Here is a 71,709-nt window from a genome sequence, read left to right on the forward strand (position 1 = left end):
ATGTTAAAGTGTGTTTCTCTCTATAAAAATAGTGTGTTCTGAGGTGTGAAGTGGGAGAGAAGAGATGTCATAAGAAATCGAACATACTGACTGACTCTCATATACAAATAATAAGAAAAAAGAGAGAGCATGAGGTCGTGGCGCATGACATGCTTTAGTACCATGTAAATCTTTATTTTTATCATAAAAATTAGAGAAATTTACCTAACAAACTCAACTATTACTTTTTTTAATACAAAAACTCCTTTGGAGTTCTAATAACTTCAAGGGAACCTTAATTTATCAAATTTATTACCGAGCAAACCTTGGAGTGGGGATCCACATCACAAAATTAAAATTTGTGATGTTAATTTATTAATTAACATACCTTGTAGCGGATTCTAACCGCATCAACTTATGACATCCAAAAATGTGATCCAATCTCACATGTTTATAAAACGATAAAATTCTAAGAAGTTTGAAAAAAAAAAAAAATTTCACCGTTAAAATTTAGTTTTAAATTTGGGAGTTTGATGGTCATGCATTTTCATCATCTATGATCAAGTTCAAAAGTGATTCATTTTTTGAATATGAGTTTTTCCATGAAACCAAGAAGGCTATATTGTTAGATTGCTAATTTGATTATTCGTGTGTCCAACAACCCTCAATAAGGTTTGAAATCTTACCAAGTAAGTCATGGTAGTATGATTCATATAATAGGATGTGTGATGTAAGGTACAATCTTGAGCATTATTCATATATATATTTATAAGGAAAATGCTGAGATGACACAAAGATGATAAAAAAAAAAAAATGATGTGGTGGTGCATTGATAATCGTAGATGCTTTTTACTCGTATCTCATGGAAAAGCATCTACGGTAATTTGGACGACACCACATTATTTTGTCACAAAAGTTATAAAGGACTCACTTATCATATATGTAATTCTAAAATTACCCTTATGTCACATGCGAAGCACGTGGTCATTAATATCTTAAACGAACGTTAATGGAGATGTGAAGCATTGATTGCATTTTTATTTTTTGGGAAACCCAATCAACAAAAAGAAATAAAAAGAAGATGAATGGTCAAGATCGTGATCCTGATTAGTTTTCCTTTTTTTGTTTTGACAGAAGAAAACAAGCGAACTAAGTCGATTTTCAAATTTTATATTTTTTAACTCAAAAACATGTGGATCACGTTTAGTCGTTGGTTTGTTTTTATGCGACGTGGTCAAGTGCCTAACTTACTTCCATTGGCCTTTAGTGGATAAAAACACTGACCACTACTTTTTGACTTTTAACGGTTTGAGCGTAGTGTATATTCCAATCGCGAGTGATTGCATTTTCACGTGACTCAGTAACTTTTCCATCACTCTTCTTTTTTTTAAAAAAATCACTATTCTACCTCAAACCCAATTATAGACTTTTTTTTTTTAATTCAAAAACTCCCTTCGAATTCTGATAATTCTTAGGAAATCTTACTTTATAAAGTTTATTATCCACCAAATCTCACACTTTATCAAGTTTGTTACTGAGCAAATCCTAAAGACGGCATCCACATCATAAACTATGGGTCGGATATGAGTTGATGGTCAGTGACCTGAGTTGAATACGGATCTATCCCTATATTCGTCTGCATTTAAATGATATATCATTTTGTATATTGTATGTTATATTTTTATATTTCTAATCTATCATTTATTAACAAATGAATATTAGGTGTAGTGATCAAAGCTTCTTTTCAAAAAGAGAGAAGTGGTCTTGAGTTCGAATCATATTTAAGTCATATTTTTTTAATAAATTACTTTGTAATGATTTGAAATTATTTAATCGGCCGACCAAATATGGATTAAAAAAAAAAAGAATTGAATATGATTTAAACTAATCGGATTTAGACCCGAAGTAAAAAAAAAAATCTGAATATAGATATGAGTAAACACATAATCCATTAACCGGTTCTTATCAATATCAATTTGATTTCATTTTAGACCCAGTTCTAATCGGTTCCAATAAAAAGGAAACCGAACCGGATTTACGATTAAATGGGTACCCCTACATAAGATGTCTAGGGAGAAAAAAAGAGAAGAAAAACCTCTTGTTCTGCTTTCCGAGCAGAGAGATTAAATGGACGAAGGATTAGTTAAGATTAACCTGAGATATATCTTCTGGGACACTACAGATCAACTTCTTCGGTAATTGAGCAGTGCAACATGTGGGTATACCAATAAATTAGGTTCAGACCAGATATTAATTATAAAAAAAAAAAATGAGAGTAGACCCAGATATTATATGATTAGATTTTTATAGAATCTAAATGTTTGAATCCAAATCCATGGAAATTTGATTTGATCCAGAACTCATCGTATCCAATTTAATAATAAAATAAAATATAGATATAAAACTTATATCTAAACAAAATATTTAATATTATCAGATCAGGATTGGGTTGATCCAAAACTGATCCAGTAAGTTATCAAATCCAACTCTAATTAGGCCATAAATCCTTGACCTGTAACAGTTAACAATTTCCAATTACTGGAAAAAAAAAAAAAAAAAACAGATAGAATTGTTCTACTCATGTTTTAGGGACAAAAAATCGGCACAGCATCCAGAATTTCTTGCAACATCTGTTATATATATTGTAGAGGTTGTTTTTGTGACAAATCGACCGTAAGGGCCGAGCTTTGATATCTCCCCAAAATCTCAAAGTGCTCGTATGCAAATTCCTCTTGGATTGACCTTCTTCCCTGAAACATAAAGCCTCTGATGCCTAAGTTAATAGAATCTCTATTTTATGAGCTCCGATCACATACCATTGGTTATGTTTTTTCTCTTCTATTTATAGAGAAAGAGTTTCCCCTTCTCCTGTTTCCCTCTTATCTCCTTTCTATATTTGAAAAAGTAAACACTGGATCCCTTGTAGATAGAAACTTCCCTAAGATATTGTGCTCAAATCCCGAGAATCCAGGGATTTGCGTGTCTTATTCTCTGAGATTTTTATCCTTCCTGATCGTTGCCCGATCTATGTGGGCTTGGAAACGGGAACCACCCAACCATGCAAAATACTCCGGACACTCTTCCGACACGGAATGGTCTAATTGCAACTAACAGACCAACACACCCCTCTAGACCATTCCGTGTCGGTACAAAATAACTTTGTTTGTATAACAAAACCATTAGTCTGATCATGAAATGAAATGGACGGCTACTGATTGATATTCAATATCGCAGGTGAAGCAGCAGCAGCAAGTTAGCGAAAAAGGCATGTTGTGCAGGAAGTGTCAAATAATTGATAATTAAACAAGTCACTAAATTACCTTTGAAAGTAAATAAATAATTACAATGAACATCAATGGATTAAAAATCTTAATGATCTGTTCACACCGTTATTTATGCAAGTCTTTCTCTGCCAACGGCACATTGCAAAATATAGATGAAGTGTAGCAAGAAGAAGATATCTGATTAAATATACTTCACAATTTAAATAGCACTATGGTTTCATGAATCCCAGAATCCATGGTGCCAATTATGGTCATTCATATCAAATTGCTCAAACACCATGGATTGTGACATCTAGAGCTTAAAACAGGCAAAGATCATTTAATTATGTCATTGTCGTTTTCCCTAAGAACATATATATATATATATATATATATATATATATATATATCTAGAAAGTTATAAAAAAAAGAAACAAAGAAATGGCAAACCTTGATTATGCTACAAAATGTTGAAACAAGCGAGTTTAATTTTCTTTTTAGACTCTTCTAATGATCGCCAGAGTTGTTAGCAGTACAGTTTTGACGCATTTTGATTTGATTCTGTTAACATGAAAAATACTAAATCATTAGAGCAGAATCCAGATATTTGAATGAAAATAAAATATAGAAAAAGAAAAGCCAAGTAAATAAACTATAGCAGTTTTAATCTCCTGACCAAGAAGTTGAACGAAAACACACTAGCAAAGCCTTGAGTGAATGGTTACAAGTCACCCAAATTATATATATATATATTTGCAAAATAATGTGAAATATAATATTTGAAATTCCAAATCTGAAATAACAATGGGTAATGTTACTGTAGTGTACTTCGGCAAGGAACTTCAACCCAGAAGACCCAAAATCTTCTAGTGGAGGGAGTCAAGTGAAACTAGAAGTTTTTTTTTTTTTTTTGATAAGTATAATATATTGAAAAAAGAGGGAAAACAATATACAAGATGCAAGGAGGCCAAGAAAGCCTCCCAAAGAGCAACAAAGAAAAGGAAAACTACAGCATCAGTGATTACATAAAGAATTCCATCTAAAAACAAAATCATCAAAAGTAATCCCCACGAAACTAGAAGATTATTAAACAGCCGTGCAAAAACCAGGATTTTTGGGCTCTTCTAGACCTCATCATACCAAATTGCACATAAAATCTGGATATTGGTTAAGCCCATGTCGAATCCATTCCAGAGCACAGTGCAATTGTTCAACAAAGTCTGAAGTTCGTCTCAATAAGAAGAATGTCGGAATACTCAAACAAAGATTAGACAATTTACTATCTACAGTAGTTTTGAACATAATATTTTTAGTAATACAAACTTAATATTTAGACAGATTCTAGAGTTAAGGTTTAGAAGTGTCAATGGGAAATGGTTGATGAAGCTTTACTGTCTAGATGCTACTACTTTAAATGTGTTATGTACTTGTCAACAAATTTTATATAATTATGCCAAAAATTATGTCATTTTCCCAAATTGTGTATTTTGCATTTGAAGCGTTCACATCAGAATATGTTATAAAGTTGATGGTGTGGCTTCCCAACCAGGGGATTAAAATGGAGAGGAAGGAAAGAAGTCCATAAACTTAAGGGATTTTGATATTATCATGAAAACAAGTTATTGATGCAAGCTTGGGTGGATTGTATTCCAATGTGAATCAGAGTAATAAACTGGATGTTATCTTTCTTCCTTTCCATAATACACTCAAACACTCATGTATATCTTTATGGAAATTGTAGCTCCACGCTGGGTACAGTTTTAGTTTTCACAGTGATGGAGAGTGCCTATTTCATTATAAGCTTTAGTTTAAGCGGCATGATTGTAGCTGAGGCTGTCCTTGTGTCATTGAAAGCTTTAGTTCAAGGAAAATGATTGTGATTGATTTACTCCTGAAAGACTTTAATACTAGATTAAATTTAGTGTAGTGAGTCTACAAAATGGGATCTTGGCATTTAAAAAACTAATATCTTGAATTAGTTAAAGGAGCTCTTCATATGTATTATTATCTTCACAGTAGTTATTCAAGTAGCTAAACGAAGTTTACTTAAAATCTGAAACAAAGTGGGAAAAGTGCCATAGCTTATAATAGTAAATAACTCACCCTTCACATGGTTTAGCAATAGTTTAGTATAAGCTCAAGAATGAGGGTGATCAATGCATTTTAAATGGAGTTATACGTCCAAGGGAAGATGACCCCTCGGTGATGTGGTAAAGTCTGTGTGGTATATATATGTATATATACATTTCAAAGAACTTGAAATTTTAGGAGAATATTAATTCAGAAATGACATGCTGTTGAAGTCGTTAAATTTGGCATGGCTACTCTGAAGCAAAGATGTTCTAAATCTTTCAAAATGATAGTGAAATAATTGCAGCACATCAGGAGTTCAGAGTCAAGGGGATGGTGGAAAAAAAAAAGATATATCACCAAGTGCATAGTGAAAATAACTAGTTTAATATTTCTTTTAGATCTAAAAAACTTTGTAGTGATCTTGGCTCATCATAATGCAGCAAATGGTCCGGGGACATTGACAGATTGGTTTCCACTTCCCTGTGGAGTAATAACTAATAACTGTCCATACAGTTTCTTTCATGAAAAAGAGAAAATCGATTATGTTTCTATACTGTCTAAGCATTGTAAAGCTATTACTCTAAACAAAAAAAGTAAAGAATCACATGAAGAATTGTTACAGTTAAGGGTACCAAGTGAACATATATCATTATCATAATAATACATCTGCACCCGCATTGGAGAAATCAGCAAACGGAAATTAAGCTATGTGACTCCGTACAATGATCTGTACTGTGTGCATCTACGACTGTTGCAGAAAATTAATCTAGCAGGAATATGACATGGAGTACCTACTTACAAAGTCTACGATCCCTAAAACTCTTTGCATGTAGTCTTATTATGCCCAAGACACTTGCATTTGCTGCACTGGAGTTGTCGTTTGATAATAAGTTGTGTTCCAGCTCGCTTCATTTTTGGTCTGCCTGGTGCACGACGAGTAGGGGGAGGGGTTACTTTCACTGTTGCCGGAGATGAATCCTTTTCCAAAGGTCTATCCACATTTGGGATCGGATTTATCGACTCTGCATACGTCATTCGGTAACTCTCAGTAGTGAAGTATCTTGAGCAATAATCATGCGGGCTCCTACCAATGCATTCAAATACGGCAATAGCATGACAGCATGGCAAACCGGTAATCTGCCATTCTTTGCAAGTACAATCCCAACGATCAATGTCAACAACATGAATGGAATCGCCACGAACTTCAAATGTGCTACCAGGTGAAAATAACACTTCAAGAGAGCGTGCTTTCAAAGCTTCTTTCTGTAGTTTTTCCTCCATAGACGGAGTAAGTCTCGTCAACCATTGATTGGAATCCACCCGGCGTGTATAGATCAACTCCATTATCTTTCCCCGTATCGCATCAACCAACTGTATTATCGGTAGCTCATGTGCCTCTGACACCCAACTGTAGAACGATTCTCCAAAGTTTGATTTCATGTGGTTGTATCTTGCACCTCCAAAATATGCATTTGCCCAATGCTCAGGCTTAATCTCCAATACCCAATGGTAAGCTTCGGGAGAAATACTTTTGATGCCTTCCATACTCCTATCGAATCCTTCGAGTCTGGGTGCATAAGCAGCAACATAAAATTCAGCAACCAAAAGACGCTTCACTTCATGAGAAACTTTCTTAAAGTTCTCTGTCAAGTAACGTAGACAATAGCCATGATACCCATTCTCAAATATCTCACCTATAGATTCCCTTAAACCCTTCTTTATATCTGCTACGAATGTGATGGATCGAGTCACTGACACTGCAGACCTCAATTGCATTAAAAACCATCGCCAATTATCATCAGTCTCAGCATCTACTACAGCAAACGCAACTGGAAAAATGTCATCATTCCCATCAGGTGCTGTTGCAGCCAACAATGTTCCCTGGTATTTAGAGTTCAAAGGAGTACTATCAAGAAAAAGGAGAGGGCGGCAGGCACGATTAAAACCACATATTGAGGCATAAAATGAGACAAAAAGACGATGAAAGCTTGAGTCATCCTTAGTGGTGAACACAGCAAAACTACCCGGATTTGTCTCCATTATCTTCTCACAGAACAACGGCAATTGACTATATGCCTCTTCATAAGAACCCTGAAGTTGCTCTCGTGCAATTTCTTTTCCACGCCATGCTTGTGCATACTTCAGTTCAATCCCATAATCTCGTTTGAGGTCCTCAGCAATATCTTTGGGCTTGTAATGTGGGGATTCTCGCAACTTATCCTTTATGATACTTGCCACCCAACTAGTTGTTGCTTGATACCCACTTGTCACAATAGATCCTTCACATGTATGTGCTGGGTTCATTTTCTTAATACAAAAAAATGGGGTTGTTGACAACCTTGACGCATGTATCCTCCATGGACAACCTTCTGTTTTGCATAAGGCGGTGACACGGAGAGGGTCATTTTTCTTTAGTACATAGGCAAACCCATGTGCAATAGAATATTTTCGCAAGGCTTCGCGGAATTCATGAGCACTATTAAATCGTTGATTCACACCCGTTATAATATTATCCCATAATCTCGCAGCTTTATGAGGTTTGGCCTCGAGGGTGAGAGTTGGAGGGGTTCTATCAACAGGTATATCGATAGGAGCATCAATGGGAACCAATGCCTCTGATGCGGTAGTCCTGTTTGACCTACACAATCAAGTGTACCGTAAGATTTCATAGAGACCAAAAATAATTCCTAAAGGTGCAGCCAAGGAAAACTACCTACTGGAAGGCATGTTTGAGACACCGTGAGGGACAATCTCTCCTGATATGACATAGATATCTGCCGTTACCGAATTCCCATGAAAACTGATCATGCGTTTTAGGTCTTTATCGTTAGAAATTGTAATGAGAGTTTTCTTGTTTCCGGGGAGGAAGTATTTGATTGACATAGAACTACTGCTACAATTCCACATTTCAGCAATCTCTGACCTAAAGTCATCGAACTGTGTTTCGTCATCGATGTCTAAGGCGTGTGCATCTCCCCCATTGTATGATAGAGAACCATCTTTACTAGTAACAAATTCACCCCCAGATTGACAAATTGCGATAATTTTTCTCGCAGCCATGACCTAGTTGGTAAAAAACAGAGATTAAAATAGAGACAATTGCCCAAAAATAATTCTAAAATCGAAATAGTCCCAACAAAACGAGCAAAAACAAATTCAAAACAGAAAATACAGTAGACCCCAAATTAAATTCACCTCAAAATCAATGAAAAATTATAAACCCAAAACTTCCCCACATATTGAAAAGCAAAACCCCTAAAATTCAAAACCCAGCTAAACCCATATTTTTGAACCACGAAGACTCTTTCATACTGATGCGAAATTGCTAACTTGCAAACCCAATCGAGATCCAAAATCAATTAACCCAATTATCTGTGGAAACCGTAAAATAAAAAAAAACACACACACACAAAGATCATGCATTCAAGAAATGGAAAGAAACCCTATATTGAAACAAAACCCTAATTTATATTTTTTTGGGGAACAAAACAAAAGAAAAGATATAACCTTTAAGGTGAGTCGAAGAGCTTCTCCTTCTTCTTCCACCCCTTTGCCTTTCTCCTTCTTCGGTTCATACAGAGCGAATGTAAGCGCGTCTCACAAAGACTCCGAGAGAAATTGGAGGAGAGGGAGCGAGTTCAAGTCGTACTGATGTGATACATCAGTTAGTTTATTAATTAACATAGTACAGAAGATCTGAACCGCAGAATTACAAACACTTGGCATATTGTTGCCTAATCTCCTTTTTGAGTGTGCGTCTCTAATTTTTTTCAAAAAAAAATTAAACATGCCTCCCTTAATTACTGAATTTGACCAAGTCTAACTAAGAATTTCGAATTTATAAAACTCCAAACACCTCCCCCACTCATTTCATTGTTTATCTCAACCACTCATAGTTTCATTCATCAATGTTTAAATAGGAGAGATGAACATTGTAAGCCTTATAAATTTTTTTACTAACGCCACACCAACTGTGTGCAATTATTTGATAGATTTTGGTGTCGCGATAGTAGCTCTCTTTTCTTATTGTCTTTCTTCTAAAGGCAGTTTTTTTTTCTTAAAATTTGAGTTGGAATCAATTCCCCCTAAGATCTTCATAGCCGAGACTGAGCTTGCAAACCTCATGGACTATGTCTTATTATGTCTATCAAATACATGGAAGAGTGACCCATCAGGAGTTAATTAAGATGGTAAGGAGAGATTGGGTATACTCCCAAGTCCTAATTTCGAGTCTTTATGTGCTTTTTCATAATAATGTGGTTACTTAAATGGTGTCACATGATAGGATGTTGGATGGGGCATGACACTTACGAATTAGTTTTAATGGATGAGATTGTTTCATGGGTTGGAGAAAGTCCAATAGACCATGATTAGCACGCTAGACTAAGAGATACTCTAGTCCAAAAGAATAAATGCATGAAAAAGTTTGTCAATCATTTCTAATTTTCCATGAATGACCTCAGATATGATAAAGAATGATAATGAATAATGTTAAAGTGACCTCAAGATTGGACCACGCATCACATACCCTGACGTGAAAGTGCATGGGAACCATAGATTTTTTCCTTGAGATATGAGTGAAAACTTCTATGGTTCCTATCCACTTTCACGTCAAGATATATGATATGAGGTCACTCCAGCACGACTCAATATAGTTGAATATGTAGCCTGTACATAATTGAACAAAATCAGAACTAGACCTCAAACTAGAAAAGTTCATCTAAAGTAACCATTTTTTATCTTTTATTTTTCGTAGATAAACTACCCAATGAGATGGCCAAGACAATGCCTTAGTAAGCAAAAGTTTTGAGTTCGAATCCCCTTAAGGGTTGCCCTTAGGGTTTATCCCAAAAAATTACCTGGTAAGTGTAGGGGAAGGGGATGTGCCTCGAGAATTAGTCCAGGCTCTAAGAGGCCTCACTACCCCGGTTCAATTTGTTTTTTTTATTTATCATAATCAATCAAAAAGGCCAACTAATTGCACACCACTAGTGGTAGATTGCAATCCGATCTCTCTCTCTCTCTCTCTCTCTCTATATATATATATATATATATAATTCTTGTTCCTCATAGCTTACTTAACATACAAAGTGACACTTCATTAGGATAACCTTTGTTCATGTTCTCAACTTTGTACATTTTCTCTATAGTGACAATTGTAAGGTTCTAATTTTCTGAACTTTTTATTTTAAATTTGATAAGAATAGTAGCAGAGTCAGGATTTTCTTGTCATGGGGGCAAATTATCATTAGCTGTTTAGTTGAGGAACTTGAATGGAGGGAGGTTAGGGTGTGGGGGTAAAAATTAGAGGGAGGTGAGAGTGTGGGGGCAAATGAGGAGAGAGGTGAGGGATTGGGGACAAATGGGACATGTAATTAGTTGAAAATATAAGGGTGTCTCAAAATTCTGTGGGGGCAACTGCCCCCACCAGCTCCTTACTAGCTCCGACCCTGGATAAGAACCTATGTTTAGATCTCAACCTTGGATGTAGTTAGACCCATAAGATTGTGTGGGGTTGCATTCTTTATCCATTCACCATGACAAGAATCCAGGACCATTAAAGTTTTTCACACATCATCTCTTGTCTTTAACATGAAGGACGGTTTTAGTGTATCTCATTATTTATTAATTGAGTTAAAATGAATTTTTTTTTGTTTTTTAATATTGGAAACCTATCTTGATCCCTTAGCCTGGAACTTGATAAAAAATAAGCTGAGTCTTCTTTGAAAAAGTTTTTCAACCTACAATAACTTTGTGGCATGTGGTTGATGAAGAAAAAAAGAAGAAAGCCTAATGATTTTGTAACTCAATCTGACAGCGTGGCTCAAAAGCTCACCTACATGTCATGTATAAAGAATCGCAGATTCTTTCACTCGGGATACACAACTGCAGATGGCAGTCACGTCGGTGAGTTTTTGAGTCACTCCATCAGGTTGAGTACAAAATCAGCACTCAAAGAAGCAGAAAAGACTGCAATCTCTTTTTTTAACCATTATGGATGGTAGGCCCCTCAGTCAAATCGTCAAAAATTTGTAGAGTAATGCTGATTACTAACTTAGTAAGGATCGTTGAGCCTGCATGAATTGTCATGTTGGTCAAACAACACCTTAGTACTTTCGATTCCATAGCGTAGATCAAATTTAAAAAGTAAAGACTTTGACTAGTCTTAATAAGTTAGGTGGAAGTTTGGTAGTCGTCCATTTTCAAAATCTAAAATCAAATTAAAAAATATTATTTTTTAAATTATTTTTTGAATTTTTATTTTCGATGAAGTTTAGAAGACTATGGTGTTGGATTGTTGATGTGATAATTCATTTGAACAAAACAACCCTTAGTAAAACTTAAAATCTTATTATGTTAAAAAGGAAAAGTGCTTCACAAAAGAAAATTAAAAAAAAAAAAACTTGTTTTTAGCATTACGAGAGCTTTTGAAAATGGATGATTGTCAAACTTCCAAAATTTAAATTAAAATTTAATAGTAAAAAATTATTATTATTATATTTTGAAAATTTTAAAAATTTTGTGATGTACATCTCAGCGGCATCCCACTCATGTTTTTGGATACCACATAGATAAGGATTTGGTCACGGATCTTTCCTTGCTAATCAGTAAGGAAAGTGTTCTTCAAGTATGCATTGGGAACATTTGACCAAAAAACAAAAAAATAAAAAAGTCTTGTTTCATAGATACTTTGCTACAACTTTTGATTTTGACATGGATGTGTTCCGATAAGTATCAAATTTGATATAATCTATCAATCATGTCCTAGCCCCGAAACTGTTAAGTCCCCAATATAATAAAATATGAGAAAATCCAAACTAGATAAGCAATAAGTTTAGAGAAGAAGTGAAGAACCACTGAAATTTGGCTTCTTCTCAAAAAGTCATCTGGACCATTCAAGCATCTATGTACCCTGCCAGAAAGCTAGTGGATAAGGATTGGGTCAAAAAGGCTATATCAATGGGTGGTTATGAGATATCACACAAAGTTTTTTCTTTTAATTTTCATATAATCTATGTAAGAATTTTACTATTTTTAAAGAATTTGAATCTTAGTTTTTTTGAAAAATACACTATTTGATATCTTACTGGAACAAATTATAATTAGGTTATTAATGTATTTTGTAGATAGTGTATTATGTTCTTGAAAGAAAATAAGATTTGCACTTATATATTTGTAGAAATCAAGTGTTTTTTTACATTCACTAAAGTAATAAATAACCGTAATTCTTGATAGTTCCGATTTCAGTTATTTTAGAACTCAATTCGATGAAAACTAGAACGATAAGTATGATGTTTTTTATTCTATTGGTTCTTGATTTTTTTTAATAGGAAACAAATTGTGAAGAAATTCACAATGGGAACGGCCATTGTGTTTTTACTTCAACGTCAATTTTTCTCCTTAGTTGGACAAAAAGTTGAGCTAGATAAATTGCTCTCTTTGAGAGGGACGGTTTGACTGATTAGATGTAGACTATCGAAGTCCTATTAAACACAAAAAAGAATTGATTCAAGCAATCATAATCACATTTAGATTGAGGGATTTGATCTTCGTCAAAAAGAAATCTCTGATTGAATATTCAATTCAATCAAAAGTATATCAATCTTAAGACATTATAATAATCGAGTATGAGCAATATTTCCTCAGGGCCACCCTCGAGGGCGTTCCCTCACTTACCTGGCGCGTGTGATGTGTGGCCTTGCACGTGTCCGGGGGAAGGTCCCATATGCCTTGGTTCCAGCCCTGGTTCATCCGGTTCTCCTAGTCAGACGTAATTCCAAACACCCCGTTATCAAAAACAACATCTGTTACAATAGTAAGTTTTGCTATTTGATCTATTATTGAAAATATAATCTTAAAGATTCAAAAGGATTATCATCAAGAATCCAGACCAAGTTCTAAACTTGATTGAGTGACAAATTCTACAAAATTCACAAAAATCTGCCAAAAGAAAATGCATTTTATTGATAATTCTTGAATGATTATTACATGATCCATGACCCATGACCCATGACAGACAGGGTATATATAAAGATCCTTATTTACCTAAGTCACTCCCAACTTCTATTTGTGACGACATACAATGACAATGATACAATGTATGTTATGCATCTTATTGTACAAGTTGGCCTTCACAGAGAACCCAATTACATCATGAATTATGATTCGGCTTAGTAAGAAGAACATCGAAGTCACTGAGAGTCCATTCGGCTACCTCATCTTTCTCACTAATATATATCTCTGTTCCCATGTCAATGGATGTCCATATTCTTCTAGCAGGAGGGGTACCAGGATCCTACAAAGGCATATTAAAGGAGAAAATATCACATTAATGAGTTATTTTTCTTTTTAATAATTAAGCTATTGAGTAGTGTTTAATACTACTAACCTGGTAGAAATAGAGTCTACTAGAAAGGCCACCAACGTCAAGCTCCCAAGTTCTTGGATCACCTACCCACCCTTCACCCTTTTTCGTCGGATATCCATATTCAGCCCATATCGGGTGGGGCAATATTTGGACCAGCTCTTGTGGCTGAGGATTGCTGAAAGTATCACAGAGACTAAAAGGTGGCTCTGGGTGTTTTGCATTACCAGGAGAACAGTAATAGTGGTATGCTTCATATGGGAAGTTGGCCGTGTCGTTCCTGTGGATCTTAGTATTGTTGGGAGTGATATGGTATGGTGGGCATTTGTTCAGACTTGTGGGGCTGCATGCATTTTCTGTTGCAGGATTGATGATCATTTCGCTGTATCTAGTTACGTCGGTGAAGACATTTCCATCGCATGGAGTACCGTCATTCTTCCAACAACTGCCGATATCTATGAGATAAAACAGGCTCCTGAGGCCTCCCCCTTTCTTCACATCCAATGTCACTCTGACTTTGAAATTGGGTGATTCTGGAAGCTATAAAACAAGGGTGTTTGTGAATCATTTCTAGTTATTTTTTTTCCACGAGAGGCCATAGATGTGATGGAGAAATGAGTAATGAGAAAAAAAATGGGTACATTGAAATCATTGTCGCCTATGATAGTAGTATACAATATATGAAAAACAGAACCAATTGCGTGGCGCATAACAAAATCGATTGAGCTATGCATTCAATGATGAGAAAATAAATGGGTACATTGGAATCGTTGTCGCTCATGATACTAGTAAATAGTATACGAAAAACAGAACCAATTGTGCAGTGTATGACTAAATCGATTCAGCTATGGACTCAACTGATAGGAACTCTCCATGACATAGATTGCTGGTTTGTGCATTATTTGGGGGAAAATAAGAACCAATACCAGCTCCAAATCATTTTAATGGTTGGTAGAAGTTGGATGCGGAGTGGTTTAGGTCTCTCAATCGTAGTTAGAATCAATGTTGATCTTCAACGACCAATATTAAAAAATCACTTCAAGAAAATTTACTTGGAAGACCAAGTGGAAAGAAATCATGCTCAATGTAATAAGTTATCAGGAGAAATTTCATAAGTTATCTCATAATAAGCTGTAGATTTGTTTGTTTTCATTTATTCACTAATTAACATAAAGGGGAAATCAAATGGGTTTTCCTGATGAGAAAAAAAAGACATGGAATGATAGGGGGAAAATTTTAACTTACAATTTTCATCATTCCTCTTGTGTCATAATGATACCCACCAGAGAATCCTTTTGTTGCATCTGCTCTGAGATACAACATCAGCCATGGATACTTTTTTGATGTCTTCAACTTATGTTTGAAAACCCAACCCCCAACTCCAATTCTCTTCTCCCAAATCACCTCAAAAAAGGAGATATTGTTAATCCCACCACTTACTATATCAGAACGCAAATCATAAGTTCCATTAAACCACCCTTTCATTTTATCAATCCCCGAGAAGTATGTTTGTTGATGATACAACATGGGTTGGTTCATGCATCCATCTCCAAAGCAAGGAAAAGTACCATTTGACCATAATGATGTCACTGTTTTTCTCTTATTACACTCACCAAGGTTTGTATCATAATTGCCATTTTTCAGCATTACCATCCAAAACTGCCATGGCCTTGGTGTGTCTTCAACTTGACATAGAGAACCCAAACGTAACTCTTTACATGCTGCGTAGTGGTCTATAGTTTTGTTAGTTTGTCGAATCGAACATCGAAGTGAACTTCCTACCCCAAGTTTGTCATCACGTTTAGACACTTTATGCTTCAATAAATAACCTATTTCAAGTTTCAACACAACACAAAACAAAATAAGAACGAATTAAACTCAATTGCAAACTTCATTTTATAAATACATATAGAAAAAAAAAAACCCATAGTTCTATTCGATGATTGGAGCATTTATTTCCTGTAAGAAGTAAAAAAAAAAAAAAAAAAACCCATAGTTCTATTTGGTGATTGGAGCATTTGTTTCATATAAGAAGTAAAATAAAAATAAAAATAAATACCATTATTTATTTTTCCTTTTCTCGAATGGTTGAGCTGTTTTGATAAATCAAAACAATCAGCAGCTCTGGGACTCCCCATATGAGGAGCTTCTTCTCCAACTTCATTACAGGAGTTCCAAGCCTCAAAAGCTACTCTCAATCCATCTCTTTTCATTCCTGGGTCTCCTAAAGCAGAGATGTAGTGTTGTTTTGAAGCAGAGGAAAGGCTGAGACAGAGTGAAATTATAGTGAAAAATAACAAAGAAAATTGATTCTCCATGATTGTTTTCATGGAGGTGTGGTTCTTGAGAGATGGACTCTATTATGAAATATATAGAGAGGACCCATAAATAAATAATTAATTAAACATCACGAGCGAGAGCAGATTTTCGTGGCGTATTTTTTGTTTGTTTCTGAAATAATTCAGAACATGTGCCCTACTCTCCAGCTTTATCTCTCTTTTAAAAATCATTACCCGGCTGACGTGACAAGTCTAGAACCGCACATCTTTTTCCTGTGTATCTCGATGAAAAGGATCTATGAATAAGCCACTTTACCACGTCAGCTGCATATCCATCGGAGAGATTTTATCCTGGTTGACAAGTCAACTCAAAAACTGTGACGAATTGGATCAAAAAAATGAATCCGATCAAATACGCAAACTATATTCCCAACTTGACTTTTCTTTTAAAAAAAAAAAAAAAAAAACACAAATGAGTGGTTATAATATGACCACGCAGGTGCATACTCGAATGACTCCGTGGCGTGATTAATTTGGATATGCCGTAGATCCTTACGCCTCGGGATATATCTTTGCATTTTCCCATCAAATGCATCCAGAGGAACTTGTATATCCCGAGACAAACCGTTTCCTAAATTTATCCACGTCATTGAGTCATTTGAGTATGTCACCTGGCGAGTCATGTTATCAAGACTATAAAAAAAAAATAATATTCCTTTAAAAATCATTGATTTTTGCTATGTCCCCACTTGTACGGAGGGTGTGTATGGTAGCTTTTAGTGTTGAATCTTTAGATGGCAGCTGTTGCTGGGATCATTGAAGACGAATCTGTAGTTAAGAAATTTTTATTTTAAGTTGATGAACTAATGGCAAGATGTCATGTGTATTAGAAAAAATGTAAGTGTGATTGGTTGGTGGAGAAATTTTTTTTGAAAAGTTTAGGCATTATTATTTTAAAGGGAAAATAAAAAAAAATTTAATTAAAAAAAAATTAATAATTTTATAAAATTTATCAAAAGAAATCAAAATCGATCTTTAAATCGTATTTTTTTTTTTTTTTTTTAAGTTAAGGGTCGAAATTTTCTCGACTTTTCTAATTTATATGAGTAGGATCTTATGTGTACCCATTAGGCTGACCATCCTTCTCTGGTGTTTTCTCAAGAAAAATCTTGGCATCTTCAACAATTGTTTTCGTATAGCAAATTCTCCTAATTCCAGGATTGTGTTTTTTCCGAGGTCTACCCCGACTATTCTTTAGGTCCAAATGCTATGAATCTTTTGGAACATCTTGGGACATGTTATCCATATTGTTCTACTAATCAAAAGATAGAGTAGGTTCACCTTCAACCTCTTTGATGTTGTTATTAGATTGTATCCTTTCAAAATCAATCAAATTACTTGGTATCCCGAAGGAAGGTTTCAACAAATTATTAGAGTCGCCTAATCCTAGAAACGCTTCTTGAGGTGACTCATCTGCCAAACATTCCACTACAGTTTTTTTTAGTCTTACTAATAGGTGACAAGTTTAATATCTTGGAGGTGCATTTGCGAAGCTAAGACATGCGTCCTCCAAACATATCAGATCTCGAACCTGTTCCCAATGGAGAAACTAGATTTCCTTGCATATTCCCCACCAAATAATCTTCCACTACTAGCCTTGCTTGAGGAATCTTTGAATCCTCCAATTCCTGTATCAATTGGAGATAATTAAAAAAATAATGAACTCACTGATTATTTCTCCATGGTTCATGTAATTCTTGTGCTTCTCAACAAATTTTTTAATTTATTCCCTTTGATCCTTGAGCTTCTTGACAAGGTTATTAAGTTTGTCAATGTCTTTATTGTATGTCAAGTTGTTGTTTGTCTGTAGTAATTTTCTGGTTTTCCTTCTCAATCCTAAATCTGTCTATCTTCACGTCTTCCATTTCCTTTCCAATTACTTCTCTTAAGTAATTGATATTATTTCAATTTCTCTCCTTATGCTCCTCAAATGCCCTTTCTTGTTTTCTTCCCGCCTATTTAAAGTAAAGAAATTTTAGCCTTTTAAGAGTTGAAATTTATAATTGACTGTAAAAAAAATAAATAAAAAAACCCTTAAAAGAGTCAAAAGTTTGAAATTAAAAAAAATAAAAAATAATGAAAATATAATCTTTAAAGGGTCGAAAGTTTTTTTTTTTTAAAGACTGATGATGGATTTTGATTCTTTTTCATAAATTTTACAAAATTATTATTTTTTTAATTAAGTATTTTTTTTATAATTTTTTCTATTTTAAATAATTTTTAATATACATGACAGCATCCTATTGCCTCATCAGCTTAGCACAAAATTTGTAAACAATAAAAAAGAATGGATTTAGTTCATAGATATTCGGAGAATAAAAGAATGAGGTAAGTTACAGTTGTGGAAAAAAAGGATACGACTGTTGCGGGCCGATATTATATTGTTGGAGCCTTAAAAGGATGGATGATGTATTTAAAATACAACCTTTGAATAAAAGTAACTTTAAAGAAATTAGGACCAACACTTCAGACTTTTTTTTTTTTTTTTTGACTTATTAGTCGACTCCAACCTAACGATTGACCAATTCTACCGACATTTAAGTTTTAAAAATAGGGTTTTGTTTGGTTGTGCGTAGGGCACAAGTTAAACTGCAATAAATACCCTTTGGAAAAGCATATGATGGCTTTTTGGTAAATATCTTTTTTTGAAAGATCAATTTTGGTATAAAATATAATTTCCCAAGTGTATTTATTACATTTTAATGTGTGCCCTTTGGACACATGGTAACAATACCCTTAAAACTATTGTAATATCTGATGCAGACTTTTATATGGATTTTTCTAACCACAAACAAGGTTGGAGACACTGTTTCAAACATGTGGTTGAGATAAGATTAAAAAACAAAAGATTCCTAACGATCAGTACTTGTTTCCTATTCGATCTAGCTGAGCAGTTTGTTTGATGGGACTGAGTAGGATTTTTCATTTTAAATTCCTATGTACCCTAAAGATTGGCTGTGATACCATTATGATATTATGAGCATATTCTATTCAATGCTTTTATTTTAAATTCACACCCAATAAATGAAGATTTGTTGACTCTAGATCTATTCATTTATGAGATATATTTATAATATAATGAGTCGTGATAATCTAACTTAGGCATGTGGCATACTCAATCAACTTATCTGATGTGATAGGTTTGAAAATCGTAGATCTATTTTTCTCAGGATACAAAATTACACTTTTTTTATTATCAAGAATTGTAATTCTATATCTCAAGGAGAACAAATCTACGATTCTCGAACCTATCACGTCAAATAAGTCGATTTAGTTGTCACATGCCTAAATTAGATTATTAACACTCTAATATAATGGTGTGCAAATATTGTGACCCTAAATATTCTTCTCAAAATAATAAATTTAATGTTTGCAGGTGCCAACTATCTTAATTGGTAAAGTCTTTCGATGATGATATCATAGATTGGGGTTGAAATCCTGTCAACACATCGAGTTATTAAACTCATTAAAAATAAGATTATTAATAAAAAAAATTTATTGATTTGAGAAAAGAGTTGTAACAATTTAGCGCCCTCATCACATAATCGCATATCATTTGCCTCAAGATACACAAGAAAAAGATTTACGATTTTATGTATCCCAAGATAAATGGTCTACAATTTTGTGATGGAGCATATGTTAGAGGGAGTATCAGAAAATCATTATTATTTGAGAATATATTTTTTTTAAATGATAAAAAATGTTGTATTTTTAATAGAAATGAAAGATAGGACAATAGAATAAACTGGAAAGTGCACTGTTTGTTGGATGGTCTCAATGACTGAAAATGAGAAATGAAGAAACATAGATAATTGAGGTTTAAGAGTTTAATTAGCCCTGTTCAACTAGATATCTGCTGAATTTCTAGTAAATAAAGAAAGATAGTTACATTTGCCGGATAATCTCATATCAAATAATATAATTCAATTCATCTCAATATAATCCAAAAACTAAATTTAAGAGTCGTGCTGGACTAACATCGAAATTGACACGGAATCATAGATGCTTCTCACTCGTATCTTCATGAAAAGCATCTATGCTTCTATAGAGACATCCACGTCGACAGTTCAGGAGAGAGATAAAAGTTACGTTTATTTTTTCCTTTTCTCTCCGCCACCTGTAGCACTTATATCAATTTTGTGAGCTGTGTGATCATTCTTTTTTCTTTTTCTTTTTTTTTCATTTATTCACTAATTAACATAAAGGGGAAATCAAATGGGTTTTCCTGATGAGAAAAAAAAAAAAAAAACACTGACTGAATAGGGGAAAATTTTACCTTATAATTTTCATCATTCCTCTTGTGCCATAATGATACCCACCAGAGAAACCTTTTGTTGCATCTGCTCTGATATACAACATCAGCCATGGATACTTTTTTGATGTCGTCAACTTATGTTTGAAAACCCAACCCCCAACTCCAATTCTCTTCTCCCAAATCACCTCAAAAAAGGAGATATTATTAATCCCACCACTTACTATATCAGAACCCAAATCATAAGTTCCATTAAACCACCCTTTCATTTTATCAATCCCCGAGAAGTATGTTTATTGATGATACAACATGGGTTGGTTCATGCATCCATCTCCAAAGCAAGGAAAAGTACCATTTGACCTAAATGGTCTCACTCTTTTTCTCTTATTACAATCACCAAGGTTTGTATCATAATTTCCATTTTTCAGCATTACCATCCAAAACTTCCATGGCCTTGGTGTATCTTCAACTTGACATAGAGAGCCCAAACGTAACTCTTTATATGCTGAGTAATGGTCTATTGTTTGTTAGTTTGTCGACTCGAACCTCGAGGTGATCTTCCTACCCCAAGTTTGTCATAACGTTTAGACACTTTTTTGGCCCTGCTTGTTTGCACCATAAACAAATGCAAACAGAAACGTTTACGTTTGTTTGCGGGATATGGGTGCTTGGATGATAAAATTCTGGTGGGCCCCACCATAAACTAACATAAAACTGTGTCAAAATTTCAACGAAACTTCCGTGAATTTTTATGGAGCAAATAGCTCCACAAATTTTTCTGTTGGTTGAGTTTCCTCTTTGAACACGGCTTAATTGAATTTCCTCTATGAACACGACTTAGTTAAGTTTCCTCTATCAACACCACTAAGAGATTATATACAATACGACTTGGAACCTCTCTCTCTCTCTGTTTTTTCAAAGAAGAAAATCAATTTCCCTATCTTTCACTGTTCTACGTAGGAGCTATACCAACAAAGTTGAAAACTCCATAGGTGAGCATCTCTGTCTCTCTCTCTCTATTTTTCTTTTCTAAGAACTATTTTGGAGATTTGAAGCTTCAGCTTTATCTTCAATGGCGGCAGCGACGTTGTCTTCTTCGTCTAAATATGTTATTGTTCTATTTGGGGTAACAAAAATAATATTTGAAGCTTCGGCTTCATCTTTAATGGTGGCAACGACGTTGTTTTCTTCGTCTAAATATATTCTTATTCTGTTTATTGAGATAACAAAAACAATGCAGATTTGAAGCTTCAGCTTCATCTTCAATAGTGGCAACGAAAGTTATCTTCTTTGGCTAAATATGTTACTCTGTTTATTGGGGTAACAATAGAAGTTGGGTCTGGTAAGAAGACAAGACTTTAAGTTCTCCCATAGCTTTATTGAATTACGTGTATGAATAAGTCAAACAAAATATTGTTTAAAAGATTGCCTCATTAATTCATAGATTACATCTACAACTTCATAGGTCTGACTACTCATTAAAAGTTGGGCAAATAAAACAAGACTTTCTTATATATATATATATCTCATAAATAGGAAAAAGAAGAAAAAACAAAAACAAAAAAAAGTAAATTAGAGAAAAAGAAAATGTATTTGGAAGTGACAGATCCACTATTGACCGTTCACATCTTGTAAACTTATCTTTCTCTCTCTTTCATTGTTGTCTTTTTTCCCTTTGTCACAAGTTAAGAGATGCTTAGAAGTAGTTTTTGAAATTAAATTTTAATTTAATTGAGGAGTGGTTTTCCCTTTGTCACAAGTTAAGAGATGCTTAGAAGTAGTTTTTGAAATTAAATTTTAATTTAATTGAGGAGTGGGAATGAAAGCGTGACTTTCGATGTTTCTCTTAGGAGATGAAATGGGTAAAAAGGACATACATAAGATACGCATACACAGTCTACAGATTTAAAAAAAATTAGTATTTTATATATTTTTAATAATGTTCAAGTGATTTAGAGATGATGATTTGATGGTTCTAGTTTAATGTCTCTTGTGATTTATGATTTATAATTTCAAGATGATGATATGATGGTTCTAGTTTATAGTTTATAGTCCCTTTTTGTGATTTATGATTTATAATTTCAAGATGATGATATGATGGTTCTAGTTTATAGTTTATAGTCCCTTTTTGTGATTTATGATTTATAATCTGGAGATGACAATTGCAAACTTCATTTTATAAATGTAGAAAAAAAAAAACCATAATTCTATTTGGTGATTGGAGCATTTATTTCCTATAAGAAGTAAAAAAAAAAAAAAAAAACCATAGTTCTATTTGGTGATTGGAGCGTTTGTTTCATATAAGAAGTAAAATAAAAAAATACCATTATTTATTTTTCCTTTTCTCGAATGGTTGAGCTGTTTTGATAAATCAAAACAATCAGCAGCTCTGGGACTCCCCATATGAGGAGCTTCTTCTCCAACTTCATTACAGGAGTTCCAAGCCTCAAAAGCTACTCTCAATCCATCTCTTTTCATTCCTGGGTCTCCTAAAGCTGAGATGTATTCTTCTTTTGAAGCAGAGGAAAGGCTCAGAAAGAGTGAAAATATACTGAAAAATTGGAAAGGAAATTGATTCTCCATTATTGTTTTCATGTAACTCTGCTTGTCGAGAGATGGAGGATCTATTGTGAAATATATAGAGAGGACCCATAAATAAATAATTAATTAAACATCACTAGAGAGAGCAGATTTTCGTGGCTTCTGCATGGCCACGTCAGAATTGTGAGAATCACAGTAATTCCTGTTTCACCCAGCACGACTCTTTTAAAAATCATGAATTTTAAAGTAGAATAATGATGAATGAGCATGGTTTTGGTACGCAGCTGACGTGACAAGTCACAGAACCGGACATCTTTTCCCTGTGTATCCCGATGAAAAAGATCTATGATTCTGTCACTTTGCCACGTCAACTCAAAAACTGTGACGATTTTGGATCAAATTAATGAATCCAATCAAATACACAAACTATATTCCCAAACCCTTTCACTTATCTTTTAAAAAAAAAACAAATGAGTATGACCACGCAGGTGGCATACTCGAACGACTCCGTGACGTGATTAATTTCGATATGTACGCCTTGGGATATACGATTGCATCTTCCCACATACAGTTCTACAGTTTCCTAATTTATCCACGTCATAGAGTCATTTGAGTATGTTACCTGATGAGTCCTGTTAACAAGACTTTAAAAAAAAAAAAAAAACATCCATTAAAAATCTTCGATTTTTGTATGTGCCCCCCTGTATGGAGGGAGTGTATGGTAGCTTTTGCGAGTACAATCTTTAGATGGCAGCTGTTGCTGGGATCATTGAATACGAATTTGTAGTTAATAAATTTCTATGATAAGTTGATGAACATGATTAGTTGCTGGAGAATTCTTTTTGAAAAGATTAGGCAGTACTATTTTAAAGGGGAAATTAAAAAAAAAATAATAATAATCTTGTTAAAAAAATAATAATTTTGTAGAATTTATCAAAAGCAATCAAAATCGGCCTTTAAATCGCCATTTAAAAAAAAAAACTTTGGGCCTTTATTTATTTTTTTTGAAAAAAGTAAAGTGCCGAAATTTCCTCGAGCAGGATCTTGTGTGTTCCCATAAGGCTGACCATCTTTCTCTAGTGTTTCCCTAAGAAAAACCTTGACATGTTCAACAACTGTTTTCACAGAACGAGTTCTCCTAATTTCAGGATTGTATTTTTTCGAGGTCTACCCCGATCATTCTTTAAGTCCAAATGTTGAGAATTTTCTGAAACATCTTGGGACATGTTATTTATATTGCTCTACTCATCAAAAGATAGAGTAGGTTCACCCTCAACCTCTCTGATGCTGTTATTAGATTGTATCCTATCAAAATCAATCGAATTACTTGGTATCCTGAAGTATGGTTCCAGCAAATTATGAGAGTCGCCTAATCCTAGAAATGCTTCTTGAGGTGACTCATCTGCCAAACATTCCACTACAGTTTTCGTAGTCTTACTAATAGGTGACAAGTTTAATATCTTGGAGACACTCTTTCAAACATGCGGTCGAGATAAGATTAAAAAACAAAAGATTCCTAAAGATCAGTACTTGTTTCCTATATCAACACTATCTTCTAACTAAGCAATTTGTTTGATAGAGACTGAGTAGGATTTTCCATTTTATATTCTGAAAGTACACTAAATATTGGGCTGTGAGACCATTACGATATTATGAGCATATTCTATTCAATGTTTTTCTTTTAAATTCACACCCACCCTATAAATGGAGATTTTGTGACTTTAGCATCTATTCATTTATGCGATATATTCATAATATAAGGAGTCATGATAATCTGACTTAGGCATGTGGCATACTCAATCGACTTACCTGATGTGATAGGTTTGGAAATCGTATATAGATCTGCTCTTCTTAGGATACAAAATTACACATTTTCATCATGAATCATAATTCTATATCCCGAGGAGAACACATCTACGATTCTCGTGCCTGTCACGTTAAGTAAGTTGATTTAGTTTTCATGTGCCTAAATCAGATTATAAACACTCTAATATAATGGTGTGCTAATATTATGACCCGTAAATATTTTTCTCAAAATAATAAATTTAATGTTTGTGTATGCCAACTATCTTAGTTGGTAAAGTCTTTCGATGATGATATCATAGATTGGGGTTGAAATCTTGTCAACACATCGAGCTATTAAACTCATTAAAAATAGGTTTGTCAATAATTTTTTTTTTTTCTTATTGTTTTGAGAAAAGAGTCGTGCCAATCTAACGCCCTCATCACAGAACCGTATATCATTTGCCTAAAGGTACACTAGAAAAAGATTTACGATTCTATCTATCCCAAGATAAATGATCTATGATTTTGTAATGGGCGTATGTTAGAGGGGGTGTCAGAAAATCATTACTATTTGGGAATTTTTTTTTTTCAATGATAAAAAATGTTGTATTTTTAGTAGAAATGAATGATGGGACAATGGAATAAACTGGAAAGTGCACTGTTTGTTGGATGGTCTCAATGACTGTAAATGAGAAATGAAGAATCATAGATAATTGAGGTTTAAGAGATTGGTCATCGTGACCTTACGTTCAGAGCAGGTTATGTCTCTAATACTATATATATGATAGATTTTAATTAGCCCTGTTCAATAAGATATCTGCTGAATTTCTAGTAAATAAAGATAGTTACATTAGCCAGGTAATCTCATCTCAAATAATATAATTCTATTCATCTCAATATATTCCAAACAATAAATTTAAGAGTCGTGCTACACTCAACATTGAAATTGACATCGTTGGGGACATTAATGTGCACGGAATCATAGATGCTTCTCACTCGTATCTTCATGAAAAGCATCTTATGCTTATACAGAGACATACCACGTCGACAGTTTAGGAGAGAGATAAAAGTTACATTTTTTTCCTTTTCTCTCCACCACGTGTAGCACTTATATCAATCATGTGAGCTCTGTGATCATTTCTTACAAATATATATATATATATATATATATATATATATATATATATGGGGGCGGTTCAAGGGCCATCTGAGAAACCGTCTAAGAAAACTTTCGTTTTTCAAAATAAGGGTTAGAGGTTTTGGATTGAGCTGATTTTTTGCAAGGATGGTCACTATGATGAGAAGATCATCCTCACAAAAAATCAGCTCAATCAGAAACTTGTAAATCCATCAAAAGTGATTTACAAATTAGTGATAAAAAGTGGTAAAAAATCGACGGTCCACATTCTAAATCACTTTTAACGGGGTTAGAAGTTTCAGATTGAGCTGATTTTTTTTTTGGATGATCTTCCCATCATAGAGATCATCCTCACAAAAAATCAGCTCAATCCAAAATTCTAACCCATATTTTAAAATTTTATTTACCGTCGAAAGTTTTCTTAGACGGTTTCTCAGACGGGCCTTGAACCTGACCCTATATATATATATATGTATACAGTGATAAAAAAAAAAAAAAACAAATATATATGATGCATCTTATTCTCCATGATGGCCATCGTCAGAGAGAAGCCAATTACATTGAATTATGATTTGGCTGGGTAAGAAGAACATCGAAGTCACTGACAGTCCATTCGACGAACTGATCTGTATCACAAAGATATGTCTCTGATCCTATGTCAATTGAAGTCCATATTCTTCTAGCAGGAGGGGTACCAGGATCCTACAACAAAGGCAAATATTAATATTAAAGAAGAAAATATCACATTAATGAGTTATTTTTCTTTTAATAATTCAGCTGCTAAGTTGTGTTTAATACTACTAACCTGGTAGAAATAGAGTCTACTAGAAAGGCCACCAACGTCGAGCTCCCAAGTTCTCGGATCACCTACCCACCCATCTCCCTTTTTGGTCGGATATCCATATTCGGCCCATATCGGGTGGGGCAATATTTGAACAAGCTCTTGTGGCTGAGGATTGGTAAAACCATCACAGTAACTAACCGGTTGCTCTGCGTGTATAGCATTACCAGGAGCACAGTAAAGGTGGTATGCTTCATATGGAAAGTTGGCCGTGTCGTTCCTATGGATCTTTGTATTGTTAGGAGTGATATGGAATGGTGGGCATCTTTCCAGACTTGTGGGGCTGCATAAATTTCCTACTGAAGGATTGATGATCATTTCGCTGTATCTAGTTACATCGGTGAAGACATTTCCATTGCATGGTGTACCATCATTCTTCCAACAGCTGCCAATGTCTATAAGATAAAACTGGTCATAGATGCCTCCCCCTTTCTTCACATCCAATGTCACTTTGACTTTGAAATTGGGTGATTCTGGAAGCTGTAAAAGAAGTGTGTTTTGTTAATCATTTCTAGTTATTATTTTTTATAATAACACTGTGGATCAACAACTACTTCATGTTTGTTTTCATTTATTCATGATGATTCAAAAAATAAAAATAAAAACAATGATAATTTTGACTTACAATTTTCATCATTCCTCTTGTCTCATAATGATACCCACCAGAGAACCCTTTGGTAGCATCAGCTCTGAGATACAGCATCAGGTATGGATACTTCTCTGATGGCTTCAGCTTATGTTTGAAGACCCAACCCCCAACTTCAATTCTCTTCTCCCAAATCACCTCAAAAAAGGAGATATTATCAATCCCACCACTTACCATATCAGAACCCGAATCATAAGTTCCATTAAACCACCCTTTCATTTTATCAATCCCCGACAAGTATGTTTGTTGATGATACAAGATGGGTTGGCTCATGCATCCATCTCCAAAGCAAGGATAAGTACTTCCTGGCCTAAATGGTCTCACTCTTTTTCTCTTATTACACTCACCAAGATGTGTATCATAATTACCATTTTTCAGCATTACCATCCAAAACTGCCATGGCGTTGGAGTGTCTTCAACTTGACATAGAGAACCCAAATATAACTCTTTATATGCTGCCAAGAGGTCTATTTCTTTGTTAGTTTGACGACTCGAACCTCGAGGTGATCTTCCTACCCCAAGTTTGTCAACTTCTTTAGACACTTTGTGCTCCAAAACATAACCTTTTTCAACACAACACAAAACAAAATAAGAAAGAATTAAACTCAAATCAATGTTTTAAAAGTTGGACGGGGACTGAAATCTTGCTTAAATGCTCGGACCGGTCCAACCATGTTTCAATTTGGCCGGATCCATTTTTAATTATTAAAAAATAATATATATATAATATATATATATATATAGATGACAACAACATGTGACAACTATCACAACGGTTTTTTGATTATATGACTTAGAAGTTTCGAAATGGACTGATGTTTGGTGAGGATGATCTTCTTACCATGGAGATCATCCTCATAAAAAATCAGTTCATTCCGAAGATTCTAACACCATCAAAAGTGGTTTAAAAAAAGCGAGGGTCTATGATCCTTCAACTTGTAAATTGGGCTTAGAAGTTTTGGAATGGGCTGATTTTTTATGAGGATGATCTCACCATAGAGATCATCATCAAAAATTTTTTTGCTTATTTCAAAATTTCTAACCCATCAAAAGTGATTTATAAAAAATCGTTGTCATAGATGTTGTTAGAATTGTTGTCTAATGTGTATATATACAGAAGAATAATAATGTCCAAGACCTCATGGGGATGTTAGTGTTCTCCAATATTTTTTTTTTTCAATAATATTCCTAATTATTTTGTCTTTTAGTGAAAAGGACAAGGGTGTATATACATATTATAGTGAAATATAATTTCAAATATTAAAATATAATAAATAAAAGATTAAATAATTAAATTATTTTAAAAAATTGAAATTTTAATTTTTAATATTTAATAAATGATAAGAATAGAAATTTAAGGATTTCATGACACTTTTAATAAGCGCTTTAATTATGAAGGTAACTATAGAACATAGTTTTAATACTCGTCCGAGATCGAGACGTATAACCCAAGTTAACTTGGTATCGAAACTGAACGAGATCAACTCACAACTCACTTTTTTTTTTACTAAGATCTAATAACTCACGTTATTATTATTTTTTTTTTTGAACGAGATGTCTCAAAAGTATTGGAAAACTTGTCCGAGAAGACTCAGTATCTAACCTGGACGAGACGAGACATGAAACCGAGTTTTAAAACCATGTTATAAAAAGAGTTGCTTGTCTTAGAAGCTCATCCTTCATTTTGGGAAGATTTTTAATATGTTAAAAGAGTTGCATACTTTTTTATACCTTATTTAAAAAGGTTTCTCAAAGATTGGATGATGACACGTGTGAAAACTAAATCACTTCCTATTAAAAATTGACTCGTGAGAATATGACTCGCCATGTGGCATACTCAATCAACTCCCTAACGTGGACAAGTTCGAGAATCATAGATCTATGCACTTCAGAATACATGATTGCACTTCCTCATAAAAAAGTGTATCCCGAGAAGCATAGATCTACGATTCTCGAATTTGTCCATGTTAGGGAGTCGATGTGTGTATGCCACCTGATGACTCATATTATCAAGACTCTTTAATTCTTATATACTTGGTTTTCACGGTTGAAACACAATCATAAAAATCGACGGTTCCGAAACCAATTTTGATTTTTGATGAACTGAATTGACTTTCAAAATTGGTTGGACCGTTGATCTTGTCCGATTTTTAAAATATTGACTCAAATGCAAAAAAATAAAAACACATATATAAATCGAGATTTGTTATTTTGAAAGTTATGTGCTAAGTTGATTAATCAATGGCATGATGCCATATGTATCGAATGAGAAAAAATGATTGGACATTGAGAGAAATTTGTGGGCAATTTGAGTGTTTTATTTTTAATAACTTTTCAATACACATGGTGTCGTACTATTGATTTATCACCTTACCACATGGTGGTTGGAGCATTTATTTCTTATAAGAAGTAAACAAAGAAAAAACGTGCATTTATTTCCTTTGAAAAAAAAAGGTCTTATTAAAGAAACAACTATGAAAATTTTGAAGGAACCCACTCCATTGGTTTTGACATGACATTCCTGAAGATGTACTTTTTGACGAAAATATAAGAGTGTGAAATAAATATTAAATACCACGTGTCTTTTGTAAGGAGGAGGGCACAAGTTAAATACAGTTTGGAAATTGAATTCTATACCAAAAATGCCTTTAAAAAGATCATTTTTTTATTAAAATACCCTCAGATTTCCAATTTACAAAGTGTATTTATTGCACTTTAACGTATGCATCCCAAAAATAAATAAATAAATATATAATACCATTATTTATTTTTCCTTTTCTCGAATGGTTGAGCTGTTTTGATAAATCAAAACAATCAGCAGCTCTGGGACTCCCCATATGAGGAGCTTCTTCTCCAACTTCATTACAGGAGTTCCAAGCCTCAAAAGCTACTCTCAATCCATCTCTTTTCATTCCTGGGTCTCCTAAAGCTGAGATGTATTCTTCTTTTGAAGCAGAGGAAAGGCTCAGAAAGAGTGAAAGTATACTGAAAAATAGGAAAGGAAATTGATTCTCCATTATTGTTTTTATGTCACTCTGCTTCTTGGGAGATGGAGGACTGCATTGTATTGTCAAATATATATATAGAGGAACCATTAATAACACGTTACTCGAGAGAGAGAGAGAGAAGATTTCAGTGGCGTGTTTTATCGTAAAGTCGTGCTAGAGTAACATTCAACTTTACGTCATTTGGGATATTGATGACCACATAACCATAGATGTTTCTCAACCGTATCTCGATGAAATCATTTATGGTTCTGTAGACGTATCCACGTCAATAATATCTGGAAAAAAAATATATATGTCAATTTCAAATGTTACGTCAGCATTTTACTTTTCTTCTCCGTATGCTAAGAAGAGTCGTGATAATCTGACTACCCATCTGCCAAACTCAATCCACTATCTTGACGTGACAAGGTGGGAAACCGTATATCTGCGCTCCTCGGGATTTACACTTCACCCATAAAAATGTATATCTCGAGGAAACCGAATATCTAGAGGAGTGCAGATCTACCGTTTTCAACCTTATCATGTCAAGTGATGGATTAAGTATGTCACGTGGGGCAGTTAGATTATCACGACTATAACTCTCTCGCCAGCTTGCTTGGCGTGTTATCTCTCTTTTAGTCTAATCCATTGAAGAGAACTTATCCGCGGTTGACAAATCAACTAATAACACACAAACTATATTTCCAAACACTGGATTTTTCTTCAAAAAAAAATCTATTAAAAGTTTTTGTGTTATTAAAAATCTATGATTTTTTATATGTTCCCATCTTGTACGATGAAGTCTATGATAGTTTTTGGGAGTAAACGTGTTCAACTTTATTTTTTATGACATGGTATTTGAGTTTACGTTTGAATAGTGAGACCTAGGCCAAGGTGTGTGGATCCCATCTTCAGGGCACGTGCAATGCCCGCACATCACGCACACATTAAATAAGTGAGTGTATGCCTTCGCGTGTGATCCCAAGGAATTATTATTCATACTAGGCATCGAACTCATAACCTATGGATAATCATTATAGTAATAACTCAAGATCACGACATTGGCATGGACACAAATCCCAAAGATATTAAAAGATATGCTTGGGTCCAATTCTGAGGGATGACCTAACGAGTTCGAGGGATCATCTGATGAGTCTAATGGAGACCCAATGAATTCGGAAAATCACCTGACAAGTCTAAGAAATGACCTGATAAGCCCGAGATATATCGAAGGAACAATTCCAAGGATGGAACACGGAAGTAAAGAAATGGATCTAAAATCAAACTCGAAATACGCAGAATCAACAAAGCAAAAATCTAGTGATTCACTTGAATTTGAGAAGGACGTTATTAAATACAGTTCTATGAATTTGGACCTAAAAAGTATATAAAACATTCTAACTAATAGAAATGATTTGAAGGTATAATATTAAAGGAAACTCGACATGGATCATAGAGGGATCTCTATAAATAGGAAAGGAGCAGCACACAAAAGGTAGGTCCTGACTCTAGATGAAAAGGGGAATATATACTCATTATTATATTTATTTTTTGACTAGATCATCAAAGAGATTGTGATGCAGGCACCCCCACCACTCAAGGCAATCAAAATCAAGATCAAAGGTAATGATCTCGATATAGCATTAGAAATTGCATCTACCCAACCTATGGACTTTCACCAATTATTGGTTTGAAATTGCCATTGAGCCAACCACCCGGGTTGAAATTTGTTCAACTTCTTTAAATCATAAACTTCAACCTCATCATCTTGAAACTCTTCAACATATTTAACCTTATCTTTAATTCATTTCCTTAAACCTCTTGGGGAAAATAATAATCCTTTTATGCAAATGAAAAAATGCACCATCTCGAATTTTTCAAAAGGCCTGTCTCATTCACAAATTATAAAGGTCGAATGAGATCAATTTTAAGGTTGAATAGGATAGTAGGTTGAAGATATCGATTGATTTAGAGAGAAAATTTAAATCATCTGAATTTAAAAAAAGTTTCTACACATGGACACTAATCCATTAAGTATTTTGATTGTACTTATTAGTCAAGACACCAATCCAACAATTAACGGACTCTACCGATATTTAAGTTTTATTAAAAATAGGTTTTGTTAACTTGTGCTTAGGGCACAAGTTATAGTGCAACGAATACACTTTGGGATAAGAATCTGACGGCATTTTGGAATATAAAAAATATTTAAGAGCATTTTAGGGCACACGTTAACAAGAGCCTTGAAACTATCTGATAGACTTTTATTTAGATTTTTCTAACCTTGTTTTATATAGATTTTTCTAACCCCAAACAAAGTTGGAGACACTCTTTCAAACATGCGGTTTAGATAAGATTCCTAAAGATTAGTACTTGTTTCCTGTACCACACCATCTTCTGTTTGTTTGACGGGGCTGAGTAGGATTTTCGATTTTATATTCCTAAAATATAATAAATATTGAGCTGTGATATCATTATGATATGAGCTTAGTCTATTCAATTATTTTATTTTAAATCCACACCTTATAAATGGAGATTTTTTTGACTCTAGTATCTATTTATTTATGGGATATAATCATAATATAATGGTGTGCTAATATCGTGATCCTAAATATTCTTCTCAAAACAATAAATTTAATGTTTAGCAGATGCTAGTTAGGTTAATTGGTAAAATCTTAAGGTGACAATACTAGACACTAGGGTTCAATCCCGCCAACACAACAAGTTACTAAACTCCTTAAAAACAAGTTTACCGATATTTTTTTATATATTATTTTGGGAAAAGAGTTGTGATAATCTGACGACCGCTACAGCCCCATCACGAAACAGTAGATCATTTGTCTCAGGATACACAAAAAAAAGATTTATTATTTTACGTGTCCTGAGACAAATGATATATGATTCTATGATAGGGGGGTAGGTTAGAGGGTGGCATCAGAAAAATTATTACTCTTCGAGATTTTTTTTTTTTCAATGATAAAAATGTTGCATTTTTATACAAATAAAAGATGGGACAATTGAATAAACTCAAAAGTGCGCTGTTTGTTGGATGGTCACAACAACTATAAATGAGAAATACAGAATCATGGATAATTGAGGTTTAAGAGATTGTCCAGCGTGATCGTAAGTTTGGAGCATGTTATGTCTTTAAATTCTAATACTATATATATGATAGAATTTAGCCCGGATCAATTGGATATCTGCTGAATTTCTAGTAAATAAAGAAAGTAATTACATTAATTAACTGTATAATCTCATCTTAAATAATATAATTAGATGCATCTCGATATATCTTAACACAAAGCAACATAGGTAACAGGCATTTTCTTCCTAAAGTCGGATATCTTCAATCCCCTTAAGTTAAAAGTTTTTATCCAATTCTCTAACCTTGAGATTCAGCTTTTCACTCTAGCGATATTGAGGGATCGACGGAAGGCAAGGCCACGTTAGGGAGGTGGGAGATCGTTCACAGTATGGCTGTAAATGATTCTTATTCCAAGGATGGAGATTTAGACAAGTAAGCCATAAATAAAACACTAGGGCTAGGCATGTGGATTTGACCAATTGAGCGTTCCTTGTGAAAGAGACAATCTTAAAATATAAGATACGATAGATTGAAGATAAGGTATAACATACGCAATAAGGTTGAACATGGCTGGTTTTGATAAGAAAACTCAAATATTAGTAATTTAATACGGAATTTAAGATTATTTATTATCAATCTAGAAGAGCGGATTCTGGTTAAAGAGGAAACTATGCTTGTTCAATTATTTTTAATAAATTCTCAATAGGGTAAGTTGACTGCTTGAGATGTATTTATAAAGGAAAGGCTAAATCGGCTTTAAATAACATTGTTGAGGATCAAGGGTGTAGAAAATCATAGATACTTTTCCTTGAGATAAAGGTCTAAGATGCTCGAGGAAAATGGATGGTTCAACATGGAGAGCTAGTCTAGTCATTTTCTAAAAAAATGGTGTTATGGTAATTTCCCTTTGTAGTTACATTTATTGATAATGTCCCATAAATTTATTTTTGGGATCGTAATTACACAAGATTTATCAATAAGTAATTGCTATTTCTCCTTAAATAAATACAAATTGTATAAATATGCCAATTTTAAATAGCTAACAAAATTTCTTACTATTTACAGGTAAAAATGACAAATTTGGAGACAAATAATTTTTGCAATAATTTTTGTTATAATACTCAAGTCAAGATGGAGCATCCGACCAAAGTTCGAAGATAAAATCCACTACGTCATCGCACGACGATGACTTTGTGGTGCTTAATGATAATCTCAATGAATTATTCCTCAAGATTTGTATTGAAGGTTCCAAATTCTTTGGTCGTTGTAACGGTGGACCTTTCTAGAATCAAATATCGTAAAAAGATTATCCAAAAATCCGAATAGAAAATTTATAAATTAAAGGGTTGTCCCAAAGAAAATGGTCCCTCTTGTTCTTCCTAATTTTACTTTGTATTTTCTATTTCATGAGAGATAGAGAGTTCTTTTAGAGTGATAGCTAAAAGAACCCTCTCTTCTCTTTTCTTCTTATAACACCATTGGAGTTGATCATACTTTCAAGTTTGGGGATCAAATTGCAATACAGATTGTCTCATCCTCTTCTCCACCATATTTTCTTTGTTTTACTATTGCTACAATTTGTTCCTCACAATGATCGGCTAGATTCTCCATAGAGAGGTCAATGATGTCGGAACGAGTTTATCTTGATCTTGTTTAAGCAATTATATTATACCTATTTTAATCGTACTTGAGTGAAAACTATTAAGTCTGAATTATCTGATTTGTATTGATTGTTCTCATTTTGATGATTTATTCTTAAATGAGATCAAGCTTAATCATGCTCAGTGACAATTTGAGATAGAAATCCAATAATACCATTTTGATTCAATATTCACCTATAATTTAGATTCATCTACAAGAATTAATTGAATTATGTTCCGATCAACGAATAATAGTTTATTGCGTGGATTGAGATCGAATTAAAATTGTTTAGATTTTCAAAATAGCTTACTAAAGTTCATTTGGTCTCTCTACTCTTATATTGCTTTGATTTCAATTTCATTATACTTCTTAGCTACTATTTCTCTATTCTGTTTTTAATTTATTTTTAAATCTATTTTGGTTTTAATTCGAAAGAAGATCTGAATCGACTATTGTCCTTGTGGAACGAATGTTACTCACCAAAGTTTTCTTTTATTATTTGTCCATTTTCATCTGCTACTTGAACAAATTGACGCCCTAAACCTCAATTTTACTAGTCCCGAGCAAAAATTAAATTTCAAAACAACACCTCTTTCTTGAGGTCCCCTATTGTATTTAACATATGCAGTAAGCCCTTAAACCCCTATGTTACCCCTAGTGAACGAGTTTGACTTGTGAGGATTTACAGATAATATACCCACAAAATTTTAATACTTTAGAGAAATATCAAACTCAAAATCGAAGTGTGTAAGGCGAATATAATGAAAGTTTACAAATCAGTCAAAGGTCATTTACGTTTGAACAAAAAAAATTTTATGCCTCACTTTCAGAAATATCTTGAGTGTGTGCAAAAATAAATTTTTTGGAACAAATTTTCCTTCTTAACTGCTAAGATGGTTGGATCTACCTAAATTTTAACTCGAAATTGAGCCTCCTGTTTGGGATTGTAATAGGTGTGGATGTTCATTTTAATACCTCAAGGGGCTTTATTTGTGATATTTCAATGTACTCATGTATTTACCATTGACGACTTTTACTTTATTGCACTATTTGGTCTCATTGAATTTTTTTTTGTAGTTCTAGCCAACTTTGACATCTTTCTCACATTTTTCAACTTTATCATACTTCACCATTTTTTTTTTGTGTTCTTTTTCAAAAAGTAAGTAGTCATTTCCAAGATACTCAGTCTAATCTTATAATTGTTATCCAAGTCGTGTTATCCATAGTTTTATTTTCTTTTAACCAGCCAACCAAAGGACAAATAAGTCATAGATTACTAGACTAGATTTCTCCTAACACTCTAGACAGAAAAGATGGTCAATTTTTATTCCATGAAATCTTATTTTTCTAAGTACTCAATTAAAAGTGAAATTTTCAAAGTAATTTTTTCATAATTTTCTTAATGAGGAATAACCAAAAAGAACTTATGATCAAAAGTTAGGACATGAACCTGAAATTTGAAATTCATATGTAAAAAGTACATACAAAGATTTTGAAGAAAATATTTCGAACGTTTTGTATAATTTTTTTATTATTTTTTATTTTTTTTAAAACATGATATTAAACTAGAATGAAATGTAATGCAATTGTGAGCTAACCTAATACCCCCAAACTTAAATGAAATATTGTCTTCAATATGCAAACAGTAAGAAAAGAGAAAAAAATGTTAGATTACACCTGAAATGGATTGGGCATTAATATGCAAAATCATGTTACAATTGATCTGAAAAGATTGAAAGTTATAATAATTATAATTTCCGAAACAGTTTTGCATAAATGAAATCCTACCTAAGAATTGAAAAACAACCTAATCTAAGAATTAAACACATCCTAACCTAAATCTGAACTTTCAATGGCATGTATCTTCTTCTCCTCAATATAGGTCAACATCTGTCTCTACTACTCAATCAACAATTGTTGATCAGTCTGTAGTCCTAGTGGCGCTGATTGATTAGTTTGGTTAAGAGTTGACTTGAAGAGAAAGAGAATGAGAAAGGATTTAGGGTTGGAGGTTTTTTTTTTATAGAAAGTTTTAATTTCTAATTACACTACTTATTAAAATAAAACATATGGGTTGCCTCCCAAGTAACACTAAGTTTGACGTCTTCAGTCAGATCTATCAAAAAATTTGAATTCTAGGTATTTTCCTAGCATCTGATTTGACAAACATAGCGATCGACTTCCCACCCTCAATGATAGGTAGATAGATTTTGATCATCGTTAGGACATGAAAATGATTTTTTTAAATAATCAACATCCCTCGTTTATCCTTAGTTCTTAGAGACATCACTTTTTCGAAATAATTCTCAACTATCGTGTTCTCTAAGAGAATAGAAGTTGTAAGACAAACAGGATCTTTACAATCTTGTAAAAAGATAGGCTGGATGGGATACGAGGTTGGATCAGTAATGGTCGGACTTTGTGTGACTAACAATTTAGAGTTGATCTTTGATTCCTCTTAAACAACATTCTCTTTTGATGGTAAACTAATTTTCTTAGCCATACTTGCACAATCATTGGGAATTTGAAGCACAATTTGACTCTCAAAGGCCATCTCATTTAAAAATTGATCATTACCTTTTTTTTCTAAGTACATAGTGAACTAACCTAGTTAGACTTCAATCGATAAAAGATTATCATTCATGGATAAACAATCATCGAATTCCTCAAAAAAGTGGAATTGATCGTTAAGGATATTTTGAAAGAGTGGTGGATTTCCTAGGATTGAGATATCCTAATTTTTGAATTTATCAAAATTTTTCTTCTTTTAAAGATAGCGCTAGGTGACTCAATTGAGTTATTATGCTGATTAAGGCTTGACCTATGTCCTGTTGTTGTTGATGGAGCTGTTGTTGTTGGATGAACTGTTGTTGTTGGTTTAACAACTCAATCATCAAAGAATCTAATGATGAAGTGATGAAGTTGGAGGAGAGGACAAAAATGAATAATTGAATATTGACTCTGACTTTACAACTTTACATTCGGGGAAATATTAACAATCATATGATTGTAGGGGAATTATGGTTGGATTCATCATCGAAGTGTCGTGCATATAAAAATCCTAATAGTTACCAAAGTAAGTACCATGAGTAAACTCGTTCTGACGCAGTATGGTACCCGAGGAAAACCAATTATTTATGTGGTATGGTTGGTTGAACGAACTAAGTGTTGGGATCCAATGAGAATTTTGAAAATAATGTATAGTAGCTTGCGTAACACGAAGCATGAGTAGACTCGGACAACACTCGAGAGAATGATTGTAATTATCACATAGGACGCACGGGATCTATGATTTTCTCTTAAACTCAATAAAGATGTGAATCTGCTTGTGGTTCTATCTATTTTAACATACATTATGGACTTGGAAAAAAAAAGAACAAGGAGAAATTTAGATGTGATTATTGGGTTCTTACGACTAAATAGCTCCTAACTATTTCAAAGTGATAATCTAGCCTCCAATCCAATTATCTAAAATTGAAAATAACCAATTTAATCCCTAGTTGAGAGGTGGCGTACTGAGCAAAGGCACTCTTAAGTCATCTCTCATCTAGAATAGACGTCGTTTATTCCCCTAGTACACGAGGTACAACGGGGCAAGATCTTACTTAGGTACTGTTTTCGACCAAGAAGTGCAATTGGTACAACTTAGATTAGTTTTATTTAATGAGCTCGGTAGGGCTTAAAGTCGAGTCTAACCAATTTTAATTAAACTTTGTGACTGTGAATTTAATTTTTTAGAAAGACAAGATATCAGTGATGAAATCCGATTCTTATCTTATAGTGTCATCCTCGTAAGGGTGCCTTTATTACTATGTGTAAATCAAAGTGTTTAGTTTAATAATCCAAAATAAATACAGAAATCCATTTATGATTTCATTCTTGTTCCCCAATTGTAATATTTATTGTCTATATTTAATCCACTGATAAAGGCACCACATTCTTAGTAAGGGCGCCTTTTCACTTATTTATATGATTTGAGCACCTCAATAAATTTGAGTAGCCCATACGTTGGTTTTTTTTAAATATGTTGACATTGAACATGTCAACATAGGCCAAAATATCTCATGGAGGCATGTCGACATGCCACGCTGTCAACATGCATCCTTTCGTGTAAACATAGGTGGGGGTGCTTTAATCATGGTAAAGCTTAAGTTTTCAATATTTCATGGGTGCCAATATGATTGGGCCCTTAAAAGCAGCCCATGGTCTTTAGCTTTTTTTCTTTTTTTTAAAGGTCAATAGGATTAAGGCAGATCCAGACCGGCAGACCCAGACCAACTACAACCTTAGGATAGGAACACCTCTAGAATCCTGAGAGATAACATAAACAAGGTTGCTCAAGAGCGAGCCACAATCAATTTCAATACAGCCTAGAATAACCTGATAGAAGGCAAGAAGGTCAGCTGCCCTATTGGCCTTTCTGAAGACATGAGTAAGCGAGACTTTTTGGAATCTGTGAAGCAAGCTCCTAATGGACAGGATCACGTGAAGAACACTCCAAGGAGGGATCCATTTATCCTTCAGGACATTGATAGCCATCTTGGAATCAGATTGAATATGGATTGTGGAGCACCCTTTAGAGCTAGCCAATCTGATCCCATGTTGGATACCCTGCAATTCATGGAAAATGACAGAAATAGGAGCTTCACATCCTCTGCTGAAGCCACCAACACCTCTCCCTCATGGTTTCTGATGATAGCTCCAAAGGACTACTCTGGGAGAAAGATCCGTCAGAGTTAACGACCCACACTCCAAAATTTGGTTTCAGCCTAGAGCAATAGAGTCTCAACTTATAACTAGCCTGAAGCCCCCAAGCATGAATGAATGATCGATTATAATCGGAGTCTTCAATGTCATCTACAAGGCCCTTGAAATTGATCCAAATATCCTTAACGATTTTGTGAAGGACCACCTCCGGACTATTGAACTTATTCTGACAGATTCGATTACATCTTTCCTTCCAAAGATGGTAGATAGAAGCACAAAAAAGCCACTTGCTTCACTCTTTGGATTTTCGACTCGCCCTTGAAGTTGTTAGCAGCCCATTCGACCTCTTCAGCCCATGAACCGTATCACAAGAAGGCAGCCACTTAGAAGGTGATTAATGTCTTCTTCATGGGATCTGCATAGCCTACAATTAATTTGATGTTTTTCACCATTTTTTCCCCCCAAAGACTTTAATGGTGCCGAAGTGCTATATAAATTTTATAAATTTGTTAAAGATCTTCAAGAGCATGTTCTTGCTTATTGAGCATCTTTACCATGGTGTCTCTGCTCCTAAAATCTCATCGGTTGGATCATCTTAAGCATTTGTTTAAGAGAAGAGAACACAGTGTTCATGTTTTAATGTCACCCCACACAATACTACTTATGCAGCTTGTGGTTGACCTATACAGAAAGACAGTTTCTGAACATGTAAGTCATTCTCACAAATCCTTTGGTATGTAGTACTGAACTAAATTGAAGCTCATTATCATTTGACCACCCCAACTCATTGGAACTTGCAAACGTTATGGACTCTGTCTTTTGTCTATCAACTACATGGAAGGACTTCTAAAGCTGCTTCAAACTAACATAAGGTCCCCTTCTATTAAATTTCAAGAAACATGTATGTAGTTCTCCAAACTTTTCTTACTAGAAGGAAAAAAATAGAAGAAGAGAACTTTACAAGAGTTCAATTTTAAAGCCCAACAGCTGCAATGCTTGAATTGATACAACAATTCTTTCCAGGGAACAGTATAATTTGCTTTTATAACACTAGCATTTGGTATATGTTTACGAGAAGCTTAAAAAATGGCGAAGCACTCCCCTTTGGACATTAGCTTCTTTAACTCATAACCATTTTCCAAGCATCCTTATGTAAACCAGAATTCTGTAAAAAAAAATATATATATATATATATATATATATATATAATATATATATATATATATATAAATCATGAAAAAATAGAGTTATCTTGCTTAAACCAGGGCCTAAGAGAACCCAATAACTATAATTATCCTGCTTGAATTATGGAGCTGAGTTGGTAAGAAGAACATCAAAATCACTGAGAGTCCACTCAGCCACCTCATCTTTGTCACTAACAAATACTTCTGTTCCCATGTCAATGGAAGTCCATATTCTTTTAGCAGGAGGGGTACCAGGATCCTGCCAAGGCAAAGGAGAAAATATCACGTTAACAAGTTATTTTCAGTTTGGTTGGAGTTACTGAGTAGCAATTAGTAATTACCTGGTAGAAATAGAGTCTACTAGAAACACCACCAACATTGAGTTCCCAAGTTCTCGGATCCCCGACCCACCCATCTCCTTGTTTGGTCGGATAACCATATTCGGTCCATATGGGGTGGGGCAATAGTTGAACCAGCTCTTGTGCCTGAGGATTGCTGTAAGGATCACAGATACTAACAGGCTTCTCTAAGTGTTGGGCGTTCCCAGGAGCGCAGTAGTAGTGATACGCTGAGTATGGGAAGTTGGCTGTGTCATTCCTGTAGATTTTAGTATTGTTGGGAGTGATATGGAATGGTGGGCAGTTGATCAGACCTGTGGGGCTGCACCAAGCGTCTGTTTCAGGATTAATGATCATTTCACTGTATCTAGTTACATCGGTGAGGACATCTCCATCACATGGAGCACCGTTGTTTTTCCAACAGCTGCCGATGTCTATTAGGTAAAACTGGCTCTTGGGGCCGCCTCCTTGCTTCACATCCAATGTCACCCTGACTTTGAAATTGGGTGATTCTGGAAGCTGTAAAAGAAGGGAGTTCGTTAATCTTTTCTAGTTTTCTTCTATGAGAGTCCTCGGATGTGACAGGGAATTGAGAATTAGAAAAAAAAAAAAAAAAATTGGGTTGGTTCAAATTGTTGCCACTTATGAAGCCAGTACAAAATCCTCGAACCAGAATAGTTCATTTGAAGTAACCATTTTTATCTTTTATATTTGGTTTTGATCGGAAAACTAACATGTGACCCAATTTTGCAGTTCTTAGGAACCCTTCATGTAATATATTGGAGGGTTCTGCGTTATTTGGAGGGAGCAGAATCAATACCAGCTCCAAAAATCATTATAATGGTAGGTACAAGATAGATCTAGATCGGTTCAGGTCTTTTGACTGTAGTTAGAATCAATATTGATCTTGAAGGACCAACAAAAAATTTCTTCAAGAAAAAATGTAACAAAAAGAAAAAGAAAAAAAATACTTAAGGAGTAAAACTTCCAAAGAACTTTAAAAACAATTTGTTCTTCCTATTGGAAAGAAAACTTGCTCAATGTAAGTTATCAATAGAAGTTTCTTAAGCTATTCATAAGAGATTGTGTGGGTTTCATTCATCATTCTCTTAAAGGATCTCGTACTATGTGGTCAAGGAGAAATAAAATGGGTTTTCCAAGTATTCTCCTGAGATAAACAAACACAGAGTGTAAGGGGGAAATTTTTTCACTTACAATTTTCATCATTCCTCTTGTGTCATAATGGTACCCACCAGAGAACCCTTTGGTTGCATCAGCTCTGAGATACAACATCAGCCATGGATACTTCTTTGTTGTCTTCAGCTTATGATTGAAAACCCAACTTCCAATTCCAACTCTCTTCTCCCAAACCACCTCAAAAAAGGAGATCCCATCAATCCCACCACTTAAATCAGAACCCAAATCATAAGTTCCATTAAAACCCCCTTTCATTTTATCAATCCCTGAGAAATATGTTCGTTGATGAGACAAGATGGGTTGGTTCATACACCCATCTCCAAAGCAAGGAAACCCACCTGAATTAAATGGTCCCACTCTTTTTCCATTCTCAGGACACAAACTAGAGTTTGTATCAAAATTGCCATTTTTCAGCATTACCATCCAAAACTGCCATGGATTTGACGAGTCTACAACTTCACATAGAGAACCCAAATACAATTCTTTCTCTACCGCATAAAGATCAGTGTTATTTTGAGCTTTTGGACTCAAACCTGGGAATGGTTTTCCTACCCCAAGTTTGTTATCAGCTTCAGACACTTTGTGCTTCAATGAAGAACCTATTTCAATATAAAAAGCATGATGTTGGTGATTGATTTTTTAAGCAGAAACTCATATGCTAGCATTATATTATTATATAGGAAAAAACCCACAGTTCTATTTGGTAATTGAAGCATTTATCAAACAAAAACAGGATTCATAAGAGAGGGTTATGTGATCATTTATAAGACAATAAATGCAGTATTTGTAAAAGATATATACATTGAAAAAAAAATAAAAAAAACTTATTTTTTTCTTTGCTTGAATGATTGTTCTTACTTGAGAAATCAAAACAATCAGCAGCTCTGGGACTTCCCATATCAGGAGCTTCTTCGCCAACTTCATTGCAGAAGTTCCAAGCCTCAAAAGCTACTCTCAATTCATCTCTTCTCATTCCTGGGTCTCCTACCATTGACATATACTGTTGTTTTGAAGCAGATGAAAGGCTGAGAAAAAGTGAAATTATAGTGAAAAATAACAAAGAAAAATGATTCTCCATCGTTGTTTTCATGGAGGTCTGGTTGAGGGAAAATGGGAAGGAGGGGTTTTTTGTGAAATATATGTAACATGTTTCTGAAAGTCTCAGAAGATGGGTTGCAGCTTTGCAGGTTCTGTTGGCCACTTGGCCTTTCCCAGCAGGGCTGAAATGAGAAAAACATAAATGAGGATTCCTAGAGATTAGAAAAACTTCCATCTCAACCGTTTGTTTGATGGAAAGTCTCAAACACATTTGATGCTAGTATTTTTCTTTCTATATTTGGGGTGTGGTAAGTAAATATTCTAAATGGGTATTTTAGACAACTTATTTCTGTTTGAAAAAACTTCTAAATTTGAATTTTATCAAAAAGCATCTTGGTTAGATTATTTAATCATGACTTGAACCAAAAGTTAGTCTTCCTGTCAATTAGGTTGGTAATTTCTTGGCCCATTAGAGTCGGTTACCAACGGTTACTGCGTCATAAATTGAAAATTTCAGTATGTTCGATGTATTTATCCTAAATCATATCCTCTTGAGAGTCATGATCGCAGGCATGAAAGTAATCTCGATCAAAAGTGAATTGAGGTGTCACAATATAAGATTAAATTACAAAATGTTTATAAGAAATGTGGAAGGAAAGATCCCAAAAAAGAAGAGGATCTAAAGTATAAATGAAAGTAAAATTATTTCTTTTTTTATAAAGTATAATTAGTATTTAAATTTTTCTTAGAAGGTCAATTAGAAGAGACCACAATTAATGTTAGGTAGTCTAGACTCACTATGAGAAGAAACAAAAGTTAATGATGTCAAGAAAACCAGTTCTTATGCATAATTGGAATATATGACATAATTACTATTTCTATATATTTAATAGAGTTTTAAAGAAAACAAAAATAATTTTTGAACATCTTTTGCAAAGTTGGTAGTTATTATGAAAACTACTTTCTTTCTCTTTTTATGATGAAAAATATTTATTTATCTTCAGTGAGAGTTGATTTTTCCACCTTGACGTGTATATATTTTCTTATACTACTCTTAGGTTGTGTTTGAATTGAAAGAAATAAAGAGAAGAAAAATTCAATTTCTCTCCATTATATTTGGATTGACTGGAGAGAACTTGGAGCAACATTGAAATTTTAACATATATTAAAAGAGATTTAGGGGCAAAGTTGGCATTATAAAATATTTTATAAGGGTTTCTCTCCTCTTCTCTCCATTTTTGAAGAGAAAGAAAATCCACCTTTTTTTCTCTCCGATTCTTTTCTCATCTCTCTCCACTTAATAATTCCAACAGGAGAAATGGAGAGAAATTCATTTATTTTCTCTTCTCTTCTCTCCATTTCTCTCAATCCAAGCAGAGCCCTAGGAAAATGAATTTCCAACGGAACAAAAAAGTATGATGTCAAGTCGCTTTGTTAGCCCATGGCTAACTCCAATCAATATTTTCATTAAAACCTGATATTTCATGTATAATCAAATGTAGGCAATCATCATTTAAGAAAAAGAAAATGAAAAATTATTTTACAATTTCCTGCATAGATATTTTCTTCACAAAAATACAAAATTTAAATAAAAGGAATCACCAGAGAAAAATAATGAAGATAGATGGCTAAAAGGGTAAGTTACGTAGTTGGGAAATCTCTTACTTTGGGCGTACACACACACACACCAAAAGAGAAAAAAAAAAAAAAAAGGGGGCTTCAAAGATACTCACCCTTTCTTAGGTGTCGTTTTGCTCTTTGTACGCCAAGAATTTGTACAGTGGTCCTTCTTGTTATAATTTTTAAGTCTGACTTAAGGTTTGGATGCCAATCATTGGTTCCCTAAAATTATCTTAACATCCTAGTCACCTAGACCCTAAGCTTGGTCTATAAAATGTAATAGCTATAGAGATTCCAAGTGTGAAGGAATCATGGTTGTAAGTGTCTGGGACGACTCTTTCCGAGCCTCGGTATCATCCATGAATGACACAGAGAGACAAGTCGAACGTCATCAGACCATATTTAAAACTACAATTCATTTTTCCTTATTATTGAATGAGGTGACTTAAACAGATTAAAAAAACTCATCCGAAACGACTCGGTCTCATTCATAGACAAGACAAGACATCAAAACGAGTTTTAAAACCATGGAAGGAGTGGAGGCATGGTTTTAAAACTCCTTTTGATGTCTCAGATGAGTTTTCTAATGCATTTGACATCTGGTTCAATAATGAGAAAAATAAATGTGGGTTTTAAATCTCGTCCAATACATTGATTTGTCTATTCATCTCGTTGGTGGAAAATACCAAGACGAATCGGACAAATCGTCTCGATCTTGGATGAGATTTAAAACTATGAGTAGAGGTTTTTAAGTTAGCTTTCTATTGAATTGACTAAGATAATAATTAATAGAGTATTTGTAAAATAATGCATTATGTCAAACACTCAAGCTATAATGAATCAATCTAAACCAAACATGAATTTTGTAAGATCCTATTGAATTTTTAAATTAGAAAATCAAGTTTTATTTTATTGGATGGAAATAACTTAATAAGTTACATTCTTATCATGGGATCACCCCCTAAAAAGTTATAATTTTTTTTAACCCTTACAACGTCTTCTTGTTTGAGACGTTTTTTTCTAACCAATGTGTGGGCACCAATTTTTAATATCTTTTCTTCATATTTTTTTGAAACAATAGGAACTCCTCATTATTTATTTATATGAGTTAATCCAAGGAGATTATTTAATTCGTTTTTTAAAAAAAATTTAAAAGAATATTGTGAGATTCTTGAGTTTAAAATCATATATTCAATTATGTTTAAATTGTTCTCATCATTTATTATTTGTGAGATATATTAAAAAAAGAGCATCGAATATTTCTGGATTCGTCATAAATAGAGATTGGAGTGCTACCCTCTCGATTATAGATCATTATATCTTGGTAGATAGACGTCTACGAATTGTAACCACCAGAACAGGGGCGAAATATGTCTTAAGTACATCGCGTTTAACGCAAGACCTTGATCTTTATTTGCTTTCACAAACTGATAAATTCTTTTAATTATATATATAATTTTCTCTCATAATATTTATTTTTGATTCAACTTAACTTCTCATTTAATTCTATACTTGATTTATTTTTTTAATAAAACTAATTTGCACCCAACAAATCCAACCCAAACTAGTCTGGATCAGGATAAGTTGGGTATTACTAAGCTGACACAAGTTGTAGGGAAACCAACTTGGGCCCTAATTGGGTCAGCCCAAAACCGGCAAGAACTAAAACCTGAACTCATACCATTTGCCATCTCTGCTAAAGAATGCAAGGTTTTAACAAACTCATCAAAATTACTTGCGAATAATGTGTGTTCTAAAACTAATTAAACCACACATTTAGAACATAAGAGTATTAATCACTTGGCTTTCCGCAAGGCTGAAACTGTAAAAATGATCGATGTGTGGCAGATCGGTAACTTATTGATCATCGACTAAAGAAACCATAGACATCTTTTCAATAGTGCCAGTCATTAAAGGAATGATTTTCAAACTACCAAGTGATCTGCAACTGCATTTGCTAACTTCAGATGGGTAAATTAGTGTTTCTTCTAGAAGTGAACCTTAGGCTCCACTTTATCAAAACCCTTAATCCAGAGATGCAACCCATTTGCAGTTTTAATTTTAATTTTTTTTTTCCTATTTTTGTGATCATCACAATAAATTAAAAACATCATGCATTAAAACCCTTGGTAACTTCAGAAGAAAAGCTTGGTTTCATATAATGTCAATCAACTTCCTTCTTTTGAAAATTGACAAAAAATTTATGTGCTTCTCTACAGTAACTTCTTTCATTTGTTCATGTACATTTGTGACTTCTGAGGCTGAGAATTTCGATCTCTCTCACTCCCCCTTTATTCTGTTCAAAGAATATCGAAAAGCTTCTCTTGTTCCCTTGGTCATGTACGACTCTCCAAGAGAAAAGGCAGTGTAATCCTGCCAGAGTTGTTGGGGTCAAGATTATTGAACTGGCGGCTTATCTGCAATATATCTTTCTCACCAATCTTTCCCATCTCTTTGAGTTTGTAGATCACGTACTCTGATTTACTGTAAAAAAAGAAGGAAAAACCAAGAGCACATTTAATAAGTTTAAACTGCAAAACAAAAGAACTAGTTATGTGTGTGTGTGTGTACTGCATCTAAAAACAGAAGATCATAATATTCTCAAAATGTATGGGCAACATCATCAAAGCCTTATCACAAAGATTTGGGTCAGCTGAACAAATCATGTTCCATCATTCAATTCTAACTTAATGAAATAAAGAATTGTAATTCATATTAGGAGATGATAGCTTTTACACTGGCTCAACCTGTCGCAACCCTCCTAAGTCAGACATGTTGTCTCCAAAAATTACAAATATAAGTAATAGAAAACAAAATCTAGAATGAAGATAAAGTAATACTCTAATAGACTCTTGAGAACAGTTTGCAACAGTATCACATTACAGAAGCTGCACGATAGGGGGTGGAAGCCCCAGTTCCATTGGTCCTTCCTAGAAGATCTCCAAAATTTACAAATTAACCCACATCGGATAAAATCAATAATCAACCAATAAAGTCTCATCCCAACTATTTGGGGCCAGCTTAACAAATCTTTTTCCACTCTTCTACTCCACATAGGACAAAAAGGACGTGGGTTCAATTTATGATGAGGCAGATGGTCTAGAGTCTAATGTCAAGTATGTTGGGTGTGATCATCCAATTAGGTTTATTTTCTGGTGAAGAAATCAAACTCTGAGATAGGACCAACCAGGACATATGACATGGTATGAAATCTCATTATAGAACCTTGGATATAAATGTGATTAACCATACTTAACATGCAGACAATGTGAAGTACCGTAAAATTGTCCATTGAAAGATACAATGCTGTGCTAAAGAGAGACCAAAGAAAGAACCAGAAATTCTGTTAAAGCACGTAATCCAGGTCAACACCAATGGAGGAGTCAGACCTGATAAGTTGTCTCATGCAATTTGCATGACTTGCAGTACAACAGATCTGAAATGTGTTCATGGCATGTCGTGGTATCACTGCACCTTGAAACTGAGATGGATCAGCTCAGTAAGCCATAACTCATCCAAGATTTTAAACTTTACCAAGGTCAAATATATAGTGAAGACATTTCTAGAAATGTCTTCAATTGCTATTATGCTGGTCTTAACAATTATTTGGAACCATTGTGTAATTCTGTTGTGCCTCAGAAGACTCCAACCGCGAGAAGATTAACAAGAAATCTGTATATGTTAACAATGGAATTCCTGTGCATGACAACTTGCTAAAGGGGTTCTACAATACAACATATAAGTACAAGGTTCATTAATGAATCTGGTGGATCCACCTAATCCCAGTTTGCCCACTGAAAAAAAAGGGCTGTGATATTACCTTACCATTCTAATATGAATATTCACCATAAGTAATTTATTATAAAATCAAACCATATAAAATGAGATTTTGTGACTAGCATCTATTCCCTTATGCTGTGATTTTATAAGAAAGTCACTTATCGTGTATGAATATATTATAATGTGAGCTAATATCATCGCCCCAAAACAAATTTGTGTAAAATTTACAAGGTGTGCCATTAGGGCCCTCATGAGGCACAACACAAGGTCCAACGAAAAGAAGAAAATCCGATAAAAAACATCAAGCCTAGTACAGCATTGCATAGACTTTCCTCTGCTTTTCTTGGACCAAATGGCAACATGATCATAATGATCTTGATATGGTGTACTTAAGAACATATTAGATAAATGGAATTTCAGGGGTGAACCAGTCTTTTTCCTGCATTCAAAATTAGAAATTCTTTTCAACGCTGCTCAATAGATAACCCACTTTAAGAGTAAATTGTTTGGTTAACAGATAAAAGGTACTGGGTACAATGAGCCATAAAAGATCTAGAATTCAATCCGAACTTGAATTGCCATCACAATGATAACTACTAAAAGTTTAAACAATTAAGAGTGGAAGCACTCTTTAAGACATTAATGACAAGACTTCTGGAGATTGAAATCGCCATAGTTTTCACTTACCAATAACATTTAAGCATTCTAAGTATATTTCACAGCGAGCATAAGCCACCTCTTAAATTAAGATAAATAGGCTAAATTTTATAGAATCCCACTTGAAATTAATAAATAGATAGCCTAAACTTGCTAAGTTTTTAATTAATTGGGCTAAATGAGAGAAATTGTTAACTATGTTTATGGAATTCCAAAACTTGCACAAGTGGGAAATTGGTGATAACTAATTGAAAATATTCAAGAGCGAAAAAAAAAAAAAAAATACCACCACCAACCTGATGAAACCGTTGTTATTGACATCCGCAGCAAGCAAATCCTCTACGGTGATGTCCCGATGCAATACCCACTTGGCAATTCTTCTATGCCTCTTATCGATCCTCGCCTCTGCCAAATAAAGAAATGCCCGAGCCACCGCCAGGGTCGAGAACAATAGCCAAATGGAAGCAAACAACCGTCCTGTTAACGTATTAAATGCCTGATCCCCATACCCAACAGTCGTAACAGACATAACAGACAAGTAAACCGAATCAATCCAACTCAATTTCTCCACAAATTTCAAGACCATAATCCCACTACAGATGCTCAATATGACAACACCCAATGCCAATCCCACCTTCATCCTGATTCTCATCCTACCCTTGGATACATCAAAAATGTAATTTTTAACTAAGAATCTATCATGACCTCCGCCGACCTGAATGCTTTCCAAGATCATGTTTTCCTGCAAATCCAGAGCAAAATTTACCATCCCATTGAGCAATACGTCTACCAACCCGAAACCCACCAACACAAACACGCAAGCGAACGCCTTCGCTGCTGGGGTCACTGGAGCAATGTCGCCGTACCCAATTGTGCACATAGTTACTATACAGAAGTAAAGCGCATCGACAACAGGGTGGGTCTCCACACCAGAGTAATGGTTTCGATTAAACCAATAGACGACTATCCCCAAAGACAAATAGATCATTAACAAGAAAACTGCTTGTTTGATTATCGAAATCGACTCAGACTTTGGTTTCTCAATCTGGGTTTTGAGTTGTTTTACGTCACGCATGGTCAACAAAGCTGGGGCAGTCTTCGAGCGGCGGAGATTGGTCTTTTTAGGGCTATTTGGTGGTCTGTAGTTGATCGAAGTTTCTTCGAGATTCTTTGAGGATTGAGAGACATAATCTCCAAATGGATCTTCGTTTTCTTCAAAGGATTCTTCATCTTGATGAGGAATTTCGGAATGGGTTTTGGTTGAGGAGTCGAGAAAAGGCTCTATTTCCATCTAGAATTAAAGATTCTCAGAGAACTTCACGAAAAAAATGCGGAGTCTGTTGTTCTTTCCTGTTAGAGTCTTGTTTCTTTACCGCCCTTTCTGTATTATAAGAATAATGATGACTGCACGCAGTCTTGGTACGCTGTTGAGTACGTGGCTGACGTGGAAAAGGCACAGAACCTCACATCCTTTTCTTGTGTATCCCGAAGAAAACGATCTATGGTTCTGTGTCCTAGACCGCCTGCATTCATCTTGACTAGTATCATAAGGACCCCACTAAACATAAAATTGAAATTTTAGTTTTTATTTATAACGTTGGTGTGTCAGATATCGACATATTTCTTGGACGTAGGTCAGATGACGATGAATATCCTGGCCAGAGCATGCGTGCGAAATAAACTTTTTAGAGCATGAATGAATATTTAATGTGTTGAAAAATGTGGCGTGCTTGTTTGTTACTTTATCTTACGTCTAAGCGTTTAATTTCTTAAGAAAACAAAATTTAATATTCTTAATTATGTAAATCATTTAGAAATGAGTCGTAGAAAGTGGAAACTTTAAACTTGGTTGTAGCGCGCGGTGTGGAGGGGGGGAGTGGTGTCAAAGTGGTTATATTTATCTGCGGGTAGGTAGTGTGGTTGGTACATACGGCTTGTCAAAGCAAAATAATACCCGCAACACTCTTTGTTAAAACAAAGAATGACTTGGATCAATCATATTGGAATAAAAAATGGACTTTTATTCCTTGGTAATAAAACACAAGGTAATATTAGACAAGTTCAACAAGAATGACCCGGATTCAAACAAAATTAGGTTTGATAAGTTCAATTGTTGGGGAAGTTGGCAACTTAGCTAACTGGGTAAAGATGTATGGAGTATTTGATCCTACGGTCTAGGTTTGAATCTCTTTGAACCCACAAAAATAGGTCGCTATATGTAATAATTGTACAAGATTATGAGATCAATCGTATAGGTAAGTTGCACTCTGATGCAATGGTAAGCAAAAAAGGGTATGAAATAGGAGCAGTGCTACTCATAACTAATGAATTCAACTCGCTTATTGCCATCAAACTCGATTTTAAAAGCACCAATGACATTGTCAAGTACAAAATATGTGCATTGAAAGATTCAAAGCAACACTTGCCTTTCATATAGAAATAAGTAAATGAGATTCCTACAATCGAATTCATTCCAATGGATCGAAATCTATGATATGATCTAAGTAGAAATTAACCCAAAGGTTGAAATCAATAACTTCTTTTTTTGCTAATGATTTTATATCTTGAAAATTTTCACTCGCTCTGTACTCGGTTGATGTGGTAAGGGCACATAATCGTTGATCCTTTTCTTGTGTATCCTTAAGAAAAAGATCTATGGTTTTGTGCCCTTGGCCTGTCAGACGAATATCGATCGAGTAAAAATTTTTAAGTCAAAAAATCACGAGTCTTTTTTATTTTTTGAGTAATATCGATGAAGTGAAAAACTATTGTCTTTTTATTACTTTCTCTGGTAAAATGGAGTGAATAACATTGACTTATTAAGTGGAAGTAAAATAATTATAAGAAAATTAGTTCCACAAGGATTGTGCCAAACTTTCAAAGTGAGTAAAGTACCAACGAGGAATTAATACGCTCACCTACACCTTCAACTACTTATCCGTGACATGGTCACCAACCATTCTTTGGGTCAGGTCCTAATTACTTTAGAAATAATTTTCATCATGGACTAACTGTGATATTAAATAGATTCACCAATATTTCATGGAAATATTGCTTAAAATACAATCATGAAGTCCATGTTGATAAGTCTTACCTTTCATTTCATTAACTTAACTGACTTATACTGCCACATCAATATTTTTTATTACACATCAAATATAGAATTAAATAACTTATAAGAGAGAGGTGGAAGAAGAGGGGCAAAAAAAAAAAAACAATGAAAGAAAGAGAAAGAGACATACCTTGTTTTCAAATCAAAAGAATAACGAAAATATTTGATGGGTCATATGTAAATTGATCAACTGGCGTGTTACAATGGAAAGTTGGTCTGACATTATAAATTCTCTTATCATAGAAAAGAATAATTTAACTTCAAGAAAATAATCTATGCATTAACTAAAGAAAGAAGATGCTTCATCTTTAGGCTTTTTCCTTGGCTCCCGTATTTGGATACATGGGATTTTTTTTTTTTTTATTCTTTAAGATTTGTTGAGCTTTCCCAATGGCTCAATTTTCTTATAATGGAAGTACTACACAATAAGTTTGGAAAATGCTAAAATAACATTGAAATTGACATTGTTTCACACATTGTTGACGTGAATGTGTGTTCAAAATCATAGATGCTTTTCATCCAGATACAAGTGAGAATCATCTATGGTTGTGTGCACACCAGTTTGTAAAACAATGTCAATTTCAACATGGAATAAGGGATGTGACTTGCTTTTATATTTTGATTGAAAGGCACAATTTATCTTTTGCCAAAGCGGCTACTTTGTAAATTTCAATCTTTCAATGAAAGTTAGTCTTGTCTCAGTAGTTTCAGATCTTTCCAATTTCTGAACATATCTTTAGTAGACACAGATCAACGAGGAACTTTCTTCAAATCTTCGACTGGTTCAATATATTTTACAGTTTTTTATGTCATAAAAAAAAATGAATGCTACCCATTCATGAATTATCAATGTTGAACAACATGAATAGCTCTTAATCAAATTCAAATATATGATTGAAAGCGCAAATTTCAGTTAGAAAGAAGCGTCTTGCAAGTAAATCCATCTTGGACGAGCTGGTTTATTGCATCCCTAAACTTGTAGTAATCATCACTCGTATTATAAACTTGACGAGAAATCCGGGCATACCCAGTTATAAAATCATCCTCATTCTGAGCTCCAATTACTCCATCTTTTGGCTCTTGAAAATATATATGAACTTCAACCCCAAAATTATCCCTCAAATGTATTCTCAATTTGAAAGTATCCGCTTCACTTGAAATCCCCAAACAAGAAGGCAATCCAACCATGATCATGCTTGAACACATCTCCGGAGGCGACCCAAGATTTGTCCCCCATGACTTTGCCAGCATTTCCCCCATCTCAACAACCACATCATGATTCTTTTTCTGAATTCCATCAATGCCACCTTCGAACCTATTAACAAATTCTAAAATAGACGGAACGACGAGCTGTGAACTATAATCCCTAGTCCCAATCCAAGCACTTTCTATAGCCAATCCATTTCCATACTCATGAGAAACGACAGGATGATGTAAATCCGGTGGGGTCGATGATTTTTTACAGTACAGTAACGCCGCTGAAGGTGGACAGAAAAACCATTTGTGAAAATTAGTTGTATAAAAATCGGCCCCGATATCTTTTACATCAACTTCAACACTCCCAATTGCATGGGCTGCATCAACAAACACTTGATCAACCATTTCTTCCCTACAAATCTTCACCAACTCCTTAACAGGAATTAGGACGCTTGGCATCGACGTTACGTGATCAATTACAGCTAACCTAACTTTCCTACCATTTGATTTCGCTTTCTCCAAAGCTTTTCTAAACTCAATTATGATCTCTTCGTTGGAATTAACAGGGAATGGTAAGTGGACTTCGATTAGATACCCACCCATACGAGAAAAATAAGCCTGGATCGATTTCTTCACAGCTCCGTACGCGTAGTGAAGCATCACGGTCGCATCTCCTTTCTGATATCTACCTTCAACGAACGCTCGACCAATTTGTTGAAGAACAATTGCAGTAGCAGTTGTGACGTTATCTACGATCGAGACCTCTTCGATATCGTCGGCATTAATTAGGTTTTTAATTATGTTTCTTGATTCAAGAATCCCTTTTTGGAGCTGATTGAAGTAGAAATCATCTGGTTGACGAAGAAATCGAAGCTGCCATTGTTGCTGAGCTGCCATGATTGAAGCGGGACAGCTACCGAAGCTTCCATTATTGATCCGAGCGATTCCCTTTTGGTGATGAGAGAATTCTTTGAGAATTTCAGAATCCGAAATCAAGGGAGGTAGATTCTGCTTCTTGGGAGCGTGATTGTTGTTGTCATTGTGAGATATAGAGTCCCCGTTTTCTTTGAAATCTTCAGGATGAGAATCCATGATCGAAGAGAAGTTTAGGGTTTTGGGCAAAAAAAATTCTAGAACAGAGGTTCCATGGAAATTAGGGTTTGGAATTATGGAAGAAATGAGTTGGGGACGAACGAAAACCATGGGCCATGAGGAGATTTTGATCATTAGAGCATCTACAACCGGTTTCCATCTCTCTATATTTATAGATAGATAGATAGACAACTCCAAAACAAGCTCCAACCGCTCTCTATATCTCTGGCAAACCCTGATTTCACTATGAGTTTCTTTTTCGAACTCCCCAAGGCAAATTCCACCTAAGCTCTCCTATTGTGCACGTAATCATAGCCTCGGGATACACAACCTTTTTTCTCATAATGTGTGAGGAAAAAATATCTACGGTTCTAATCACGTCAAGAGAGTTTAATGGGAGTTTGTGAGAGGGAGTTAAAAAATCACAACTCTACACCTATACAACCTCATCACGTATTTATAAATCTACGTATCCCAAGACAAATGATTTTCCCGACATACACTCTTGATGAGGCATGTGAGAACCATAGATTTCTTTCGAGAAAAAATCCGTATTTTAATTACACGCCACGTCAAGAGAATATGGGAAAGTATGTCCCAGACATACACTCTTGATGTGGCATGTGAGAACCATAGATTTCTTTCGAGGAAAAATCTGTATTTTTATTACACGCCACGTCAAGAGAATATGGGGAAATATGCCGGGGGGTTACCATATCACCAATCAAGTTGAGATTAGAATATATTTTATTGGGATTTACATCTGTTTTTTTCTCTTTGAATTTCTTATTTGTCGAAAAACATGCGTCCACCAAGATTGGACTTTAAAAAATAGAAAAATTAAGGGAAAATAACAAAAACTATCATATTCCTAATGCAAGGTCGGCTCAAGCGTAAGTGCACCTAGGCAACCGCCTAAGCCCCACAATTATAAAATCATTTGTGTTATGAACGGCGGAGATTGTGGTAATGAGCACTTAAAACCAACGTTAATGGAAATTTCTTCTATTTTTTTTTTTATTAAACCCCTTCCATGTTAGAATTGGGAGGTTTTGTATATTTTTTTTCAAAAAACAAAAACTATGACCAAAGATAGATAGATCATTAACAATAAAACTACTTGTCTAATTATCAAAATCGACTCAGACTTTGGTTTCTACATCTGGATTTTCTGTTGTTCTAGGTCACAACAAAGCTGGGATAGTCTTCGAGCGGTAGAGATTGGTCTTTTTAGGGCCATTTGGTGATCTATAGTTGATTGAAGTTGCTTCAAAGTTCTTCAATGACTGGGCTTTTGTATTCTTCATAGAAAACTTTGTTTTTGATAGATTTTGAATGAGGGTTCTTCATCTTGATGATGAATTTCAGAATGGGTTTTGGTTGAGGAGTCGAGAAATGGCTCTATTTCTATCGAGAATTAAAGATTCTCAGAGAATTTGGCGAAATAAACACAAAGAGTATGTTGTTTCTTTCTCCTTGAGTCTAGAATCTGGAATCTTCATTGCCGCCCTTCTTGTATTATAAGAGCCCCACTAAATAGAAAATTGAATTATTTTTTTTATAACGTTAGTGTGTCAGATATCGACTTGTTTGTGGACGTGGGTCAGATGACAATGAATATCCTGGCAAGAGCACGAGTTTGTAATAAACTCTTTAGTGCATAAATGAATATTTAATGTGTTGAAAAATGGTAGTGTGCTTGTTTGTTATTTTATTTTTCTTATAAAATAATGAGAATTTATGATTGTAAACAAAATCATTTGGGGGCATTTTTTTTAGAAATAATTTTCATCATAGACCAATTATGATATTAAATAGATTCACCAATATTTCACGGGAATATTACTTAAAACACAATCATAAAGTCCATGTTTGGAAAGTCTGATTTTTTAATTTTTTTTAAAGAATGGGGGTTCGGACCAGTACATCCGATGATCCCAACCTCTTAAAATATCATATCTATTTCAAATCCTCCGAATATATATAATATCCCACAAACCACACATACCAAGTAAGTAGAGATATATCATGAATAGAGTTTGTTGTTTTGAAAGTTATATGTTAAGTTGATGAATCAATGGCACAACGTCATGTGTATCAAAAAAATTACTAATAATAAAATACTTAAATTGCTCCTAAATTGTCTCTCATAATTTTTTTTTAATGACCAATCACTTTTGCTCATTTAATACAAATGGCATCATGCCATTGGTTCATCAACTTAATACATAACTTTTGAAATAACAAATCTCAATTCATAAATTTCTATGGGTGGCCAATCAGGAGATTTGAATTCAAGACCTCCCCTTTGTGGAGGGATGTTGAAAAGTCTAATATTTCATTACATTAACTTAATTGACTTATCTTGCCCTATTTATTTTTCAAAAAGGGAAAGGAGAGAGAGAGAGAGAGAGAGAGGTGTGGAAGAAGGAAAAAAGAAGAGGGGGGTATACCCTTGTTTCTCAAATCATGAGAAAAGAATCTAGAAATAAGAAAGGAAAAAAGAAAAAGAATGTAAGAAAGAGAAAGAGACGTACCCTTGTTTACAAACCAAAAGAATAACGAAAATATTTGATCGGTCATATGTAATTAGATCAGCTGGCGTGTTACAATGTAAAGTTGGTCTGACATTATAAGTTCTCTTATTATAGAAAAGAATAATATAACTGTAAGAAAATATTCAATATATTTACCGAAGAAAGAAGATGCTTCATCTTTAGGCTTTCTCCTTGGCTCATGTATTTGGACACATGGGAATTTTTTTTATTCTTCAATCTTGGCTGAGCTTTCCCAATGGTTCAGTTTTCTTATAATGGAAGTACTCTTAAATGAATCTTAATTAATGTTTGGCTTTTAATAATGATATTGTATTCATCATAATTACAGTTGTATCGTCTACTCATTGTTTTTTTACCCAAAAATTCCAAGACATATAATATGGTGCAATCTAAATGTGATAATTTGGACTGGTTAGGGTCCAACCCAAGCATCAAATTACTCAATCCAAGGTCGACCTGATTTAATTTTTATCAGATTAAGGTGCTGTTTGTTAAATTGAAAAAAATAATAACTGAATAGCATTAAGTGCTGAAATTTATAAGTGTTGAATTTAAGTGTTGAAAAAGTTGTTTGTTTAGATGCTGAATCATGTTTATTACACATTGCTGAAACTGGTAAATTGTTTTTGTTACCCTTACAATCATATTATACATTATTTGTATGTTTCAAATGCTTATTTATTATCAAACACAATAAAATATATTATTTCTTATAAAATTAAAATACAATTTATTTATAAATAATAATTTCTATTTATAAAAGCCCACAAATTTTAAATTAAAAATAATAATGTCATACAAGTCACCAAAATTTGAAATCAACTTTAAAAGAATTTAATTTTGGATGAATAATTTTTTATGAAAATGAAGGATGTGTAATTATAAAAGCACCCTATGAATTAATAAGGACAACCCACACTATAGCCATTTTTTGTTTTGTTTTATATGGGTTAAAGTTCTTGGAATGAGCAAATTTTTAGTGAGGATGGTCTATATGGTCTAGAGATCATCCTCATAAAAAATCAGTCTATTTTGAAACTTCTAACTCGTAAAAAATAGTTTTAACAAAAAAGGGACAATTTACGATTCTTGAACTTGTTTTGATAGGGTTAGAAGTTTCAAGATGTACTGATTTTTTGTGAGGATGATCTCCTACAATGAGGAGATCATCATCACCAAAAATCAACTCATTACAAAACTTTTAACCCATATAAGACAAAATAATTTAGCTATGGTGTGGGTTTATTAATTTGTGGGGTGTTTATATACTTATCCATGGGATATAAGATGTTATATCCTTTTAAGAATAAGGACATACTTATCCATACTCAAAAAAACAGAGGGTATACTTGTCCGTGTTGAAAAAAGCGAAGTGCTTACCGCTTCAGCACTTTTTTTCAGCATCAAAATAGTGCTGAATTTTTTTCACTTATTTTCAGCAATAAGCGTTGAAAATATAGAGTAAACAAACACGCTATTTTGACAAAAGTGCTGAATTTAATTTTTTTCAGTAATAAGCGCTGAAAAATAACGCAAACAAACACTGCCTAAGTCGGATTGGACCATATGTGATCGAAACAGCACTTTCATCACATCTAGAAGAATTTGTGGGACAAAATTTAACTCAAGGTAATGGAAACGACCATCCTATTGATTCTAACTTGAGTTTTCCCATCAAACCAATTGCTGGATTTCCTTTCAAGGTTAGGGTCCGATTAAATCATGAAAAATGAATTACAAAAAAAAAAAAAACAAAACAAAACAAAACAAAATCATGAAATATCGATTATGACATTATGTGATACATCCTCCAGATATGTATTTATACTAAACATTGGATTTCATATTTTCACAATCGAGATTTCATGTTTGATCACGAGTCACGGATGCAAATTGTTCAAATTTTTATACAAGGCAAATAAGATAACTACTGATCCCATCAAGGATTTGGCAATTAATTACCAGAAGATAGCTCTCGATAACTTCAGATTGATGTTTAATTTTCTCTTAACGCACAACAGGTCTTACATAATTCATTGAAACTTGGTCATAATTTACTGTGTAATTGAAATTGTAAACTTGAAGTACTATGATGGTTCATACCTAATGGTTTGATCTTATGCATCAGACAGTTGCTCTGATTGGAGAAAGTGTGAGCTGGAAATCTACAGCGATCTCATTGTTATGAGATTTTATGACTCTGATTCAGATCAGATTTTGCTGGACGAGATCGAAATTCAATAGTTCCAGTTGAGCAGCTGATGGTTCTGGTAGGTCAAGAACCTATGTTCAATGACACAATCCAAGCCAATATTGCATATGGAAAGGAAGGAAACGGGACAGAGGTAGAGATTTTGGCTGCAGCACATTTAGTGAATGCCCATAAGTTCGTAAGTGGTTTGCAATAGGCCGGAACATTGTTTAACCAAATTAAGGTTAAAGAATCATCATCCTTTGCTATGAAAAAAAAAGTTTACTATACTTTATTTATTCATTAATTTTATGAAATTTGGAAAGAATAATGCTGTAAGTGAACTCAGGCTGGAGCCCTCATATCGCACTTCATGACACGTAAGTATGAGGTTCCAACTTGTGGTCACTCCAGCACGACTCATTTGGAAATATAAAGGTATATGATACAATAGTGGCAAGGCAACGGCTTGCTTTAGTTTTAAGGGCAGAAAATTTACTACTAGACAGAGGCTACAAGTGCAATTGATGCTGAATCGGAACATGGCTTGGATCAAGTCATGGTGAATTGGACAACAATTGTGGTGGTACGTCGTTTATCCATAACTAAGCATGCAAACTTACAGAGGTCAAAAATGGAATAATCTTATAGAAGGAAAGGACGGAGTTTATGCCTCCCTACTCCTAGTAGCACTCCATTTAAGTTGTTCATCTTTTAATGAGATTGTTGTAATTTATCCCTCCCTAGTTTATTAGACCCCCAAAAATTAATACATGGCCTTTTACAACTACGACACTACTTAATCCATCGTGGGAATTTTTTAGCTCCAGCTCTTGCTATGAGACTGAACCAAAACCATTAAGATAAATTATACCAGTTGGATGAAACGTAACATAGAGACACAAAGTTGCTGATAAAACAAAACACACAGCTCCACTCCTTTTGTTCATGCTAAGCAAAACAGCAATCCTTGATTAGGTAGTTAAATATCTAAATACATAGGTTTTACTTAATTTACTAAATTGCAAAAAAAGCATGTGGTGTTTATTCTTGAAAACGCAATTACAAGCAAAGACTCACAGATCTAGTAGTAGGCAGGCCACTGAAACTAGTTGATATGTCCCCAAAGCTAATACACTTCCTAGCTCTGCAAGTTGAATGGCCTCTCTTGTGAGTCTTTTGAAATTGCAGTCTCCAAAGCAGCTGTGGGAAAGCCAAGAAAGCTAGCTAAACTGAGAAACATGGCCATTATTAATGGAATACCAAGGAAAGTGCTGCAACTTTTCACTCTCTCTGCAAAAGAAACATAACATTATCAGAGGAAAATAATACAGAAGCTGTAGAATCAAGTATTCAGTACCAATTCTTATAGTACTGTTAGGGGAGTTGATAAGCTAATTCCTGTGGATTATTTTCCGGGTGAAATTGGTCCCAAAAATATTTAATTGGGGTACATGGTTTAAAAAACTGGTTTCTATCTGTCCTATGTCCATCTAGAACATTTCCTGTTAAAGCTGTTTTAGTAGAAGCTCAAGCTCTCTCCGTCTCTTCAGACCGTCTTCCTATTTCAGAACTCTCTCTCTCTCTCTCACACACACACACTATGTTTTGAGTGAGTGTGAATATTAATTGTTCTCTTTTAACTGTGTCCAATTCTGCCTCTTCATTGGGTTTTGTGGAGAGAGAAAATTCAAGCTTCTCTCCTCGAAGAAATCTGATCACCATCTCAATCTGCATCTTCAATAAGAATGGAGAAAAACTTGAAAATTTGTATTTTCCCTTACAAATGGTTCAGCTCAATTGACTTTTAGCTGATCTAATCGATCTATGTTACTGCCTAGTCATGTTGGAACTCTGACCCAACAGGCACTGATCCCAAGTCAAATCAGGTGGCCCAACTCAGAATAGGCCGAGTTTGGAAACCATGTTGAGGAACGTTCATGTACACTAAAAAGAGCTCCACCCTGACTATAAATCTCAAACTTCATCCCGTGCCTCTACAAATCCTCTAAAATTTTATACAAGAGTTTTCATTCCATTATCCATTCCATTTGTCAGTTATTATAATATGGACTTCTCAATATTCATTCATCTCACTGATTATATACATTTTCAGGAAATTAGACATACATGATACACAGACATGGGTATGAGATCATGAATATAATACTAATAACAAACAATAAGAAGAAATACTTTCCCACCTTCAGAAAAGACAAGACATAAACTTCCTGATAAATGACTAAGCATTGAAAGGAACATGAATTGCTAGGAAACAAGTCTTCACAAGTGTAAGGAACAAATATTGTAATTAAAGGAACTGATAAATGGAAATACCAGAAATTCAGTAAGTGAAACCTGATGAATAAATCATTGATGTAGCTGTGTGTACTAGAAAAAAATCTGCAATACTTAAGAACTCGTAAGAACCAGTGTTAAACCATATTAATCAAATGACAGAGACATTCATGCACACGAGTCACTTAAGGAACATGTGAAGGTGTAACAGGAAAGCTCTATGTTATTTTTAGTTTTCCTTTGCACCAAAATAGCTGATTGTTGATGCAACAGGAAATTTGCGCACAGGTCAGCAAATTTTCATACTCCACAAACATGAACAAGAGAAGAAAAGCAATAACGGGAGGATGGGATGGTCAAGAACGTGAGTATTCACATTCCCTTTGCACAGCTGACAGTCCCAAGAAGTGGGGAAAAAGGAGGATGAATTTATGATTATATACATTTTCAGGAAGTGATGTGACTTGATTTATATTTTGCATTGTTTTTACGCACAATTTATCTTTTGCCAAAGTGAGTATTTTATAAATTTCAAATTTGCAATGAAAGTTAGTTTAAGTCTCAATAGTTTAAGATCTTTCCAACTGACTGACAAGTACACACTTTCTTCATCCCTTTCCAAACATATATTTAGTAGACACAGTTTAGCGAATAACTTTCTTCAAATCTTCGACCAATTTAATATATTTTGCAGTTTTTTATGCTATAAAAAAGATGAATACAATATAAAGCATGAAAACAAGCGGTGTTGGACTTACTAAATGATACCCATTCATGAATTATCTATATTGAACAACATGAATAGCTCTCAATCAAATATATGGCTGAAAAGCGTACCGTTCAGTTAGAAAGAAGAGTCTTGCAAGTAAATCCCTCCTGGACAAGCTGGTTTATTGCATCCCTAAACTTGTAGTAATCATCAATCGTATTGTAAACTTGATGAGAAATCCGAGCATACCCTGTTACAAAAGCATCCTCATTCTGGTCTCCAACTACTCCATCTTTTAGTGCTTGATAGTATATCGGAACTTCAACTCCAAAATTATTCCGCAAATGTGTCCTCAACTTGAAAGTATCCGCTTCACTTGAGATCCCCAAACAAGAAGGCAATCCAACCATGATCATGCTTGAACACATCTCCGGAGGTGACCCAAGATTTGTCCCCCATGACTTCACCAGCATCTCCCCCATCTCAACAACGACATCATGATTCCTTTTCCGAATTCCATCAATGCCACCTTCAAACCTATTAACAAACTCTAAAACAGCCGGAACGACAAGCTGTGAACTATAATCCCTAGTCCCAATCCAAGCACTTTCTATAGCCAATCCATTTCCATACTCATGAGAAACAACGGGATGATGCAAATCTGATGGTGTCAATGATTTTTTACAGTACAATAACGCCACCGAAGGTGGACAGAAAAACCATTTGTGCAAATTACTTGTATAAAAATCTGCCCCGATTTCTTTTACGTCAACATCAACAATCCCAATTGCATGGGCTGCATCAACAAAAACCTGATCAACCATTTCTTCCCTACAAATCTTCACCAACTCTCTAACAGGAATTAGGACGCTCGGCATCGACGTGACATGATCAATTACAGCTAACCTAACTTTCCTACCATTTGATTTCGCTTTCTCCAAAGCTTTTCTAAACTCAATTATGATCTCTTCGTTCGAATTAACAGGAAATGGCAAGTGAACTTCGATTACATACCCACCAACTCGAGAAAAGTAAGCCTGGATCGATTTCTTCACAGCTCCATATGCGTAATGAAGCATAACGGCCGCATCTCCTTTCTGATATCTTCCTTCAACGAACGCTCGACCGATCTGTTGCAGAACAATCGCAGCAGCAGTTGTGGCGTTATCTACGATCGAGACCTCTTCGACATCGTCGGCATTAATCAGGTTTTTAATAACTGTTCTTGATTCAAGAATTCCTTTTTGAAGATGGTTGAAATAGAAATCATCTGGTTGACGAAGAAATTGAAGCTGCCATTGTTGCTGAGCAGCGATGATTGAAGCGGGACAGCTACCGAAGCTTCCATTGTTGATCCGAGCGATTCCCTTTTGGTGATGAGAGAATTCTTCGCGAATTTCAGAATCAGAAATCAAAGGAGAGAGCTTTTGTTTCTTGGGAGCGTGATTGTTATTGTCATCGTGAGTGACAGAGTCACCATTTTCTTTGAAATCTTCTGAGTGAGAATCCATGATAGAAGAGAATTTAGGGTTTTGAAAGGAAAAAAAAATCTAGAAGAAAGGTTCCATGAAAATTAGGTTTAGGGAATCATGGAAGAAATGAATTGGGGACGAAACCCATATGAAGATTGGAGAAAGAAATTTGTCTTTTTTTCGTCTTTTTTGAAGAGCTTGCAGACGCATTTGATAAGTACGTGCCGGCACACGATCTCGTGATCTAAATCCAACGGTTGTGGTGATTTCAATTATGAATTGGATAATTGTGGGTATCTTCGCTTAGATTTTATAATTAATTAAGCCATGCTACAGTGACTTCCTACAAAACTACCTTCAATACTGTGTATTCAAATAACCATCGATTGTGACAAAGTGTATCTGGAGGAAAAGCATTGTGAATGCAGTGTCGTAGGAAGTCAGTTAAGCATTTTTCTTTTTCTAATTATTATAAGTAACGACGTCTTTTGGGCGTACCAAAAGGTCTTTTGATATAAAACCAATAGTGTAACAGAAGCAGGGGGAGATTAGATGCAACTTCCTCGTATCAAAGAAATGATGAGAAGGGTGAATAGAGTAACACGTCATTGGAGGACCAATTCATTGTTTTCTTACGTATACAAAATGCGTGATGTTCTCCGCCCTGGAAACCGGCGCATTTTTAGTTTAATTGGACCCACCTCCACTAATAAATGAATAGATAAATAAAAATACATTTTTAGTTTCATTCATGACTCGTTAATCATAAAATAAAATTTGCAAAGTTACCATACAACAAATCAAGTTGAGATTAGAATATATTTTATAGGGATTTTCAATTTTTTAATCCACTATAGGTAAGACTTCGATTTCTTATTTGTTGAAAATCAGGTGTCCACAATGATTGGCCTCAGAAATCAGAACAATTAATGGAAAATAACAAAAATAAGTGGATTCCTTGTCATGGTCCATCTTTATGTTTTTATGTTGGTGATGTGAGTGGAACCACGAAAGTGTCCATCACATTCCTAAGAGTAGGTCTAACTTGCCTTCGTAAGGGAAAAAAAAAAGGTTTAGTAAGATTTATTCACCGTCAAAACAAAGCCTCAAGATTTATAACAAAATCTAGAGGGTGTTTTTTTTTTTCTAATTAATAAATTTATTTATAATGAGTTCAGTAATTTGATGATAACAGGATTTGAACCCAAGTCTTGATATCATTACTTAAAGACTTTACCAACTAAACTAATTTATAAATTCATGCCTAGTGGGCTAAAAGTTTGTTTTAACAATAGATGAGTCTTAATAAGGTTATTTTTCCTCACTAAGTTAGGCAAGAAAGTGTGTGTGAGTAATCCTCATGGACAAGGGACCCACCCGACCAACTTGTTTACGAAGCTATTCATACAAGTTTTTTATCCAATGACTCAGAACCACCCAATCAAACTGATGTTTTGAGTGTGGTCCAACAAAGTAGAGCCAAACATTCCTTGAAGTGGGTCCCAGATTAATGTGTCACATGGAAAAAAAAAAAAAAAGGATTTGATCCTTGCATGGTTAAGTACAAAAGATGGAAAATTTTTATAAGATTTTTATTGATTTAGAGAACGCGTATGATACTGCTGCACCTAGAAAGTTAATTTAGTGGATTACTTAAAAGATAATTTCAAATGAATATATTGACAAATTAAGGGCATAGATATAAGGATTGTGACTAGTGTAATGGCAACAAGAGAAGAGATTAATAAGTTCTTAGTTACAATTAATCAATATTAGTGATTGACTTTGACTATGTATTTATTTGTTTTACTTATAGATTATGTAATTGCTATTATTCAATATCAAGTCCTTGTGGTATGGTCGTATATTATTAGTATATGATGTAATATCGGTCGATGAGAATAGAGAAAGCATCAATCCATAAATAAAATTCCTAAGAGATATTTGGAGCTCAAAGGCTTTTGGAATAAGTAGAATAAATATCAAATTTGTGGAATGTAAATTTAATACTATCACGCAAGAAAGAACTGTCCAATTAAAGCTCTAACTTCCCTCAATATATGTTCAATGATGATAATCACCATTCTTTTTTTTTTATCGAACTATATGGCGAGTTATCAATTCTCATTTGGTAAGAAGTTATATAACTTTCACCTCAGAGACACTTGTAACTCCTCATAAATGAAATTTACGAGGACTTGCAAGGTAACAATGTTTTGAAGTTAGAAGTTCAAAAAACACCATCTAGCAATTTCTATGAATCACCAACTTCTCTCTCCTCCCCCTCCCCCTATTCCAAGCATAGCAACAACAAAAAAATGGTTTTTAAAAAAAAATGCATCTTGCATCTTTTGACGATTAAAAAACGTGATTTGTCAACTGTGACAAAAAAAAAATGTCTTTTTATTCTCAAATTTTTTTTCATTTTTTTCACAAAAAAAAATAATAAATATTTTATTATTTTTTCAATGTGGGATTTGATATATAATAGAATTTAGTAATTCATAAATGTAAAAAATATGGGATTTGATGATAATAATTTGATTTTATGAATTTTCATTAGATATATACATTTTTCATTATTTTTAATATATATTTTATCTTTTATTTTTATCATTTTCTCTGAAGTTTTTCTATGCCAATTTAAATCCGTACTTCGACCTTGTGACTATGCTTCCAAGTAGGCCCTCAGACACTAATGACTTGCATGGCTTGATTTTAGCGACCTTGGTGACTTTTCATCTCATGATTAGCTCATAAAAGTATGCTGGTACCATGACTTTTATAGGGTCCAATGAAATTAGACATTTGATATTTTATTAAAGGCTAAGATGAGAAAGAAATACAAATTTTCAAGGGTTCAATCTAGATTTTGGGGGAACTAGTTTTTCTAAGGGTGCATTAGAAAATAATTTCCATCTGAATAGATTGTTGGACACAATGCTAAATACTTTCTTTCGTTTATTTATCTTTGGCAAATAAATATTAAAAAAAAAAAAAAAAAAAAAGGCTAAAGTGACTTGAAATAATACTCAAAGTAGCTCTCGAGTATGTAGATAACCATTAATGCTTTTTCTTAATATACTCAAAGAACAATCATTGGTTCTCTAAATACTCAAATGCTATTTCGAGTAGGGGTGCACATGGTTTGGATTGGTTCAGATTAGTGGAAAAATCGGCATCGAACCAAACATAATCAATTCTACAAATTTGAAATTGAACTAATCCAATTACCCATAGAATTGAACCAATCCAAACCAAGGTTAATTTGGATTGGATTAAATCGGTTTTCGATTCTCATACTTATTATTTTTAATAGTAAAATTAAAATAGTTGAAACTTAAAATCAAGTAAAATAAATATTAAAAAAAGCATCATGCCCAACATATAACACACATAAACAAAACATCATCATATTTACTATTTCAACATAAACAAAGCATCATGTATAACATATTAAAAATAAAAATTATGAAAAAAAAATAGAAAATAAAGTAAGAAAATCTATTTTAACACTTACCTGTAAGGGATGATTGAAAAATAGAGAATAGATAAAAGAAACTAAAAAAGGGGTTTGAGACTTTGAATATTATTTGAATGTTTTTACCTTTTTTTCTTTTAAGATTATATTTTATTTTTAAATATATATATAATATACAAATTGGTTCGATTTTATTATACCCCTAATCCAAAATCAAACCAAATCAATCGGTTTTTTACAATTCATACCTGAACCAAAACATGTTCAATCCGAATCAATCCAATCCAAAAGATTTCGGATTGATTCAGTTATCGAATTTACCTGTTCCAATGTAAACCCCTAACTTCGAGTGTTATTTCAAGTTATTGTGGAAAGTGTCTTATCCTTATTTCCACCTTATACATGCAATTCTCATTTTCGAGGTCATGGTCATTAAATTTGGATGGGTTATGAACTTTGGGAGCTTAGTGGCCATATCTCTTTGTGAGGGCTGCTACTCACACTTCCAAACCTAGCTAGTTAGAGTTTAAAATACACTCCTCACTTTGCAAGTCAATCCTTTGTGTTTTTAAAAATCAACGATTGCAATAAAATACTAGTGAATATTGCAATTATAAGGCAACAACAATGTAACACTAATAATAATAAAAAACTATAATATTATTAAAATTACAAAACTCATCCATAGAAGAAAACTCCCATTGTTAATAACAAAATAAATAATATGGGAAAAGGTAGTATGGACCGAGGTTCACATATGAGCTATGTAAACTGTCATGTTGGTTCAATGACACTTCATCCCTCTTGATTTGTGATCTAGATTTAAAATTTAAAATTTGAAAATGAACGATTATTGAATCCAACAATGAAAAAAATATATTTTTTTTGAAATTTTTTAAAATTTCATGCTCTACATGCTTGTGGTACCTGATGGTGATTTTGGGCATCACGTTTGCATGTGATCCCTAAAGATAGTTGGTCCTTTAGTCCATATAACACCATCTCAAATAATATTAGTGAGTTAGAGGAAATATAATCAAGTCATGGATATAAGATGAGAAAAGAGTAACTAATCCGTTGACCTAAGGTATTCTCTAGTTACCAAAAATAATAATTACTAAAAGAAAATATAATAAATGAATTTATCCTTGATTCTGAAATCTGAATCAAACGCACCGCAAAATCCGCTAAGGGAAAATCTATATTTTAGCGCTTCCTCGTCGCAAGAGCGCAAGAGAGGAAAAAAGAGCATAAAAGAGGGGATTAAAAGATACAAATCAAGATCTATGTGTTGATTTATTTCAATCTCATTCTTGAATCTGGTTGATCCTCAGGTACGCGATTTCGATTGTTCTTTATCAAATTACATCATTTACACAGGCGAATTTGATGCAGTTTTCTTCAAAATAAGCTCAGATCAGTCTCTGCAAAACCCTAGATCGTTTTTCCTGAATGGTGCTCAACCGAAATCTCTTTTTCTCAACTAGGTTTTGATCAGATTCTGTTTTTTGTTCTGCATGAACCGTGATCAAGATTCGATTAGATCAAAACCCTATTTTTACAGAGTTAGGGATCTATTGAAATCTTCTTTTATCTGAATTGGGTTTCAATCGAAACCCTTTCATTTTTTGAACTGAAGTTGATCTCGGAATTTGAAATTTCGCAGATTTTAGGGTTCTTGGTCGATTTCTTTGCGTAAACTCACGCACTCGAGTTCAGTTTCAATTAAAACCCCACTTGGGTAGAGGCGTCAAATTAGGTTTCTTTTATTTTTATTTTGTAGGTCTTTATGTCGTTTCTTATCTTATAAGTGTCTATAATTTCATGATTGAAAGATCAGTTTTGACACCAGGAATTTGGTTAGAGCCAGTCATGATTGAGAGAATTTTTCTTCTAGCTGTTGATTGATAACTACTCTTTTATTTTATCTGCAAATTCAAAGTATTTATCTGCTTATTTAAATTGGGTTTTGATCGAATTGTTCCACATTTCCTCCAAACGTTGATCCAGAGTTCTAGGTTTTAGACTTTCAAGAAATCTCATACCAATGGCTAATCCTCCACCTACTCCTACCGGTTACACTGTTACCGTTCCCCCACACCCCAACACTCCAACACCTCGCCCTGAGAAAAGACCGGCTCCTCCTGCTTTTTCCTCTCCTATTTCAACTCGATTTACACCACAAATGTCAGAGCAAGACCACATTACTTCCAACTCTATCCAATTCCCGAATTCTCCATCACCAGCCAATGGAATCAAAACTGGAAGCCCAGCATCTCATTTTAGTACTCCTCCCGGTCCCCCTGTTTTCTCCTCGCCTCTTCGGCCTGCAGCCGTGCCTTTCCGGACTTCTCCTGCACCACCTCAGCCAATTCCTTTTACCTCAGCTATATCTTTGCCCACATCTTCTCCTCCCCAATTTTCGAATGGGTCTGCTCAGTTGCAGCCACAAGTTTCGGATGGTACAGAAGAGAGTTTGCACGTTGAAGAATCTCCCTATGTTCTATTCTCTGCTCGCAAGGTATTGATCATTATATCTCACTGATTATGTTTTCTCTATCATGATAAGCTTTCCACATTATTGATTTTTGATAGCTAAAAAAGTCAATTTTCTTTGCTATGAATAAGTTTTATCTATTCAAGTGTGTCATAGTTTGTTGCTGCTCTTAAAATTTTCTTATGTTATTTTACAGGTATTGAAGCAGAAAAAGAAAGCTAATGTCCCAAGTTTGGGGTTTGGGGCGTTGGTTTCTCCTGGAAGGGAGATCTCACCAGGTCCTCAGATAGTTCAACGTGATCCACATCGTTGCCATAACTGCGGTGCTTATGCGAATTTGTATTGTAATATTTTACTCGGCTCAGGGCAGTGGCAATGTGTAATTTGCAGGAAACTGAATGGAAGTGAAGGTGAATACATTGCTCCCAGCAGGGAAGATCTTCATAACTGGCCAGAACTGTCATCGAATTTGGTAGACTATGTTCAAACTGGAAACAAAAGACCTGGGTATATTCCAGTTTCCGACTTGAGAATGTCGGCTCCCGTTTTTCTTGTCATAGATGAGTGCTTGGATGAAGCACACCTACAGCATTTGCAGAGCTCGTTGCACGCCTTTGTTGATTCCCTTCCCCCAACTACGAGACTCGGAATAATATCATATGGACGGACAGTGTCAATTTATGATTTCTCAGAGGGATCAATGGCTTCTGCCAACGTGCTTCCGGGTAACCAATCACCAACACAGGAATCATTGAAAGCATTGATTTATGGGACTGGCATCTATGTGTCACCTATTCATGCTTCACTGCCAGTTGCACACACCATCTTCTCGTCTCTGAGGCCATACAGACTGAACTTACCTGAAGCATCAAGAGATCGATGCCTGGGTACAGCAGTTGAAGTTGCTCTAGCATTAATTCAAGGGCCATCAGCAGAAATGTCCCGGGGGTTAGTTAAAAGGTCAGGAGGTAACTGCAGAATCATTGTGTGTGCTGGTGGACCCAATACCTATGGCCCTGGATCGGTCCCTCATTCGTTCAGTCATCCCAATTATCCATACATGGAGAAAACAGCTTTGAAGTGGATGGAGAATTTGGGCCGTGAGGCTCATCGACATGATACGGTGGTTGACGTTCTGTGTGCTGGAACTTGTCCTGTAAGAGTTCCTGTTTTGCAGCCCCTTGCAAAAGCCTCAGGGGGTGTTCTAGTTCTTCATGATGATTTTGGGGAGGCCTTTGGTGTAAACTTGCAAAGAGCGTCTACGCGGGCGGCAGGATCCCACGGGTTGATGGAAATACGGTGTTCAGATGACATTCTTGTAACTCATGTTATAGGGCCTGGTGAAGAAGTACAATCGGACACTCATGAGACTTTCAAAAATGATGCTTCTATATCTATCCAAATGCTAAGCGTTGAAGAAACACAGAGCTTTTCACTACTTATGGAAACAAAAGGCGACATCAAGAGCAATTATGTTTACTTTCAGTTTGCAGTTCGATATTTGAACATCTATCAAGCTGACATTTCTCGAGTGATTACTGTCAGAGTGCCAACTGTGGATAGTGTTTCAGCGTATCTCGAGAGCGTTCAAGCGGAAGTGGCTGCAGTTCTTATTGCCAAGAAGACTCTTTTACAAGCCAAAACCT

General features: G+C 34.4%; 7 protein-coding genes and 1 pseudogene across 10 annotated transcripts in view; 1 reads left to right on the top strand and 7 right to left on the bottom strand.

Moving 5' to 3' along the window:
• Positions 1 to 3,625: 3,625 nt before the first annotated feature.
• On the bottom strand, positions 3,626 to 8,981 carry LOC147402613 (uncharacterized). Of its 4 annotated transcripts, none has more exons than XM_086444326.1 (4): positions 8,823 to 8,981; positions 8,029 to 8,378; positions 6,115 to 7,953; positions 3,626 to 3,803 (listed from the first exon to the last, which is right to left on the bottom strand). In XM_086444326.1, the coding sequence occupies exons 2-3, from the start codon at positions 8,373 to 8,375 to the stop codon at positions 6,129 to 6,131; spliced, it is 2,172 nt and encodes a 723-aa protein (XP_086300452.1). In that variant the 5' UTR covers positions 8,376 to 8,378; positions 8,823 to 8,981; the 3' UTR covers positions 3,626 to 3,803; positions 6,115 to 6,128. The 4 variants fall into 4 exon arrangements, with proteins under 4 accessions (XP_086300452.1, XP_086300453.1, XP_086300454.1 ...); XM_086444327.1 differs by having other exon boundaries at positions 6,111 to 7,953; XM_086444328.1 differs by lacking the exon at positions 3,626 to 3,803 and having other exon boundaries at positions 4,251 to 7,944.
• Positions 8,982 to 13,257: 4,276 nt separating this feature from the next.
• LOC147402614 (uncharacterized) lies at positions 13,258 to 16,044 on the bottom strand. Its single transcript, XM_086444329.1, has 4 exons — positions 15,740 to 16,044; positions 14,926 to 15,509; positions 13,705 to 14,220; positions 13,258 to 13,611 (listed from the first exon to the last, which is right to left on the bottom strand). Exons 1-4 carry the CDS (start codon positions 16,008 to 16,010, stop codon positions 13,468 to 13,470), a joined length of 1,515 nt encoding a protein of 504 aa, XP_086300455.1. The 5' UTR covers positions 16,011 to 16,044; the 3' UTR covers positions 13,258 to 13,467.
• Positions 16,045 to 26,198: 10,154 nt separating this feature from the next.
• LOC147402615 (uncharacterized) lies at positions 26,199 to 30,275 on the bottom strand. Its single transcript, XM_086444331.1, has 4 exons — positions 29,981 to 30,275; positions 27,202 to 27,785; positions 26,541 to 27,056; positions 26,199 to 26,437 (listed from the first exon to the last, which is right to left on the bottom strand). The coding sequence occupies exons 1-4, from the start codon at positions 30,237 to 30,239 to the stop codon at positions 26,291 to 26,293; spliced, it is 1,506 nt and encodes a 501-aa protein (XP_086300457.1). The 5' UTR covers positions 30,240 to 30,275; the 3' UTR covers positions 26,199 to 26,290.
• A 10,649-nt stretch (positions 30,276 to 40,924) lies between these two features.
• LOC147402616 (uncharacterized) lies at positions 40,925 to 43,559 on the bottom strand. Its single transcript, XM_086444332.1, has 4 exons — positions 43,220 to 43,559; positions 42,380 to 42,960; positions 41,168 to 41,683; positions 40,925 to 41,085 (listed from the first exon to the last, which is right to left on the bottom strand). The coding sequence occupies exons 1-4, from the start codon at positions 43,449 to 43,451 to the stop codon at positions 40,948 to 40,950; spliced, it is 1,467 nt and encodes a 488-aa protein (XP_086300458.1). The 5' UTR covers positions 43,452 to 43,559; the 3' UTR covers positions 40,925 to 40,947.
• Positions 43,560 to 47,153: 3,594 nt separating this feature from the next.
• On the bottom strand, positions 47,154 to 50,934 carry LOC147402617 (two-pore potassium channel 5-like). Its single transcript, XM_086444333.1, has 2 exons — positions 49,753 to 50,934; positions 47,154 to 47,503 (listed from the first exon to the last, which is right to left on the bottom strand). The coding sequence occupies exons 1-2, from the start codon at positions 50,745 to 50,747 to the stop codon at positions 47,356 to 47,358; spliced, it is 1,143 nt and encodes a 380-aa protein (XP_086300459.1). The 5' UTR covers positions 50,748 to 50,934; the 3' UTR covers positions 47,154 to 47,355.
• A 2,219-nt stretch (positions 50,935 to 53,153) lies between these two features.
• LOC147402618 (L-cysteine desulfhydrase pseudogene) lies at positions 53,154 to 55,125 on the bottom strand (annotated as a pseudogene).
• Positions 55,126 to 60,513: 5,388 nt separating this feature from the next.
• Positions 60,514 to 64,288, bottom strand: LOC147402619 (L-cysteine desulfhydrase-like). The gene is made up of 2 exons (XM_086444334.1): positions 62,742 to 64,288; positions 60,514 to 60,899 (listed from the first exon to the last, which is right to left on the bottom strand). The coding sequence occupies exon 1, from the start codon at positions 64,122 to 64,124 to the stop codon at positions 62,745 to 62,747; it is 1,380 nt and encodes a 459-aa protein (XP_086300460.1). The 5' UTR covers positions 64,125 to 64,288; the 3' UTR covers positions 60,514 to 60,899; positions 62,742 to 62,744.
• A 4,477-nt stretch (positions 64,289 to 68,765) lies between these two features.
• LOC147402620 (Sec23/Sec24 protein transport family protein) overlaps positions 68,766 to 71,709 on the top strand; it is a 7,405-nt gene continuing 4,461 nt past the window's right edge. The window contains exons 1-3 of the mRNA XM_086444335.1: positions 68,766 to 68,900; positions 69,577 to 70,087; positions 70,260 to 71,709. The exon at positions 70,260 to 71,709 is cut by the window's right edge and continues 371 nt beyond it. Of these exons, the coding sequence (XP_086300461.1) occupies positions 69,614 to 70,087; positions 70,260 to 71,709 (1,924 nt within the window). The 5' untranslated portion in view covers positions 68,766 to 68,900; positions 69,577 to 69,613. The remainder of the gene's footprint in view (positions 68,901 to 69,576; positions 70,088 to 70,259) is intronic.

Source organism: Akebia trifoliata, chromosome 5 (genome assembly GCF_017979445.1).
Source record: "Akebia trifoliata isolate Shusen 1 chromosome 5, ASM1797944v1, whole genome shotgun sequence".
Taxonomy (NCBI): Eukaryota; Viridiplantae; Streptophyta; class Magnoliopsida; order Ranunculales; family Lardizabalaceae; genus Akebia; species Akebia trifoliata.

Bases quoted from the DNA above. Each gene is read 5' to 3' on its own strand.
- LOC147402613 (XM_086444326.1), bottom strand. From the start codon at position 8,375: ATGGCTGCGAGAAAAATTATCGCAATTTGTCAATCTGGGGGTGAATTT. The intron at 7,954-8,028 runs GTAGTTTTCCTT...TTGATTGTGTAG, and splicing joins TCAAACATGCCTTCCAGTAG to GTCAAACAGGACTACCGCAT.
- LOC147402614 (XM_086444329.1), bottom strand. From the start codon at position 16,010: ATGAAAACAATCATGGAGAATCAATTTTCTTTGTTATTTTTCACTATA. The intron at 14,221-14,925 runs GTAAGTTAAAAT...CTTGTTTTATAG, and splicing joins CAAGAGGAATGATGAAAATT to CTTCCAGAATCACCCAATTT. The intron at 13,612-13,704 runs GTTAGTAGTATT...ATGCCTTTGTAG, and splicing joins GTAGACTCTATTTCTACCAG to GATCCTGGTACCCCTCCTGC.
- LOC147402615 (XM_086444331.1), bottom strand. From the start codon at position 30,239: ATGGAGAATCAATTTCCTTTCCTATTTTTCAGTATACTTTCACTCTTT. The intron at 27,786-29,980 runs GTATTATATATT...GTGTTGAAAAAG, and splicing joins AAAAGGAAAAATAAATAATG to GTTATGTTTTGGAGCACAAA. The intron at 26,438-26,540 runs GTTAGTAGTATT...CCTTTGTTGTAG, and splicing joins GTAGACTCTATTTCTACCAG to GATCCTGGTACCCCTCCTGC.
- LOC147402616 (XM_086444332.1), bottom strand. From the start codon at position 43,451: ATGAAAACAACGATGGAGAATCATTTTTCTTTGTTATTTTTCACTATA. The intron at 42,961-43,219 runs GTAAGAACAATC...ATATTGAAATAG, and splicing joins TGATTGTTTTGATTTCTCAA to GTTCTTCATTGAAGCACAAA. The intron at 41,684-42,379 runs GTAAGTGAAAAA...CTTCTTTTACAG, and splicing joins CAAGAGGAATGATGAAAATT to CTTCCAGAATCACCCAATTT.
- LOC147402617 (XM_086444333.1), bottom strand. From the start codon at position 50,747: ATGGAAATAGAGCCTTTTCTCGACTCCTCAACCAAAACCCATTCCGAA. The intron at 47,504-49,752 runs GTTGGTGGTGGT...CTTTTTTTACAG, and splicing joins AATAACAACGGTTTCATCAG to TAAATCAGAGTACGTGATCT.
- LOC147402619 (XM_086444334.1), bottom strand. From the start codon at position 64,124: ATGGATTCTCACTCAGAAGATTTCAAAGAAAATGGTGACTCTGTCACT.